This window comes from Corylus avellana, chromosome 6 (genome assembly GCF_965113065.1).
Source record: "Corylus avellana chromosome 6, dhCorAvel1.hap1.2, whole genome shotgun sequence".
Taxonomy (NCBI): domain Eukaryota; kingdom Viridiplantae; phylum Streptophyta; class Magnoliopsida; order Fagales; family Betulaceae; genus Corylus; species Corylus avellana.
In genome coordinates this window covers 28,121,180-28,174,246 of record NC_142495.1, presented here as the reverse complement: position 1 = coordinate 28,174,246, position 53,067 = coordinate 28,121,180, and the positions used below count along the sequence as shown (strand labels likewise).

The window sequence follows — 53,067 nt, the reverse complement described above, 5'->3', positions numbered from 1 at the left end:
CTAAGCCAATGCTACGGCAATGATCATGACAATTCGTTTAATTAGGTGATTGTCATTTCCTGAAGTCATTGGTTTTTCATTCCAAATATTATAATAATTCTATCCCCTAAACAAAAATATTAAAATAAACAAATAATTAAACAACATGCTGCATGATAGGCCTAAAACCTTGATTTGGTCGTTTCAAAACTTCTGGATGTGTCGTGCTCAGAATCTTTGGGAGTTTCCTTCCAAATCACGTCTAGTTAACAAGTCAAATAACGTATTTAAACACATTTTCTCTCTCTCTCTCTCAAGAATTAATTATCTTTATATATTGTTGTTTTATCACGAATATCCTTTCGGGTTTATTTCATTTATTTTATATATATAAGGTTAAAATAGAATAATTTACCATAGGTTTTTTTTTAAAACCAAATATCCTTTCATATATATATATATATAAACAATTCAGTTGATTATAAAATCACTTGGATCATGCAAACTTTCCACCCCAAAACTGATATATACTTAAATATTCTGATCTCCTTCGTAGGAAAAAAGTACAAAATTATATACTCTTTACAATGGATTATGGATCTAATTTCATGTTTGAACAAAATATAATAAGATGCGAGCACGTATTTTGAGACACGTGCCATTGCCAATTAATGTCTGATCGTGTCCAATTTCACATAAATACTGGGCAGAAAAACCTGCAGACCGTATATGTACAACTAGTTCAGGAAATAAAGGTTCCAACATGTTCTAAAATAGAGATAATGGACATATATAATTCGGATCAGATTAATGGTTTATAATTTTTAGGGTATTTTATCGTGTAGAATTATTTAAAATCTTGACTATTACTTTCAAATTAAATAGTACTTTAGATTTCGTCACATTAATATTTATTACTTCTATGATCAATTCAGTGTTTAATTACCACGTTTTACTACATTTTAAGAGTAATAAATTTTGACTTGGCAGAGTTCAAATCAATTAACTTGAAATACATAGTTAGAATTTAAAGAATTATACATGATAATTTTGAATTAACAAAAATATCTTATCATATTCCTAAGTACTATCTATGTGATAACTCTTCACACCTTTAACGCGGATAAGTTATTCATGGGTAGGTAGGAAAGCTAGCGGGGAGGAACCGGATCCGGCCTCTCCGAGAAACTATTGCATGATCCAGATTAAATTTTACAGCGTTGATTTAATGGTATACATGCATGGCACTAGCCTCGAGTCACCAAAATTTTTTGCTTTCATTTTTTTTTTTCACATTGCTTCCAAATAAGAACTTTTCAACCATTCTTTTTTTTTTTTTTTTTGGGGGGGGGGGGGGGGGGTGGGGGGGGGGGTGGGGGGTGGGGGGGAGGTAGAAGCATTTTATTGAATTTTGTTCTGGATAGCACTTAATTTATTGAATTCCATCTCATCGGTGGTCAAAAGCCATTAATTTGAATTGAAGCACATATATATATAAAACTTAATTAGATGGAAAGAATGCTGGGTCTAGGTAGGTTGCATGCATAATTCCAAAAGCTTTAAACAATCAGGCAAGATTTTTATAATATAATTATCAAAATGATTGACTGCTGAAGACTATATAATCCTTACTTCATTAAATACACTTCTAAGATTGTCTTATACAGATAGATTCTATCTACTATGTCTTCTTTCTCAACTTGTGGACGAAGAAAATTTGAAAGAAAACACGACGCCTACTCAATGTTTATGACTTGATCATAAACCAACAAAGAGATGGCTTAAAAAATGGCTTTTTTTTAATTTATTATTTTATTAATTATTAAAATCCATAATGGAGTGTAAGGAACAATTAGGCATTTTTTGCCGACTGACAGATGAGTGGGGTTTGATATTTCGTATGACATGACACTTGGTGACACAAACCGCAAAAATAAGTTTAGTATATATATGCACAAGCATTTATCAAAGATGAAAGAGAATATATATATATATATATATATATATATATATATATATATATATAGTACTAGTTATAAGGTTAATGTATTGAAATTCATACCTATCTAGCCCGATAGCACAACTCCCTAAGATGAGAGCGTAGTAGACGATCATCACTCCTACCCACTTACCCTCGGGGCCGGTAGGGAATAGGGTGATGGTCACGGTGGTGTCAAGGAGTACGTACGTACGTATGTTAACATTTAATAACGAGCGTAGAAGGCAGTGACATGGAGCAATTACATAACCTTGCCACAAACATCTGCCGAGCTAGAGTCACATCGATCAAGATAGGGTTCTGGCCAATAACCGAGAGACTCGTGGCTTGAGCTATACAAAAGAAGAAACCCTTAGGATATGTAAGGCAAGAATACCCATTCTTCAAGTATAACCCATTTCCACCATTCTTTTACACTTTGCTTTAAGATTACTCTCATCGGTACATCCAACAAAACTCTCTCTTCCTTTTCGTCTCTTTAATTTGCAGACCTCTTAACTTGGGCTCGGTCGGTAGTGTGGTTCATTGTATCATCAAAGGTATTCATTAGGTACAACATTTGCAAGAACAATAAATTATGTTTGCTGAGGGTTCTCCTAAGTTGAAAATACTATATATATATATATATATATAGTATTTAAGTTTTCCCTTGAATTTATGCATATGGGATATATATGGAATAAGATTGACTTTCTTACAATCAAATCCCATGATCAAATGTCAATGAGAGTGTACGTCATGCATACGTTGTAACACGCCATTTGTAGTTTGAAACTAGCTACGAAATGTTGCTTATTTTGTCTAATGTGAGCTGTCCTTTACTTACAAAGTCAGTATATAGGAAGAGATACTAATTGTTAATTAGTTTGTTGCTAAGAAAATGTTTAAAGTATTACAATTTTTACTAAAATTTGCTTATAAATTACGTGACAGTTTAAATGATGTTTATTAAAGCCACGTGACAGCCCACATGACGTTTTCAGGGCGGCCGGACCTTCAACGGCGGAAAGGAGTAAATTTTTAAAAAATTAATCTAACCAGTAACATTGACATAAATATCTTAATAAATAATAAGCGATTGAAAAGACTCATAACATTTCTTTATTTTGACTAATTTTCACATGATCAGTGATAAGATTGTTACAATCCCTATTTTGACTAAACCCTACCCTAAAACCTATCCGTTATTATTATTATTAATTATTATTTTGTAGGTATACTATATCAACATCTTGGTGAGATATCTGTCTTCTCGTCATTCTTAAACATTTACTTATTATCTTGTCACACGTCATATTCGAGGTTTTATATAAATTCTATTGTGTGGTCATTTTCGATCAAGAAAGTTGCAATTATATATATATATATATATATATATATATATATATTAAATACTCCATACGCCCTAGGGTTTTTTAACTTTTTTTTTTTTTTTTTTTTTTTCTTGTGGTTTCATTTTTATCACAAGAGGTCCCAGTGATTTTGATAAGTAACCAAATTATTCCATCTGTTAGTTGATCGTTAGGACTGACACGTGGACCAATCAGACGTCGACACGTGACACATATTTAATTTTTTTTTGTTTTTAAATGTTTTTTTAAAAAATTAAAAAAATGTATTATTATTATTATTTAAAAAAAAAAAAAAAAGAAACGAAAAAAATTGGGGGTGACTCTTGGCCATTTGGGGGTGGCCGAAACCACCCCCAGTACCCACTGGGGGTGGCTCGGCCACCCCCATGGAGGCCTAGGGGGTGGCCGAAACCACCCCCAATCACCATTGGGGGTGGTTTCGGCCACCCCCAAGGCTCCATGGGGGTGGTTTCGGCCACCCCCTTGGGCTCCAAAGGGGTGGTCGAGTCACCCCCTGGTGCCCAGGGGGCCAAAGGGTGGCCCCAATTTTTTCCCTTTTTTTTTTTTAAATACATTTAAAAAAAAAATAAAAATAAAAAATAAAAAAATTAAATATGTGCCACGTGTCGACGTCTGATTGGTCCACGTGTCAGTCCTAACGGTCAACTAACGGATTGACTAATTTGGTCACTTATCAAAACCACAGGAAAAAAAAAATAAAGTTGAGAAACCCTAAGGAGTATGGAGTATTTAACCCTATATATATATATATATATATATATATATATATATATATGTGTGAGTAATTTTACATACACTCTTATAATCTTACTTCTCACTCATAAATGATTAATTTTAGAACCGTTAATAAATTTTTACTAGATTTTAATTCAATAATAATTTTAAAAGTAATATATTAAAGTATATTTTCGGACGTGCATGAGTGACATAGCTCTTCTTGCAAACCAAGGGGGAAGCTTTCAGAAAGTTGTCGGTGTCGAGGGATAGAAAGTGCTTTGAAGTCCAATTCGGTGAAGGCATAGTGAAAGGAGAATTAGAAAGGATTTGGCTAAGGCTACTATTCCTGCTCTCTCTCATTTGGGACTTAGGGGCCTCTAATTAGATTTCTTATTCAGGGAAAATAAGGGTGGTTTCTGGTGTGGGAGACCATTACCTAGCCTGATGGGAGAAAAAGGATCGACTATGGTGTGTCTGATAGAGACGCAAGTGTTTCATTTAGTCTCGGACTTCGTGTGGACTTGGCCATCGGGCCCTTCCTTGGTCAATACTGGGGCTTGGGCCTAGGCATAGTTTGGGTGCTAGGCTTGGTCTTAGTTTGGTTTCGGCCTTCCGGCCTCTCTAGTTTTTGCACTTTAAACTTTACTTACGCTTTAAACTACCACACATTTCTCTTTAAAGTTAACAAAATTTGCAGTGTGAGTGTTCGATGTATCAACCCCTTTCAATCATCTCATTCTATTTAACTCAAACTATAACAAGTGAAATATCTTTTATACCATTTAAAAGTTATGAAATATAAATATACCCTTATTAAAAATAAATACAAATAATAATATTTAAAAAAAAAAAAAAAAAAACCCACAATCACGACCACAAGCCGCCCCACAGCAGGTTGTGGGTCATTGACGACCCACGGCGTGGGGTTCATCTTAAGTAATGCTTCCGTAGCAACCACAACAAGTGAAGGCAGGCTGTGTTCTACGATCATATTGTCCTTGGGCTTTGATTTTTTTTTTATGGGCCTTGATTTAAGAAATATGGAGATGGAGTAGGGTCAGGATATATATATATATATCTTCTAATAATGCACAGTCAAAGGAACTTCAATACTTTTCGGGACTTTTTTCCCCCTCAAATTCATTGAATTTGATTATTTATTTATTTTTTTATTTTTTATTTTTACGTAGTACGTATCTATTTGTGCAAATGACCTCTTTCTAGGATCCTAAACTTATTTGAACTACTCTTTGAATCAAATTTTTAGGATAAAGAATTACATGCTTTAAAGACAATATTGATCTAATAACTTGAATTGAAAGAGTTTATTTTAACTTAGTTTGAAAAAAAACTTTATTCTTACTAAAATAACCTTAACAAGATGTTAGGCTTTGTCTAAGTGTTTTCTCAAAGTGGCAAGTAAATCATGTGTATCGTGAGGCGAATAGGGTGGCCCATAAACTAGCAAAACTGGCTCTTAAACATGCCAATAATATTGTATGGTTAGAAGATGGTCCTTCTTGTATCAGAGACATTTGATTGACAGAGCAATTGCTCTGTCAATGATCCATTTATGATATCTACCAATAAAGTTTTTCAAAAAAAAAAAAAAAAAAAAAACATTAACATGTCATTCATATTAACTTACTTGATTCAAAAACTTATACTTATGATTTAAAACTTAATAACATGATGTTAAACATTCATATTTTTGTACCTATTCCAATACTTTTCTCCCTAATCTCAACTAGACCAAAACAAGGGAACATGAATTCCTTTAATTGCTGGCCGGATTATGTTGTCTTCTTGCTAAACTAGAAATATAAATAGATGATTTAACTAATTAGCCTAGGTTCTCTCAACATTTGTGCGACAAGCTTAACTATAGATGGAGCTGTTTAACAATAAAATTATGCAACCCAATGGTACATGGTCCTGCCCTAAGTACTATTGATTTATTGATGCAAGGTGGCATAGTGGCTTCGCAATAGCAAACAACAATATAATCACAACTCTTCTTAAACCAAGATTTTATCAAGAAACCAATGCAAAAGGGATAGAAAATTACTCATAGAGTGTTTCATATTGATAGATTAAAAAAAAAAAAAAAATACATAAACTCTGCCTTTTACATATTAGGTCTGCTGTATTTATAACAATAAGCAAACTTGGAACAAAAGTAAACCCTATTATGAAAATTTATAGAATAATAAAGGAAATTATTACAATTAAATAAAATCATAATTTAAATAACGTAAATAGTAAAATAAAGAGGAATGATAGAGACACAACTTTAGCCCAACTTTTATCTTATGTGGTCATTTAAAAATAAAATAAAATAAAAATTATGAAGTAATAACATCCTATGTGGTCCTTTTTTTTATTTGGTATTTTTTTTTTTTAAATACCAAATAAAAAATGACCACATAGGATGTTATTACTTCAAAAAAAAATTATTATTTTTTTTTGCTTTTTTTTTTTTTGTTAAATAACCATATAAAAGAAAAGTTAGGCCAAAGTTGTGTCTTTTAAGTTGTGTCTCTATCATTTTTCTAGAAGACTAGAATAAAACATATTTGATTGCTAGATTTATTTTATTTGCTGGAATAAAACATTCTCTAAAAGTCTTTTTTTTCTTGAATGCTTGCCTTTATTTTCGTCCAGATTCCAAATATTTCATTTGCAGTCCGTTTTGACCTAGTAAACATCATAATTAGCCAAACCTCCTGAAATATGACTTTGTAGATATTTGAATTAGCTTTTCAACACCATCAAACTTGCTCAAATCCAGCATCCAAAACTGGAGATATAATTTTTTTAGTAAAACTCATCAAATGCGAATTTGTCGTTTTGATAATGATGGATGGATTTTAGGATTCCCTATAATTGGGGATTTTTAGTGAGGGGCTTATATGGTCCCCCGATTCTGATAAGGGCTCCCCTATGGAAGTCCCACAAAAGGTCCTGAAATTTGAAGCCCCCTGGTTTGTGGACAGAAAATTGTAGACAATCTCCATCCATCAACAAAACCCAGAGAATGGCGGACTTTGCCACCGATCTGCATGACCCAACTAAAAGCCGAGACCCACGTACATATATATAAGGAATTGAAAAATGAAGAAAATATTTGGTATTTACGTTCAGTTCTTATTTTACGAAAACCCCCCTCCCCTCGTATCCTTCCGTTCTTGAACCAAAAATGCCGAGGAACTATCATAATGAATTTCCTCAAACCCCAAGAGAACCAAGGGAACCTGTGAGAGAGTCTCCTTTTCCAGCTAGTCAGGGCAGTTTCATCGATCAGAGTTCTTCGGGGATCCGACATTAACTTTCCATCAATAACTGGAAGGCTTAGGGCGTAGATGAAAAAGTTTTCCGGTGACCCAGGGTAGTCTCAACAATTCAGATTCTTTGGGTCCTTGGAAATTACAATTTGGGACGTAAGTACAAAACTTTTTGCTCAGAGGGCAGTTTCATAAATTAAGATTCTTCTGGAGTTCGACGCGTGCTGGGAATAAAACAAAGAGAAGATGAGTCAGACTCGCTCCGAAACGAGTCACGACCCGTTCAAATCCTCCAAATTCTTCGCTTTCCCAGAAAAACTCTCCGAGATCTTCGTGTTCTTCATGCGAGTCGGTCTCCTAGTCTGCCTCGTCGCGTCAGTCTCACTCGCTCTGCACTCGGCGTTCTCGACCCGGAGCCGGTGGCCCTCCTTCCCGGAGCGCTTGTCCCCAAACGTATCGGACCAGAAATCCGGACCCACCAACATCTCCCACCTCCTTTTCGGCCTCGCCGGCACGGTTCACACGTGGCGCGACCGGAGCCGCTACAGCGAGCTCTGGTGGCACCCTAACACCACCCGCGGCTTCGTCTGGCTCGACGAGAAGCCCGATGCAAACGTGTCCCGGCCCGATTTTTCGGTCCCGTACCGGGTCTCGGAGGACTGGACCCGGTTCAAGTACTCGAGCTCTCAATCGGCCGTTCGAATTGCCCGAATTGTTTTGGAAAGTTTCAAGCTTGGGTTACCGAACGTGAGGTGGTTCGTGATGGGGGACGATGATACGGTGTTCTTCACTAAGAATTTGGTTTCGGCGTTAGCGAGTTACGATCACAATCAGATGTACTACATTGGCGGAAACTCCGAGAGTGTCGAGCAAGACGCGCTGCACGCGTACGATATGGCTTTTGGTGGCGGTGGGTTTGCCATCAGTCACCCACTAGCGGCCCAGCTGGTCAAAATATTCGACGGTTGTCTCGATAGGTACTACAAGTTCTACGGCTCTGATCAGAGGGTGTGGGCATGTGTGAGCGAGATCGGTGTGCCTCTCACCAGACTACGTGGGTTCCACCAGGTACGTTCGGTTTGTTTGTTTGCCTGCATTTCCTTTATACGTGGCAGAGCGTATTTGTTGTTGTTAGCTAGGTGTCAAGTCAAAGGTTTTAGCGACTCATCTGAAACATTCGAACAATTAGTTAAGACGTGGCAAAGACCCACAGGGCCTCAAAACACAGACGTGTCGTTATTCGTTAATACGGGAGTTAGTCACACGTGGCAGTAAGCCAATAGTCGGTGAATATCGTGCAGGTGTCCATTGAGAATTTTATCATCTAAAGTTTTAGTTGAACTAAAAAACAGCCTCAGAAGTTCATGAAAGTGTTGAGGAAAATGTCTCATGGTCATCCAACATATTAGCCACAAAGTAAACAACACTGTTTTTCTTTTCCCTGGTTTAACAAACAAGTCTACAACCATTATAAATATTTGTAATCATAGTATGCCATAATCAGGAAAAAGAAAAAGAAAAAGAAAGATAAAATCAAGGGGGATCATTAATGTGAAACTCGGTCGTCAAATGGCATAATATGCAGTAGGATCATTGGATCTCCTCATGTCCAGATTTCGAATTTTTTTTTTGTTCGCTATAATTAATTATAGGAGATGCGAGGGTGGGATGACGTTGTTTGAACAATAAACTTTTTACGAAATCCTGCTCAAGCAGATCGAGATCCTGCTCTTACATAAGACTCAATTTGCATTATAGAATCAAATCTTTGAAAGCTTTAGGTGAAGATGTACGTATTGGTGGGGTTAGGTGTACCACTTTGAAAGTTGAGTCTCCACACTAACTTGTTGATTCTTGGGGTTGGGTGTGCCACTTTGAAAGTTGAATCTCCACACTAATTTGTTGGATGGGCTAGTTGATGATGACCATACACATTTTAAGCACTTTGGCTACGTACGCAATTTGAATTATTCCATCATTTATGGCCTTGTAGGAGGTTTTATAACAAGACCGAACGGTACCGTATAAAATTAAAGTCTCTTTGGTCCGCTTGTACTATCAATTAACTCCACTACTTTCGCAAAAGGTGTCCTGCACTAGACCATACTTTTTTCCAAAGTCTGGTTTATTAATTTCCTTGTCTGACATCTCACATCATAATTTTTACACTTAGTTGTCCTCCTTATAAAGAACTTTAATTAGGTCAACATGAAGCCCAAATCATGACAAATATATAGGAAAAAACAAAAAAACAAAAAAAAAAAAATCAAAAAAAGGAAAAAAGAGTGACCATTAGAAATGACCGAACCATCGGCTATCTTGGGAGTTAGATTTTTAACAAACATAAAAGTTCTTATGAGTTGTACCCAACTGAATAAGGAGGTAAGTTGTCTGAGATAAGAGCATTCTCAAATTTGTTGAAATCTCTATTCCTAGTATAGTCATGTCAATTAGTGGTAAGATATGACTCGCCATTTTGTTGTCATTTAATATTAAGTGATTTTGCTGCTTTAAAATAATATGCTTATGAAAATAATTTTTTTCTTCTCATTCTTTGTCAATATGGTTAAGTTTGTTTAAAAATTATATCGCGGTGATTAATTAGCTTAAGCCCAAATTACGTGGACTTGTTAAGTCTTTGCTACCCTTCTGCGATGAGGTATATGACCCTGCTGATTATTATGAATTTTCAGTTCGACATTAGAGAGGACCCGTATGGCATTCTAGCAGCACACCCACAAGCCCCACTCCTGTCGCTCCACCACCTTGATTACTTGAAGCCTATTTTCCCCAACCAGACCCAAATAGGCTCCGTGAAGTCCCTCATGGATGCATACCGGGCTGACCCAACCCGAATTCTGCAGCAAAGTTTTTGTTACAACCACAGGCGTAAATGGTCGGTATCGATTGCATGGGGATACACCATTCAGATTTACACATCGTTTTTGACGGCTAAGGATTTGCAGACGCCATTGCTGACCTTCAAGACATGGCGGACTTGGAAGGATGGACCTTTTACATTCAATACCCGACCCGTGAGTTCTGACCCGTGTGAACAACCTGTTATTTATTTTTTGGACAAGGTTCAGGAGGTTGGGAAGAGTGGAACTGTGACTACTTATAGGAGGTACGTGGCTAACCAAGGGAAGAATTGTGATACAGCAGATCATGCCCGTGCAATGGCAGTACAGAGCATTAGAGTCTCCTCAATGAAGATGGACCCAGAGCATTGGAAGAAGGTAGACAACCTTAAACTTTTCATATAGGCTAATTAGAACTTTTCTTAAGAAATATAACAGTAGGAAAAAAAAAAAAAAAGAATGTTTTTCTTCCTTGAAAATTTGGACTTAGCTTTTGAGTTGATACACACAAATAACTCTATTAGGAAGAAGAAGAAGAAAAAATAAAAAACTGAAAAGTTGAGGTTATTTTAATATTTTTCATAATTTCTGTTAGGATTTAATGATAAATCCTAACGGAATAGGTAAATTACAACAAATTAGAAGTTCGATGAGTGAAATAAAGAGTTTTTGAACTTTAGATAATCATATCAAAACGTGTGGAACTTCATAGAACTCTGTTTTTTAATTGAAAAATCATGCATTCAACGGAGTTTGAATCCACAACCCTACTCTTAACGGATTGAAATCCTATGTTATTAGGCTACCCGATACAGGTAGGCTTCGTATGGCCTCTCTTAAGTTGGCTGAATTTGTCAGTTACTCAGACAACCTAATAACAAGAATTTACGATCTACTTTTCACACTATTCTTATAGGAAATAATGGTAATTTGTTTGGATAATGGATCAGTGGTATAGAGGATAAATAAGAATTGAGGCTTTTAGCTTTGAAAATATATTTACATAATTTGAGTTTGATTCAGTCCATTCGAACTTCTTCCCATCAATAGACTTATTATAATATTTCATATTTATTTCTTTTCTAGAGTTATATATGCAAGGAATGGTGGACTGACCGTTTGTTATTTTACTGCAAAAACAGGCACCACGTAGACAATGTTGTGAGATTATGGATCGTGGAACCTTAGAGAGCAGCGGCATGCGAATTAGGCTTAGAAAGTGCAGACCATGGGAAACTATTACCATTTAGATGTAGGAATTTTATATGTGCTTATAAAGAGGGTTTTCACTTGTGTAAATATATATATATGCAGTTAATTTAATAAGTGAGTTAATGCAGAGAAAATAATGAAGTAGAGCGGTAATTTTCTTTCGTTTTCTTTTCTTCTGCAATCCATTTAAAGTAAGTGTGTACAGAATTTGTTTAAACGGACCACATAGTATGGTTATGGCCCTATAGCTTCGTGCGCTAACTGAGAAAAGTATGTACAAATTTACAATGAACAAAGCTCTCTTTTAAATTCGATATTTGTTGGCTTATTCAAAATGTAGGAAGGCTTAGTGGGTCCAGCTGAAGGCCCGCTGGTACATGCCCCGAGCGCACCAAGCGGCGCACATACTAAAACCACTCTCCTTGTACATGTCTCCAAACAATAATAAATCTTATAAATAATAGAATTCGCCTAATTATTAACTTACCAACCAAAAATCATAGAGCTATTGACAATCTTGCGCAAGAGAAAGCAAGTTACAACTTACAAGCCTTAAATGACCTACCATTTGTAAATGATCTACCATTCAAAACCCATTTGATAAGGAAGGAAGGCAGACGAATTCAAGACCCATAAGAAGAAATTAAATTATGAAGATACATCACATTCAATGTGAATCCTCTTACCAGGCCCACTTAATAACTAAGGACAAACAATTTCTACAAAAAGTAAAACAAACCGTGAATAAAATATACACAATTCTAACAAATCTATTTATTTACATTCTAATTTTACACCTTATGAAATCTACTTTTACTAACTTAAGCATTAGAAGTGATTTTGTCATCACCATCGACATGTCACTTTAACCTTTGACCTTTATGCAGGTACCTCACATCCGACGTTAGACATGCAACATCATTGTATAAACATTTGTCCTTAGACTTAGTGCATGTAATTCACATTTTTAATTTGATTAATTTCTTATGAAGATATGCAGAACCACCCAAGACAGAGAAATGGAAAGCGATATCATCATATATGAGAGAAGCGAAAAGATAAAGAGAAAATAATATAAAAAGGTCTGTCTAGATAAAGAAGTACATGAGTATGTCAGGTTTGAGTCGTGTTGAGACATGGACATAAAATTATAAATCAATCATAACCCAATGGTTTTACATTAAGTTTGTGTCGAGTTTGCAAGTTATGTAAAAAATTATTAACTCTAAATGCCGTTTTTTGGTTTAGGTCGTGTCGATATACAAGAATAAGACTATGTAGATTAATTATAATCCAAATTATTTAATTAAATGGGTCAAACCTTTCAATCATAACCTGCTAATTTCGTGTTGCATTCATGTTGAATTCGTGGCTTGTATCGAAAATTATTAACCCTACTTTAATAATTTATTCCATGTCCCAATAACTTTATGCATTTGAAATTGCCATCTTACAACATCACCTCATAGGACTGATACAAATAGCACATGATAAACACGAAATTAAAAAGATATAACTACAATATATTTGTTAGCCAAAATCTACTAAGGATCTGTTTGGGATTGCTGTTTTAATAAGTGCGATTTTAAAAATTGTGTTTTTAAAATCGCTACTTTTTAAAATTGCAAAGGCGTTTGGTAAAACATGTTAAAAAATATTTTTTTATCGAATATTTGTTATGCAAAATCATGATTTTGGTTTAAATTCGCATTTTTTTCTTCAAATAAGCACTATCTAACCTACTTATAGAAATCGCATATATATATATATTAGATTAAGTGCTTTTTAAATCGCAATACAAATACTTTATGTTTTGCGATATTTTTTGAAAACGCAGATTATTCTTGCGAAATCGCAATTCCAAGCACACCCTAAATCACGTCATGCATCTTGAGATCTTGCTTGATCAAAATTTACATTGCAAATTACTAAATGAACTACTTGAATTTCAGAGATTTTATAAAATAAAAAATAAAATATAAAATATAAAAACTGAAAGGAAAAGAAACACATGTTATGACCCGCCAACTGTAGGATAGGTTATTCCTTGATCTATCTTAATCACAATGGAGGAGAAAGAGCATGACACACATGCCTCATTAAGAGTTATTGTTAGGGTGGAATGAAGGAGTCATACCATTTTTTATCATGTTGTTAAGAGTGATTATCCATTTCCTTGGAAACCTTAATTTATTTTGCGTTTTCAAAAAAACAACACTTTATGTGCGATAAAGTCTATGTTTTCAAGCAGGCCCGGCTCAATGGCTAGGCCACTGAAGCGGTCGCCTAGGGCCCCCAGTTAGTAAGGCCCAATTTTTTTTTTTAATAAGGCCCAATTTTTTTTTTAAAATTTTTTTTTTTAAATTAGGGCCTTTTTTTTTTTTTTTTTAAAAAAAAATAAGGCCCAAAAATTTCTCCCATAAAAATTTAAGACCTCTAAAATAAGGCCATAATATAATAAGCCCATTGTAAAATAAGACCAATTAACCCAAAAAAACAAATATGCCACATCAATTTTTTTGGGCAACTAGTTAAAAGTTAAACTTAAAAGTCATGAAACAACAATGAGAATGAAAATAATAATAATATTATCAAAATAAATATTATTTAATTAATATTTAAATATTAAAAAAAAAAGGTCAAACTTCAAAATTTCACCTAAGGCCCTCAAATACATTGAGTTGGCCCTATTTTCAAGTTGCAAGTTTTTAAAAACAGAATTCCAAACAATCAATTTTTATGCAATTTGGTTTAAAATCGTACTTTTTATTTTTGAAATCGTAATGCCAAACGTACCCTTAATAGATTATAACGGTCTTAAGCATGGAGGGAATTGAATTTCAAACTTACGCCGGAGGGAAACCTAGATTATCTCTAAAAATCCACTGTTTATTTTATTTTTAATCAAAATAAGTAACCTATATCCGGTTAATGGAATTTGGGTAGGCAAAACAGAAAAATACAATCACATTTTCACATTCAATAATGATTACCAAGTGAACTAGGATTTTTTTTTTTTTCATTTTAAATAAAATTGATAATATTTATTTAGTTGTCAAGATTTAAGTTTGAGAAATGCTACACAATCTCACTCACACGCTCCCGTCACTAAAAATCACATTTGAATTCAAAATTTAATAGTAATTTTTAGTGCCACATTAAGAAATGTAAACTTAAAAATGTGTGTAGATAATGCCACAGACGCGCTAATATTAACTTCACATATACCTTTAGATGCACTAACTTCAAATTTTAATTAATCCATTTCATTTGAATTTTTGAAAATTATATTACTTATCACACTAATGTTGTTATAAAGGCTTAGATGACATGCTTGAGATTGCGTTTGAATGGCCTAAAAGTACTTTTAATATTAAAAAAACTCGTTTAAAGAAAAACGTACTTGTTTGGTAAAAAAATTAAAAGCGTTTTTAAGGGTTCAAAAAGCCTAATAATTGCCAAAAAAACACTTTTAGCAAAAGTTTAAAAATGAAGATTTTGCCTCAAAACTCTTTTTGGCTTAAAAACTCTATTTCTCAAACACAATCTCAAACAGACTCTAAGATACTTGCATTTTTATTTTTTAAAATAATTAACATTGTAAACTCCTTCACATTTCACTTTCCCCCATACCTTTTTAGATATAAAACCATTTATCTGGGGCTTTTCGAAATAACAACTATTTTCAGGGATTTTTCCACAAAATTTCCCTCGTAATTTCCTTCTTTCGCTCTGTCTCAGAGTCGTCGTCGCTTTTCCACGCTCGGAACCCCAAAGTTCCCGGATAAATCTCAGTCTTTGGATCTACAAAGGTACGCCATTTTTCCCGATCATCTCTACAGTTATCGCGTAGTTCCATTCTCAACTGTTCTCACTTTGTGTTTTCTCTTCTAGTCCTTTTTTGTTGTTGATAATTTCACATGCCTCCCTATTAACCTCCAAAAGAAAATGCAATTTCGAATCTTAATTTTACTTGATTTTGTATTATTTTCAGCAATGAGAAATTTTGCCCTTTTGAACTAAGCTAAACGCTAGTATATAGTTCAATTTCTTTTCCTGCATTTTCCAGGCCACTTAACGACGGAGGATCTGTCGTTTACTTTACTTTTTCTTAGTTCATTGACTATGATCTGGTTGAAATAACAACTCGCCTGGCGTTCAGTTGGATCTCAACTTTGTGTGTTGTATTTTTTTTTTCTTTGTGATTTCTCGTTTTAAGTAGGAGGATTTGACTTTTATAATTAAACTAGGGTTCCTTTTTGAGATCACTAGGAATTTAGGTAAAATTTTGCGGATATGACTGAAATCTTTTAGTTTTGGGTGCTTCAGATGACAATGTGTAAGTAACTAAGACAAACATTAGGCTTGAGAAATACCTGATGAGTGCTCTGCGATTGTGTGGCACTTTGAGAATGTTATTTGTTGGTTCAATGAAATGGAAGTTCGTCCTTAGCTGTTATTGCACAGCTTAACCGTACAAAATTAACCGTTTTGCTTTATCCTTGACATTGGAGTGTCTAGAAGTGCAATCACGTAATGAAAATGCAGTGTGGGCATTCGAACAGGTATCTGCTAGTGGAGATTATGTGTGTAGTGCAAAGCCTTAATGCTTATCTGCACTGATTTGGCAGAAATAACATTAGGCAGCTAGATTTGAAATTTTGAGCTAGCAGGACACAGCTTTTGTTTTACATCTTTATGTATAAAGGAGCTACTAGTTGGGTACACTTTTTCCTCGGAACAATATTGATAGATTCTCAATAATTTTGGTATGTTCAGTACATTATTGTAGTTTGCTTTTTCTTTGGTACTTGTTTCACTTCATTCAACTTGCTTGGCATGTGAAAATTTCTAATAACTATATCTTGGTTTTCTCTATGTAGGTTTGCTTTGGCTAGGTTCCTCTACCTTCTTTGTATAGGAGTTGGTATACAGGAAGACCGTAGGTTTTATACAACAAATATTGTTCAAAGATGGGGCGTCTAAAGCTGCAAGCTGGAATCAATGCAATTGAGGAGGAACCTGAGGACTGTGAGGCCACCTATTCTAATAAAGCTACTGTAGCATGCATGATTAATTCGGAGATAGGTGCTGTATTGGCAGTCATGAGGAGAAATGTAAGATGGGGGGGTCGTTATATGTCAGGTGATGATCAGTTGGAGCACTCTCTAATTCAGTCTTTGAAGGCATTACGGAAGCAAATCTTTTTGTGGCAGCATCAGTGGCATTCTATCAAACCTGCCATGTACCTACAGCCATTTCTGGATGTGATTCGGTCTGATGAAACTGGTGCACCAATCACTGGTGTTGCTCTGTCGGCTGTCCACAAGATTTTAACCCTTGATGTGATTGACCAAAATACTGTAAATGTTGAAGATGCTATGCACTTGGTAGTTGATGCTGTCACTAGCTGTCGATTCGAGGTGACTGATCCTGCATCAGAAGAAGTGGTACTAATGAAGATACTACAGGTTCTTCTGGCTTGTATGAAAAGTAAAGCATCTGTTATGTTGAGTAATCAGCATGTTTGCACCATAGTGAATACTTGTTTCCGAATAGTTCACCAAGCAGGATCAAAAGGTGAGTTGTTGCAGCGCATAGCTCGCCACACAATGCATGAACTTGTTAGGTGTATATTCTCACACCTTCCAGATGTTGACAACATGGAATGTGCGTTGGTAAATGGCACCAATACCATTAAACAGGAGGTATTAGAGTATTTGCATTCCTATTTTCTTGTTGCGATATCTCCTTTTTTCTGTGAAACATATAGTACTTTCTGAATATAAATGCATTGTTCTTTGTGCAGATTGGTGGGCTCAATAATGAGTACACTTTGGGAAGTCGACAAGTGGAGAATGGCAACATGGGTTCTGATTATGATGGTCAACCATTATCCACAAATTTTGCTTCCAATGCTTCCACGGTTTCAGTAGCAACTGGGATCAATGAAAATACAATTGGGCCTGGCAACGGAAAGGAGGCTGTTTCATATGACTCGCATCTGATGACTGAACCATATGGGGTCCCCTGCATGGTGGAAATATTTCACTTCCTATGCTCTTTGTTAAATGTTGTTGAGCACATGGGAATGGGAACCAAATCAAATACTATAGCATTTGATGAAGATGTGCCTCTTTTTGCTTTGGGTTTGATCAATTCAGCTATAGAATTGGGTGGGCCTTCCATTTGCCAACACCCCAGGCTATTGAGTTTGATTCAGGATGAATTATTCCGTAATCTAATGCAGTTTGGCTTGTCAATGAGTCCACTTATTCTTTCAATGGTGTGCAGCATCGTTCTCAATCTGTATCATCATCTGCGGACAGAACTCAAATTACAGCTTGAGGCTTTCTTTTCTTGTGTGATTTTGAGGCTTGCGCAAAGCAGATATGGGGCTTCATACCAGCAGCAGGAGGTTGCCATGGAGGCTCTTGTTGACTTCTGCAGGCAGAAAACATTTATGGTGGAGATGTATGCTAACTTAGATTGTGACATAACTTGCAGTAATATCTTTGAAGACCTTGCTAATCTGTTGTCAAAGAGTGCATTTCCTGTGAATTGCCCTTTGTCGTCAATGCACATCCTTGCTTTGGATGGTCTCATTGCTGTTATTCAGGGAATGGCTGAGAGGATAAGCAACGCATCAGTTGGTTCAGAACATGCTCCTGTGAATCTTGAAGAGTATACTCCATTTTGGATGGTGAAGTGTGACAACTACAGTGATCCTAGTCATTGGGTTCCATTTGTCCGCCGAAGGAAGTACATCAAGAGAAGGTTGATGATTGGAGCCGATCACTTTAATCGTGACCCCAAGAAAGGGCTGGAATTCCTCCAAGGAACACACCTCCTGCCTGACAAACTTGACCCCCAAAGTGTGGCCTGCTTTTTCAGGTACACTGCTGGGTTGGATAAGAATCTTGTTGGTGATTTCCTGGGAAACCATGATGAGTTTTGTGTTCAGGTTCTTCATGAATTTGCTGGGACTTTTGATTTCCAAGAAATGAATTTGGATACTGCACTGCGGCTGTTTTTGGAAACTTTCCGACTACCTGGAGAATCACAAAAGATACAAAGAGTGCTTGAGGCATTCTCGGAGAGATACTATGAACAGTCACCACAGATTCTAGCTAACAAGGATGCTGCTTTGCTATTATCGTATTCGCTCATAATGCTTAATACAGATCAGCACAATGTACAGGTCAAGAAAAAGATGACAGAAGAGGATTTCATCCGGAATAATAGGCACATAAACGGAGGCAGTGATCTACCTCGAGAATTCCTGATAGAGTTGTACCACTCAATTTGCAAGAATGAGATCCGCACAACCCCAGAGCAAGGTTCTGGTTTTCCGGAGATGACCCCAAGCCGGTGGATTGATCTAATGCACAAATCCAAAAAGACGGCTCCATTCATTGTATCTGATTCCAGAGCCTACCTTGACCACGATATGTTTGCTATAATGTCAGGCCCAACAATTGCTGCAATCTCTGTGGTATTTGATCATGCAGAGCATGAAGAGGTTTACCAAACTTGTATTGATGGATTCTTAGCAGTTGCAAAGATTTCAGCATGTCATCATCTTGAAGATGTACTGGATGATCTAGTTGTGTCTCTCTGTAAGTTCACAACCCTCTTGAATCCATCATCTGTCGAAGAACCTGTGCTAGCCTTTGGCGATGACACGAAAGCAAGAATGGCAACTGTGACAGTTTTCACTATTGCCAATCGGTATGGTGATTACATCCGCACAGGTTGGAGAAATATTTTGGATTGCATCTTAAGATTGCACAAGCTTGGTCTTCTTCCAGCTCGTGTGGCCAGTGATGCAGCTGATGAATCAGAGCTTTCTGGTGACTCTGGACACGGGAAGCCTCTCCCAAATTCTTTATCTTCAGCTCACATGCCATCCATGGGTACTCCTAGGAGATCCTCTGGATTGATGGGCAGGTTTAGTCAGCTCTTATCTCTTGACACGGAGGAGCCAAGATCCCAACCTACTGAACAACAACTGGCAGCTCATCAACGCACCCTTCAGACAATTCAAAAGTGCCACATTGACAGCATATTTACTGAGAGCAAGTTTCTGCATGCTGAATCTCTATTGCAGCTTGCACGAGCACTTATCTGGGCTGCCGGGCGACCTCAGAAAGGGAACAGCTCTCCTGAGGACGAAGATACAGCTGTTTTCTGCTTGGAGTTGCTGATTGCTATCACCCTGAATAACAGGGATAGGATTGTGCTTCTTTGGCAGGGTGTTTATGAGCACATATCCAATATTGTCCAGTCTACTGTTATGCCTTGTGCCCTGGTAGAGAAGGCTGTTTTTGGACTCCTCCGGATTTGCCAAAGGCTGCTTCCCTATAAAGAGAACCTTGCTGATGAGCTTTTAAGGTCACTACAACTTGTTTCAAAGCTTGATGCCCGGGTTGCTGACGCATATTGTGAGCAAATTACTCAGGAAGTCAGTCGTCTTGTGAAAGCTAATGCCTCTCACATCAGATCCCAATTGGGGTGGCGCACAATTACATCCCTACTTTCCTTCACGGCTCGGCACCCTGAAGCTTCTGAAGCAGGATTTGATGCACTAGTGTTTATAATGTCTGATGGAGCTCACTTGTTGCTAGCCAATTATTTGCTTTGTGTCGATGCTTCAAGGCAGTTTGCTGAGTCTCGCGTCGGGCAGGCAGAAAGGTCTGTGCGTGCACTGGATCTTATGGCGGGTTCTGTTAATTGTTTAGCAAGGTGGGCAAGTGAGGCCAAGGAAGCAATGGGGGTGGAGGAAACTGTGAAAATGTCTCAGGATATTGGGGAGATGTGGTTGAGGCTTGTGCAGGGATTGAGAAAAGTTTGTCTGGACCAGAGAGAGGAGGTTAGAAATCATGCTCTATTGTCGTTGCAAAAGTGCTTGACTGGAGTGGATGAGATCCACCTTCCACATGGTTTGTGGTCGCAGTGTTTTGATGGGGTGATCTTCACGATGCTTGATGACTTGCACGATATCGCACTGGGACACTCCCAAAAGGACTTCAGAAACATGGAAGGCACGCTCATCCTTGCCATGAAACTCTTGTCAGAAGTGTTTTTACAGTTACTCAATGACCTCTCACAGTTAGCTACATTCTGCAAACTATGGTTGGGTGTTCTCAGCCGAATGGAAAAATATATGAAGGTGAAAGTTAGGGCAAAGAAAAGCGACAAGCTTCAGCAGCTTGTGCCCGAGCTTCTACAGAAAACTTTGCTTGATATGAAGACAAGAGGCGTGCTTGTGCAGAGGAGTGCATTAGGTGGAGATAGCTTGTGGGAACTGACGTGGCTACATGTTAATAACATTTCTTTGTCATTGCAATCTGAAGTGTTCCCTGATCAAGATTCGGAGCCATTACACCATAAGCAAGGTCAAACAGGGGGAGGTCCTGTATCTGATGAAACAGGTTCTGTTCCATTAAAGGAAACCGTGACCTCTGAAGGTGCTGTGACTGGAGGTTAGTTATTGTACAGTGTTTTGGCTGCCGGGACACATGATCTTGACCGCTGAGAAGCTACTATAGTAGATAATCTCTATTAAGTAATTGGAATTTACAGAAATTGGTAGACCATATCTTCATTTGGTTGGAGCTGCTTAAGTGAGCCCTTGTTCGAATCCCCAGGCAGGTTGGTCAGTTTGTTGATACTCATCTTCATTTCTTTCCAGCTCCTGTTCCTTCCTTCTCATTTTTTGCCTCCAGGAAACCTTCTTGTTGTGCATTTCCGGCATAGAAATCTGGGTTTCTCCAAGTGTGGTATTATAGTTTTCTAGACTTCTAGTAGGATGCTAATTAAGCCGAGAATTTACCCGTTTTCTTTCCCCCTTTCTTTGGTTATTTGAAAATCTGGAGGGGAAGGAAGTAAGGAACGGATTCGTCCGAGAAATGTAGTCAAATCCTCCGTGTAATTTTTGTATCGGCTTGCTCATTGATGTACATAACTTAAAAATTGCTACTTTTCACTTCTAAGCAGTATATTTACCCAGCATGGCAATGAAGCGTTCTTCGGCTTGATACTTCGTGAACTGCTTTGGGGTAAACAGATCTTCAGCATCCCAAAACTTGCAAGCTGTCAGTGAATTAAGCTTTGGACGTTTTTTCTCTTGTAGAGTGGTCGTTTTGTGATTATTAGGTGGGCAGCGAGCACTACACAGTTATACATGTGAAATATTCGGATTGAAATTTTCAACAATTTGCAAATATTTGGTTAGAGATCTTCATCAAGCACATTATGAGAGAGAGCTTATATAGGACTTACATACCCAAATATACTTTGGGCTGGCCGGCTACCTACTTAGGCAAGTAGAGTTTTTTTTTCTCACGTGTTGCCCCAATTGTTAAATTGCTAAAAATCCTTCCCTGAAATATTCATTGTTTACCGACGGCCAAAAAGGGCAGTCATAACCAAGCGGAGCCCTAAGAATCATATTCCGTTATACTGCAAATAATATCCTATCATGTGTGTTATCTAATCATTAGATGGTACATAATAAAGAGGACCAAAGAAAAGAAAGAAATTTTTTTCTGATTTATAGTAGATATTCATTTTATAATGTATATTATACAGTTGCCTTATAAATAAATGGAGGGACTAGATAATGCTCTATTATTGCCAACATATTACAATAGTCGCAGCAAATCAAGTGTCAAACTCAACTCCAATGAAAGCCGCATCTCTTCCAGACACAGCAAAGCCGCTCCCCTCTGATAAACTATACACTGTGATACTGCAGCAATGAAAGACTAGCTGCAAAGCAGTGTCTCGCGTGTTGCATTTCCAGTTTTTGGATTCACCCTGATAACGAAATTGTGGTTAATTGTGAATAACGCATATTTTAGAAGGCAAATGTAGAAAAAAGTCTTAACTTTTTACCCATCTGCTACTTTGCAAAGGTATTCACGTTGATCATCTCTTAAGGGCACATCCGTGAAGTCTGAGCACATTCAAGGCAAATCAGCAACAACAAACAATGATTAATTACCAAATCTCCATTTAAGGCAAGAAGCATGTAAACCATGCTTGGTTGTCCCAGGAAAATGAAAATATGACAATGGTTCATTTCATTAGCCTACACCCCCACTTCAAAACCAAAAGAATAGTTGGTTTCCTAGGGTTGATTACCCGCACAAACTGATTTTGTAAAAGACTAAAGAGCATACACTTCTGACATCAACTCCCTTAAAAACATCAATTCCCAGAAAACTTTGTTAAAGCACTGTTTCAACGTACCAGCCCCAGTAATGTTGGATCCCCTGAAAGATGTGTTGCCCGTAGCAAGTGCACCTTCCAAGTTAGCATTGCTCAAGTTCACCTGCAGAAAGTGTTACTTGGTTGAATAAGAGAACATCGGGTGAATCTATATGTCTATAAGAGGTAGGAATCATGGAAACTTATCAGATTTTACAAAACATTCGAAGGAACTTCATAGGTTTCAAATAAATATGTATTAGAAGGGCATAATCCACTATATAATTGGCAGCTAACCCCATTTCATAAACCGTACATAATACATTACAGGAGTTGAAGAAGTATTTCCTTTGAATAGAACCAGGCATCACAATATAGAGTAAAAATTACCTTTGTCACATTTGCCAAGGAAAAGTCTGCCCCTCTGAGATCAGCTTCTGAAAGATCAGCACCTTGGGAGAGAAAGAAGAAGAGAGGAGACTAGATAATTATTATAAATTTAGTAAAAGGCTAATTTGTTTGTCACTATATAACACATAGACCATCAATGTAATTTCAACTTCCTAACACATAAGAATAATTAGCCATAAAGCGAGTAGATTATAAAGGAATTTAAGTGCAAAGTCTCATATCAGTTTCTTATTAGGTGAAATTGGACTTTATAAGCAATTCTAGAGAGGTCCAATTACAACTTGACTATTCATTTTGGGGTGATAATGTAGATATGATTAATACGTCGTATCCCTAATGAAGACGTCAGGAATTTAAGCGAGAAGATTGAAACACCCTAGTCCCACATTGGGAAGATGATTAGCCCATTTAGAGTGGATATATGATATATCATTAAAAAAACAAAAAAAAAAACACCCCCCATGGGTGCTAAATTCCACATACTTCCTTACTAAGTGAGACGTGACTTTATAAGCACGAGTATAAAGAGCTCAATTAACAATGTTCTTAGTCATTTTAAAATAATAGCGATATGGGTATAGCTTTGCTTTTAGGTCGCTACAATTACAGTGACATGCCCTTATAATACATGCAAAAATGTAGGCGAGAATCACAAGTAATCTATTAAAAATGCATGATTTCAAAGTTCAGATATCAATTTAACAACACTCATTTGGATGCGTATCCAAACTGTCACCCTGCTTATATCATCATATATATTCATATGTTACTAAAGTTGTATGCACCATGCAACATTTTCCAAAGGAAAACCCACAATAAGCACAAGAAAACAATAAGAAAAAAAATATACCTGTCAAATCGGCATCGAAGAAGCTTGCACCAAGTAAATTTGCGCCTTTAAAATTTGTTTGCCTCAATATAGACTGAACAAACAAATAAATAAAACCAATTTAAATACATTGCACATAAATTAAACCAAAAAAACAAAAGAAAGAAAAAGAAAACATATATAAATAATTGAAAAGTAGACCGTCTTGAAGTCTTGCTTGATCAATGTCTTGCCGCTAAAATCCTTCCCAGTGAGATCCTGTCCTCTTGTCACCTCTTGACCGTACGGACCTCCACCCTTCCAAAATTACCATACTTTCACGTAAGAAATAAAAGTGACACAAGGGAATTACCGTCGGGTAATAACTGTGGGGGTAGTTAAATTTCGTTAATTTACCTTGAATGCGAGTGCTGGGTCGGCTAAGAACAGAGACGCGGAGAGGACAGCCAGCAGGCTTGCCTTGGAGACCCATTCGCCCAAACACACGACAATCGGACTTGGAGAAGCTAACGTGCGCTTTGGGTGAGAATGAATAGGGATGCGCAGTGTGCCTATCTGGGGCGTAGGATAGCGGGAGAGGGAGAAAGAAGAGCGAGGCTTTGGTGGGAATTTGAAGGCAAAGGAGACGTTGAGGAGAAGAGCCATTGGGGACGACCAAAAGTACTTCGTGATTGTGCCGTTTTATCGGAGATTTATGGATAAAGCTTAAATTTGCGACACGTGGTGGTGTTTCATGCTGCTCTGGGCCTTCATGGTTGGGCTGGTAAAAGTATGGGCCTGGTGGGTCAAGTTGGCCCACTCTTCGATGGGTTTCGTTGGAAAGAGACTTGTTAGCTGTCAACGGATTTGGTAATGGTTGGTGATATTCTGATCGCCGGTTTAGTGGAATATACGAAATCTTGAATTTCAAGCCTTGACAAAATCAACCACCAAAATGGGATTGGTGAAATGACAACAATGAGAATTGATGGATGCTCATCCCTGTCTTGAAATTTGAATGTTATAGATAGGAGTAGCCAATAAAAGAAAATGATGGGTGTGGATATTATTGTTAAAAATCATGGGGAAATGTGGCATCCATGTGTTCCTTGAGATTTTTTTTGGTTGACCCAAGTGTTGTGGAAGCATATGAAGCTTGAAAGGTGGTGTACTTTAGAAAAGATTTGGGCTGATGAGTATGCATTTGAGAATATGAGTAAAATAAAATAAAGAAGAAATCTAAATTGCGTAACAAGGTGAAACTGTTTTTTGGTTCGTTTTCTATGTCGTGCAATCTTCAGAAAGGGAGGGTGTTGAATTTACCTAACCGTGTACATAATATCAATATTAATAATAATATATTATATATACACCGTTACATATAACCAACTTTTTAAAATGATTCTATCGCTTTCAAAATAAAATGAAAAGGGTAGGAAAGGATTCACCAATTATGTGGAGATACATATTAATAATTGAAAAAACAAATATTTTAATAAGTTGAACGCCAATTGAGTAAAGAGGGCATGAAAGCAACATATTGAGGATGTTGATGACATGGGTCAATTCTTGTGTACAATCATCTCATTTTCATTGATTAGGTGTCTTCTAATTGCAGACCTGAAACTGATGTGTAGCAGCAAGCAGCGGTAGTGAGAGCTTTGAAACCCAACCATGGTTTTTTCGTTTTTTTCTCGAGCTGAACCGAACTGAAACCCTGCCAAGCTGTTGGTGATATATATCTTTGCAGGCGGAAAAGAGAGAAAAAAAACAAGTAACTTCTCAGGTGCAGGGCTTTTACCCCAGTGGGCAGTGGCATTGGTAATAGCAAAATTTCATAAAAGGTTGAGATAGAGAGAAGACTGAGTCATAGTGTGGGAGGGCTAGGCTGGCGGGTGGCTCGTTTTTTGGCGGTGATGTTTCAGAGGTAGGCAATAGATATCTTGTCGGGACTCGCGGACAGTGACGTGTTCCCACTCCTCATGCGCACGTTACCCCACGCCCGCCCAAACCACCGCACCATTCCCTCCTTTCTCTCTCTCTCTCTCTCTTAGACAGCCAGAGAAACTCCACCTCTTAAGAAACCCTCGGAGCTGCTTTTTATTTCTCTACACCCTTTCCCATTAGATCTACCCAATTCTAAACCCTCTGGGCTCTACTACTAATGGCACATGACAAATGTTATAATTTCTAATTTTTTTTTAAACAATTAATTTCAAATGATATGTCATTATCTATGATATATTATTTGATAATTAACTTAAAAAAAAATTAATTAAAGTGAAAATATAGATTGATCCGAAAATTTTGATTCAAATCTAGTATAATAGTGAGTATTCCTTATGCACTAGGATCATTTGAACATTTTCATGTAAAAGATTTTTTTATCCTGAGTAATTCTATAAGAAAAAATGATGTGACTATTAAAATTACTATTTGATCAAAATCTAATAATGATGAATCATAAGTTCAATGGTAATTTTAAAAGCCACATCATTCTTAGAGGAACACAAAAAAGAACTTGTAGTATTACTCCACTTGTTTATATATATGGTCAAAAAGTTTGACTTAAACCCAATGAAAATAACAAGGACTCAACTCACTCAACGGATTTCTTATTTATTTACCATCTTGTTTTTGAAGTGATTGTAATTGTTATTACTCTTTTTGTTTTTACCATAATTATAAAATGAACATTTTCACCCGTGAATATTATCAAACTTAAAGCTTCTCAACAAAATTGAAAATGCAATTTTTTTTATTTATTGAAAGGATGTACATCAAAAATTAAATTGGCCCGAAATTTAAATCAGATTCCAATAATATGTGTTTTATAAAGGACATTAATTTCATCTAAACCGGTATAGAAAAAATATTCTTCAATCCATGTAAAATAGTGTAAAGTGTCTATAAACATTTACAAGCCACATTAAATTCATAACCTCGTTAATAGCAGTTTACTAATTTAGACTAAATTTAATGTGCCTTTTAAATGTTTATAGACACTTGATACTATTTTACATAGGTTTGAGGATATTTTCTCCATACCGGTTTAGAGAAAATTTCTGTCATTATTTAAATAAGTGATTGAGTTAAAAATTAAAAAATAATTATTTTGTGTCTTCTATTTTGTTTATATTTTATGAACGCTAAATATATATTAGTTTTATTTTTGTATATATTAATTAAATCTTAAATTTGAACATATTTTTCATTGATGTTTTGACTCCTTCGGTAAGAATTTCTGTTTTTGTTCCTGGTCCAAACTGTCCGAATGCATACTCGCATATTTTACATCCACACAAGGGCATGCCGGTATTTTTGACAGCGACTAGATTGAATTTCTTATAAAAGCTGTTTTCGTTGCTGATTTGGGCATTTTAATGGGTTTTCGTAAGGGAGGGTGTAGAATATAAAAGCTCACCCAACTTGCAGCTCGAAACTTTGAACAACACAATACCGTTTACCAGGGAGACAAGAAAACTTTAGCCCTGCAAAACCGCTACAAGTAGACACAGTGATACACAAATCCTTATCGTACGCCAGGGAGAGTGCTAAGGGTCTTTAACGTACACCCACTGCTGCAGCGAAACATATTTTTGCTAAAGATGCTCCTTCAGAATACTTGAGGACCCCTACCAGAAGAGACCAGAAACCCTTGCTGCCCCGTACAAATCTGCTCTGTAGCATACAGGTAGGACAACCAAAGCTTACGCTATGCATTGGCTACTCACGTAGCTTCGGTTTCACGAAAATGGAATGCAAGAAAAGGTTTTTTTTTTCTGATTATATGGAGTGCAAGAAAAGTTTTGTTTTTTTTCTTCTTCTTTCTTTCTATTTGGTTTGAATTATTGGTTCTAGATCTTTGGTGTTCCTGGGTTTTGGCGAAGTGGGTTTTCTGTGGATTAGTTTTAGTGTTTTTTGCTGGATCTGATTTTTGCAATTTGTAGTGGGTACTGGTTAGGGTTTTCATGCAAAACAAGGGAAGCCCATGTGTGTAGTGTCTGATTCATGCAAGGCGGCTAGCTAGTTGGGTTTGGGTGAGGAAAAGGGGATAAGGTTTTGGATTGTATCTGCTGAATTTGGTGCTTTTTGTTGAGATTTAAATCTACAAAAACAGCAAACAAACAAAGAACGAGGAGAGGAAGAAGCTAGCATCTTTATCCATAAGTCTCTCTGTTTGGTGGATATACACATCCAAGCCACCTTTCTTTGTTGGGTGTTTGTCATTATTCGATTCAACAAGGCAAATAGAGAAAAAAGTGACAGAGACAGAGTCAGAGGGATACAAAACAAGTGAGGGTAACAAAGAGAATTTATTTCCCTTCTTGCTTTGATTTTCTGAATTTCCAAGAGTTGAACAAACAAATGGCGAATCGATGGTGGGCTGGGAATGTGGCGATGAGAGGGGTGGACCCCATGTCCTCGGCCCTATCGCTTGACCTGAGAAACCCAGACGACGACAATGGCGGACTAAACCGACTCGGACCAAGAAGAGAGCAAGAGTTCTTGGACAACAACAATAACACTACTCCCACCAATAGCAGCACCAGCAACACCACCCCACAGAAGCAAAACCCTGAAGACGAAGATGGCCGAGACAATGATCTGGAATCGGAGGACCCCAACACCGGAGGCCAAGAAGCCGGCGAGCCTGGTAGTAGCGGCCGCAGGCCTCGAGGCCGGCCGCCGGGATCTAAGAACAGGCCAAAGCCTCCAATAGTGATCACGAAAGAAAGTCCCAATGCTCTCCGAAGCCATGTATTGGAAATCAGCAGCGGCAGCGATATTGTCGAGTGTATTGCCACGTTCGCCAACAGGCGGCATAGGGGGGTTTCGGTTCTCAGCGGCAGTGGCATTGTAACCAATGTTACCCTTCGACAACCTGCGGCCCCGGGCGGAGTCATCACGCTTCAAGGAAGATTTGAGCTTTTGTCTCTATCGGGTGCCTTCTTGCCTGCCCCATCGCCGCCAGGGACAACGGGGCTAACTGTTTATCTAGCTGGCGGCCAGGGTCAGGTTGTTGGTGGGACTGTCGCCGGTGCGCTCGTGGCGTCGGGGCCGGTTATGGTTATTGCAGCCACGTTTACTAATGCCACGTATGAGAGGTTGCCGCTTGAGGATGAGCCGGCTGGGGAGGGGATGCAAGTGCAGCAACAATCGGGGACCAGTGTAAATTCAGCCGGCCAGAGTTTGGGTGAACAAGCGGCAGCTTCAATGCCTCTCTACAATTTACCTCCAAATTTGCTTCCAAATGGTCAGATGCCCCCCGATGTTTTTTGGGCTCCTCCTCCTCGCCCTCCTCCTTACTGAGAGAAAGAGAGAGAGAGAGAGGGGGGGGGGGGAGAGAGAGGGGGGGGGGGGAGAGAGAGGGGGGTTCATGTTAGCTTTGTTTTGCTGACTTGTTTTTGTGCAAAACGTTTTGACATATTCTTGTAAGCATAGCAAGGAAGGTAGGACTTTTTATTTTTATTTTTGTTTTTTGTTTATATCTTTTGCTTGTGAATCTGTCTCCTGAGTCCCGGGCGAAAATGAATCTGATCAGTTTCTCGGTGGTTTTTGCTATGTGTTAGTTCTCTCTCTAATCAAGTTGCTTTGGAAGAAATCGTTTTTTATTGTGTAGGTGAAGGAGACGTAGTTAAGAAATGAAGTTTTGGAGTTGCAAATTACGAAAGCAATTTTCTTCTGGTAAGCACTTCAATAAATGAAATTTTATGTTTTTTATTTTTAAATTTTAGATGGAACCCAGATTGTGCTCTTGCATTTACTTGATTATGTTTTGTTTTTCACGGAGAAATGATGCTGCTGAAAGCCTCTTATCACTTTGGGCTGTAGTACAATGACTGAACACTTTCTAGAGCTATCACACAGAGAGAGAGAGAGAGAGAGAGAGAGAGAGGTCATTTATAATTCCCAGAAGGGTTTGGCTGAGTACAAGTTCTTTTGAGTACTTTACACTTGTTATACTTGTTCCTTTTGGGGATGCTAGGGGCCATGTCTGACAACACAAAGCAACTTGACTATTCGGTGACGGTTTACGAGTGGTAGTTGTACGGAGTTATTTTATGAAGTATATAAAAGCACAGGGTGGATAACCAAATTTTATACAGTTTGCAATAAGGGCTACTATAGGTTAGGTTTCTTTTTCTGTTTAACTTCTTGTAGTTGGGGGGTATTGGGTCATGGATGCCGTACAACAATCCTTGACGACGGTATTCCATGTGTATTATATAGATTATGAGTTATTTTAAAAGTTTAAACCGATTAAAAATGATAAGTTTAATTAATATTTTAACACTCTTTCATGTGTGGGTTTAAATTTTTTTTTACTTACTAAGGCCTAACACATAAAATATTAGATTGAAATGAGAGGTAAATGACAAAAACAAGGTTTTAACTCGACACTTTTGTTCTGATATCAGGCTAAATCTCCATTTATTTCAAAAACTTTTGGGAGAAGTGGATGTTTAACCGTCTATCCTTCTACGTGTGGGAGTGGTTTCTTTTGAATGAAAAAATATTGGGCAACTTTTGCAAATGCATATGGCATTTTAGTTTATTTTGTTGAAGCAAAATTGACCTAATGGGGATAGGCGGATAGCCAAGTTCATTTCCCTGGTATCTTTACTTATCACTTGATTGTTAGTTCACTTGTTAAACAAATTCCGAATGGTAAAGGGAATTTGACCATATTACAATATATTTTTAAGCTTCAATGGAGTTCTTTCACTTCAAGTAGTTTTTGATGCAGTCTGAGGACTTTCTTCCAAGTTTCCTGTTTCACAAACTCTGAAAACCACTATTGCTATTTTTCAGTAGAAGATTTCTACAAATTTATAATGATAGTTAAATTTGAAGGGGAATATAAAAAATGAATACCTCTTCTGCCGTATCATAATGAATATTATATAGTGTGCTAACTGGCATGGTAATGTTTTATAGCCATTGTCATATATGATGGTTACTTATAGGTAAAGAGCTTAAGATTGCTAGTTTATATAGCCCCATGAGCCATTAATACAAGAATTTTATACGTCTATTAGCTATTAATATTAATGTTCCTTTAATTTTAGTAAAGTTATGATAATTCATGAAGAATGGTATTCATTTCTTATCTAATCGAATATTAAAGTTAAATAGTCAAAGAAAGTGCGAGGCATAAAAGAACATCATATGAAATTTAAAACCATTTTATTGCAAACATGATTATTGTTATGCTTAAGAATAGTATGTCATTATATTATCCATTACCCAATGTACATATATTGCTTACTATTGGGATATATACAACTTTTAACCCCCCTATCTCCACCTACATTGGGTTGAACTTATCCACCTCTCTTTGGAAAGAGAAGTAAGTGCAACTTGCCCACAAAGACAGGTCATCATTGTAGGTTTTGTATATGTTTGACAAGTCACATGTGATGTTTTGTTTGTATCTTTTCGCCTTCCCTTCTCTTCTTTTGGTCTAAGGTGGTTGAAGCTGGTATATGACAAGTTGCCAAGGTATTGGTAGTGATTGAAAAAATGCATGCAGGTGTCAAAACGTAGTGATTATCTTTAGTTCTAGATAGCTCCTTGTGTGGCACATAGTATTGTATGGATGAAAATTCCCATATCTAATAAATCAACTTGCATGCACCACACACATACCTTTCTGCTTTAACACATTATAGAAAATTTCCTGTAATTGATCTAGAGGAAATTTGGTTTGTGTTACTGAAGAATATATATTGATGTTTAGAATAAGTAGTGATTTAACATGTTATTCAAGCCGAGATCATGAGTTCGAATCTTGACTTTACAATTTGTCCTTTGTTTTAATTAAAATAGTCCAGACATGCTTCAATCTTGATTTTGGTGTACATTTGAAAGTAAAAAAATATAAGATTGTAACTTGTGGTAGAGTATAGCTTGGATTATTGAATTATTAGCTTAAATTTTTATGATAAGTGGTAATTCAACACGTGGACTGTGCTTCTTGAGCAATAAGTATATTGGAGTTGTTAAAATGTATGTTGTTTATGACATTGCCTATGAAGGTCTCTTCTTCTTGACCTAAAATGATTTATTCTGTCTCTTCGGGCCAATTGGGAAAATATATATATATCCCTTCTTGAAATTTTCTGACATTATATAGTCCTCAGAGATGAAGTCTCAGATGTTGGTAACAGTTCAAACTTGTTGGAATTATGACGGGAGAGGAAGAATGTGATTCCACTTAGATTTTGGAGTCATCTCTTTTGAGTTGTGAAGAGTTTCCAGGTGTTCAACAGCTATGGCATAAAGCTGTTGATTGTGCTTTTGCTTTAGTTTTTGCTGTAGCTCTGAGAAAAATGATTCGGCCGTGCTCTCCAAGGTGTGCTGCTCTCTTCCCCAACTTTGGTTTGGTTTTTGGGGTCAAAAGAAAATGTCAGGGTCATGATTTCTTGGGTTTTGGAAAGACTGCGACTCTGCATGTGTTAGAAGTCGGAACATCCCCCCTAGCTACAATGTAGTACGTGCTCATCCAAAAAAACAAAACAAAAGGTATCCTTCGGCTTTCTTGACTTGGACATCACTATAATAACTTGAAAGTGAATTCTCGACATAATTGACTCAACCTGTCATATAACTTTAGAGGCCATGCCAAGTGGATTGGGAGAGAGAGGGTAGAATAGTTATAAAAATTAAAATTACAATTTTACCCTTATGAAAATAAGGGATCGGCTCCTCTTCAGCCACACATTTGCGCATAAGCTTGTTTTTATTTGTATAACCATAACAATATTCAATTAAAAAAAAAAAAAAGGAGCATAAAATAATGGCACTAAAAAGTATAAAAATTCAAGCAGAAGACCATTGTCAACCATTACATACATAATAGTCACCCCTGCATATGAAAAAAAAAAAAAAAAAAAAAATCCAACTTACGTGTATCAGCACCTTTACCAAAGCTACTCTAGAGAGAAAATTATGGGGAGAAAATAAAAAAATAAAGCGCTTATAGGGAAAGGACCTAGTCCCCACTAAAAGAACCAGGCTATGATTGGCATTGGACACATCGGAGTGAAAATGCGGGCTGATAATAATCGTCAGTATATGCATAGTATATGCGGATGGCAAAAATTAATATTTGCAAATGCGAGAATTGATTGATATGAAAAAAAAATTGTTTTGCATTGATTTTTTTACTTAAATAATAATAAAAAATTATTGATGCGATATAAAAAAGTGAAAGTGTTGGAAGTAAAATTTGTTAGTTGAATAATAGGGGGCTCTTGTGTCCAAATAGACACTAAAATTAACCCTTCATATTTAAGGGAGTTTTTTTTAAAAAAATTTTGTCAGCCTAGGTAGAAATAATTTTTTTTTAAAAAAAAAATGTTGGGGGATTGAGAAAGCCCAAGGAGCAATGATGATGTGTAGTGTACTTTATTAAAAAAAAAAAGTAGAAAAATAGACAGTTGGGGACTGAGAAAACCCAATGAGCATGATGATGTGTAGTGTACTTTATTAAAAAAAAAGTAGAAAAATAGACTGACTTTTCGCTCATTTAAAGGGTGGGAAAAAAACTTTACCAGGGTGAAGGGAATATGGATTCCACAAGGAAGGAGGCTGGGGAAAATTCAAATACCCATACACGTACATCTGGATTTCCTTTTGTGTAAATGCAACCAAATGATAATATTTTTAAAATTAATAGAAATCCTAAAAGAGTTATTCCGATCCAAACAGCACTTTGGGAATGAATGAAGGAAGAAAACATGTTTTGGTTACTCTAGTTTTTGGAGCTTTATTTGTATTACGGGTGGGAAAACAAAACAAAAAATGATGAAGTAACATGTCTGTCGTGTGCATTTGTGAGATCTCATAACATGATTTTTTTTTTTTTTTTTTTTTTCAATTTTGGAAATTATAAATATAATATATACACTCTATTAGTAGACCCTTCATATAGAATTTTTTTTTTTCACAATTCATCAATTTTTTTTTTTTAATTTATTTAATAGTTAGTTGGATGTGGATGATTTTTCACTCAATTTTTCATTCCGGCTGGATTTGAATACCCTTAAAATCATAATTCAACAGTATGTAACTCTTCTAATCTATACCCCCATATATATATATATATATATATATATATATAAATGTTCTTTTTACATTTTTTATTTATCTACTGGCCATTTCCTTACAATTTTTTTTTTTTTTCAAATAAACCATTAAATTTGTCCCACAAATCTAATAATTGATTTTTTTTTTAAATTTTTTTGTAAAAAGACAGCATATAGACCAAAATGGGGACTTGGATCCTCTCCATTTCAATGAAATGGAGATGAACAAGTTAGTTGTTTTTAGAGAGTAATTTTGTCGTTTTTGGGCTCCATGTTTCTCATTTGGACAAAAATGCCCTCTTTTCAACTAAATAAATCTCCTCCATTTCAAATGAGGATCCGGCTTACATGCCGTTAGTATGCTGTAATTTAAGCAACAGTCAAGATTGAATATCTTAAAATCTTTATTCATTTTATCTCTCTTATTAAAAGTTTTTAAAAATAAGTCAACTTTAAAATTTAATCTTAACAGTTGCTTACACTACAATATACATACTGTTATTAAAATAATAACATGTAAACCAAATCTTAAAATAAAATGAAAAGAATCCTTCTCCCCCAAAATGGAAGGTAGCATATTTGTTCAACATACATATGTGATATATAGTACTAGTGCAGTCTAGTTCGTGTTAGAGTACACGTGCGCCTAAAAACATTAAAAAAAGCAAAAAGAAAATCCCAGTTCGAGTCATCCGGGAGAAAAAATAAAAATAAAAAGAAAAGCGGAGCAGACACACTCGGCCTCTCGCTCTCAACCGGGGACGAAGTGTAGGGTTTATTTCAGACTAAAACCCTAGCTCGACACCGTCTCTCGTTGCCGGCGATTCGCTCAAAAGGTAGTCTCTTTCTCTCGTATTCTTGTTGTTACCTCGTATCTGATCAGTGAAGGAATGGGACTTATTCTAGTTGAATTGATAATCATATGCTGGTATGATTGAGTTATAGCGTCGTTTTTTCTTTAAGCGGGAGGATTTATGGGATTTTTGTTTTCGGTGGAAGTTTTTCTTGGGGAAGTGTTGAATTATTGATCTGTGCAAAGAGTAACTTTTTCTTATTATTCCCTATGTGTTATTAGTTCAGGCCTGACTGTCTGAGGGAATGGCTGGTGTTCGGGAAATCACAGCGGTCGAATTCTTGCAGGTATGTTTTCATTACCACTCTGTAAATTTTGTGGGAAAAAATACCAAAGAATTGAGAATTTCTTGATGGGATGGGTACCAAAAATGTGAATTTTGTCCTATTCTATGTTCGCTACACATTTTCTTTGGTGTCTAATCAAGCAAGTGAAGTTGTAACGTTTCTTTCTTTTTGGTGCATATTGGTTCTCTTTCTGGGCTGTGGCCTAAGCTGGCAAATCTGATACAGATGTGTTTTTGGCTTGATTTATATTACAGGGTACAAGTAGGCAAAATTTGTTTTTGCGTAGAAATTTTCACAGTCAGAGAAGTCGTTTATTATGGGGTACACTGCGTCGACAAGTTTCAAGGCTGGGTATGTCCAATAGAGAAAGTGTCTCATTGAGATGTCATGTTCAAGCAAAGCCCAGGGCTATTGTTTCTGGTGTTGTGAGCAGTACAGTAGATGAGCAATCAAACTTGCTTGACAAGCCTGCTGAGGAAGTTATCCATTTTTACCGGCTGCCGCTGCTCCAGGAAGGTGCAACCGCTGAACTTTTGAAGTCTGTTCAAAGCAAAGTCTCGAATCAGATTGTCAGTTTGAGAACCGAACAGTGCTTCAATATTGGGCTTGATTCAGGGCTTTCGAGTGAAAAGATTCCTGTCCTTAAGTGGCTCCTTCAGGAGACTTATGAGCCCGAGCATTTGGGTACGGAGAGCTTTCTTGAGAAGAAGAAGCAGCAGGGGTTGAATTCGGTTATAGTTGAGGTCGGGCCTCGGCTATCTTTTACAACAGCTTGGTCTTCTAATGCTGTATCAATTTGCCGAGCATGTGGGTTGACAGAGGTGACCCGTATGGAACGGTCAAGGAGGTACTTGTTGTATAGTCAGGGTGCGTTGCAAGAGAATCAGATTAACGAGTTTGCTGCAATGGTTCATGATCGGATGACTGAGTGTGTTTATACTCAGAAGCTCGTGTCATTTGAGACCAATATGGTTCCTGAAGAAGTTCGTTATATACCTGTCATGGAGAAGGGCCGAAAAGCATTGGAGGAAATTAATCAGGAAATGGGCCTGGCATTTGATGAACAAGATCTACAGTATTACACCCGTCTCTTTCGGGAGGAAATCAAGCGGAATCCAACAAATGTGGAATTGTTTGACATGGCACAATCCAATAGTGAGCACAGCAGGCACTGGTTTTTTACTGCAAAGATGATTATTGATGGACAATCAATGAATAGGACTCTCATGCAGATTGTGAAGAGCACTTTGCAGGCAAACCCAAATAATTCTGTTATTGGATTCAAGGACAACTCCAGTGCTATAAAGGGCTTCCCTGTGAAGCAATTGCGACCTGTTAAGCCTGGTTCAACTTGTCCGTTAGAGACAGCTGCTCGTGACCTTGATATTCTGTTTACAGCTGAGACACATAATTTTCCATGTGCAGTGGCACCTTACCCTGGTGCAGAGACAGGTGCAGGAGGTCGCATAAGGGATACCCATGCGACTGGAAAGGGGTCTTTTGTGGTTGCTGCCACAGCTGGTTATTGTGTCGGGAATCTCAATATAGAGGGTTCTTATGCTCCATGGGAAGATCCCTCGTTCACATACCCGTCAAACTTGGCATCACCTTTGCAGATCCTGATAGATGCTAGTAATGGTGCATCTGACTATGGGAACAAATTTGGAGAACCCTTGATTCAGGGCTACACTAGAACTTTTGGAATGAGACTTCCAAGTGGGGAGAGGCGGGAATGGTTGAAGCCAATAATGTTTAGTGGAGGTATTGGGCAGATTGATCATACCCATATAGTTAAAGGAGAGCCTGACATTGGAATGTTGGTTGTAAAGATTGGTGGACCTGCATATCGTATTGGAATGGGAGGAGGGGCAGCATCGAGCATGGTTAGTGGCCAGAATGATGCAGAGCTTGATTTCAATGCTGTGCAGCGTGGAGATGCTGAGATGGCGCAAAAATTGTACCGCGTGGTTCGTTCCTGCATTGAAATGGGGGAGAATAACCCGATTATCAGCATTCATGACCAGGGGGCTGGTGGGAACTGTAATGTAGTTAAGGAAATTATATACCCGAAGGGTGCTGAGATTGATATCAGGGCAATTGTAGTTGGTGACCACACGATGTCTGTTTTAGAGATTTGGGGTGCAGAATATCAGGAGCAAGATGCAATCTTGGTGAAACCCGAAAGCCACAACCTGTTAAAATCAATCTGTGATAGAGAAAGGGTTTCAATGGCTGTTATTGGAACAATAAACGGTGAGGGACGTATTGTTTTAGTTGATAGCTTAGCTATTGAAAAATGCAGTTCAAGCGGAGCCCTTCCTCCTCCTGCTGTGGATCTTGAGCTCGAGAAAGTACTCGGTGACATGCCTCAGAAATCCTTTGAGTTCCGCCGTGTGGTTCATGCACGAGAGCCCCTTGATATTGCTCCTGGGATCACAGTGATGGATTCTTTGAAGAGGGTACTGAGACTACCATCTGTCTGTTCAAAACGTTTCTTGACAACTAAAGTGGATAGATGTGTAACTGGTCTTGTGGCACAGCAGCAAACTGTTGGTCCCTTGCAAATTACTCTTTCTGATGTTGCAGTCATTGCTCAGACTTATACTGATTTGACTGGAGGTGCATGTGCCATTGGGGAGCAACCAGTTAAAGGTCTGCTGGATCCAAAAGCAATGGCAAGGTTGGCTGTTGGAGAAGCACTAACAAATCTTGTTTGGGCGAAGGTCACTTCTCTTTCTGATGTTAAAGCAAGTGGAAATTGGATGTATGCTGCCAAGCTTGACGGGGAAGGAGCAGCCATGTATGATGCCGCTACGGCCCTTTCGGAAGCTATGATTGAACTTGGTATTGCTATTGATGGGGGTAAGGACAGTCTTTCCATGGCAGCACATGCTGCAGGTGAGGTGGTAAAAGCTCCCGGGAATCTTGTGATCAGTGTCTATGTCACTTGTCCTGACATAACTAAAACTGTAACCCCGGATTTGAAGCTAGGAGATGATGGTGTTCTGTTACACATTGATTTGGCAAAGGGAAAGCGGCGGCTAGGTGGATCTGCTCTTGCTCAGGTTTTTGACCAAGTTGGGGATGAATGTCCTGATCTCGAGGATGTTCCTTACCTTAAAAGAGCTTTTGAGGGCATTCAGGACCTTATTGCAGATGAATTGATCTCTGCCGGTCATGACATCAGTGATGGGGGTATATTGGTTTGTGCCTCGGAGATGGCATTTGCTGGAAATTATGGTATCATTTTGGACTTGACTTCGAATGGGAAGAGCCTCTTACAAACACTTTTTGCAGAAGAACTTGGTCTGATTCTTGAGGTAAGCAAGAAGAACTTGGACTCTGTAATAGGAAAGCTTAGCAGTTTTGGTGTTTCTTCTGAGATCATTGGAAAAGTAACTACCACTTCCTCAATAGAGCTAAAGATTGATGGTGTAACTCATTTGAATGAGAAAACTTCTCTGCTTAGGGACATGTGGGAGGATACCAGTTTTCAGCTGGAAAAGTTCCAAAGATTGCCCTCTTGTGTAGAATTAGAGAAAGAAGGAATGAAATTTAGGCATGAACCTTCATGGGAATTGTCCTTCTCTCCTAGCTTCACAGACACGAAATATATGAATGCAACTTCAAAACCAAGAGTAGCTGTGATCCGAGAAGAAGGCAGCAATGGAGACAGAGAAATGTCTGCAGCGTTTTATGCTGCTGGTTTTGAACCATGGGATGTTACAATGTCTGACCTGCTTAAAGGAACCATTTCGCTGCAGGAGTTCCGTGGAATTGTGTTTGTTGGAGGTTTTAGCTATGCTGATGTGCTTGATTCTGCAAAAGGTTGGTCTGCTTCAATACGATTCAATCAGCCCCTCCTAAATCAATTTCAGGAGTTTTACAAGCGGCTAGATACCTTCAGTCTTGGCATTTGCAATGGGTGTCAACTCATGGCTTTGTTGGGGTGGGTCCCAGGTCCTCAGGTTGGTGGTGTGCTTGGTGCTGGTGGGGATTCATCACAGCCAAGGTTCATTCACAATGAATCAGGACGTTTTGAATGTCGCTTCACAAGTGTGTCAATAAAGGACTCACCTGCTATAATGTTCAAAGGAATGGAGGGTAGTACATTGGGTGTTTGGGCTGCTCATGGTGAGGGAAGAGCATTCTTCCCTGATGATGGCGTTTTGGATCATGTGCTTCACAAAGACTTGGCCCCACTAAGATATTGTGATGATGATGGGAGTGTGACGGAAACTTACCCTTTCAATTTGAATGGCTCTCCTTTTGGGGTTGCAGCGATTTGTTCTCCAGATGGGAGGCATCTTGCCATGATGCCTCATCCGGAGCGTTGCTTCTTGATGTGGCAGTTTCCCTGGTACCCGAAGCAATGGAATGTGGACAAAAAAGGTCCTAGTCCATGGTTGAGAATGTTCCAGAATGCTAGAGAGTGGTGCTCTTGAGATGGTTAGTTTCCTACTGTTGTTTTTAATGATTGTTTTCTGCTTTAAATGCTTACTAATACTGTGCTTCTATGTTGTTGATCTACAACAGTGTGTTCAATAGCAGGAGGCATGGCTTTTTGAAGGTCCCAGGATGCTTCAAATCTTTTTGTCTTATGAAAGTTTTAGAGATGACCAAGGTGTTAAATTTCTTCTTTTAGTTTTGTTTGTCGACTACATAAGGTCAATCGGATGGTCATTGAGGTTTTCATGATTGCAATGTTACTTAAAGTACATTTTGATCTCTCTTTCTATTTGTATGGTAACACAGTATGCATGACTTGTGGAGAATTCCAAAACCATGCCTTTCGATTTTCATTACTATGTTAATTACAGTGGATAACTATGATTAGCCGGGTAAAGTGATAATGGGCTTTCATCTGACCTCCTATGGACGCACAATTTTGTTAAGTGAAGTAATTAGTGAGACTGATCTCGCAAATTTAATGCTTCTAGGGATAATATATGGTTGTTTTTTCTTTTTATTACCTGCATTGTTCTGATCCAGCTAGCAAAAAATGCTTTCTTTGTAAAGGAATAGGTACACAAATAGGCCAATAAAGTATAGTTTTCAAGTGACCTTTTCAGGACTGACACATTTAGGAAACTAATGTCCGTATAGTTGGCAATCTCATGTTTTTTCTAGGTCTGTTTACCTCTAAGCAAATCAATTTAGTGTTCTTTCAAGGTGTAACTCATGTATGCACTCATTTTATGTATACTGTCTATTTGACATGTTTTGGTTTACCTTAATATTTTTCTGAGTACTCGTGTGGGACGCTGATGCAAGCATTGATCCAAAATCATTATACCTGTACATCTGCAATCAAAATGCCTCTGACATGACACTGTATGAGATATGGTACAAAAATAGAGTAAAAGTTTCTAGACGACTCTGATGTGAAGGCATGAGGTCAAATATATAGAAGGATGTTTATTAAGGGTATAAACTAGAATACTCTATGCCTACACCTCAAAAACCGGCTTAAATTTCAAAATCAGGCCTAGTACAAAACTTGTTACCATACGAAGCTGAAAGGAGTCAAACACAAGCTTTCTGTTCTTTTGAAAGCAATTAGTAAAATTTACAGCTTGGACTCCCCCAGTTTTAAGCATTGGTACTGTTGTAGTGTGAAGTTCTATTCTTCTATTTCCTCAAGGAGGCTCTATTCCCTCAAGGAGGCTCTCTTAGAGATTTTGGCGGTAGACATCCAATAAGTCTTGGTTTTCCCATCCGTATAAAGGATGGAGTGGTATATCCATCTGGCTATCATAGGCCTGTTTGGGAGTTATACTTTCTGCGTGGAAAAGTAGTGCAGCTTGTTGTTTCGATACTACATACACTCCCAAGTATACACTTCCTGATGTGGCAGTGAAAATTACCATTGAATTTTGAATGGATCACCTCTAGATCTTGATTTTCACTGCTATGTCAAGGAATGTGAGTGCATGTAGCATTTCTTTTTTGATAAAATTATGTATATCACATCATGTTGCTATGAGAATTGTAATCCATTGCATGGGTTGGTAGATGCTTGAGAAATTCCGCCACTAGCAACACCAACTACGAAATTAGCCATTTGGCTCCCAAGGATTTCTATCTCCTCTTGTAAATGCGCAATCTGCGAGGCCAGGCAAACAGTGTATCGCTTTGGTTAACTAATTATTCAAGCTTTAGTGTGATTTTACAGGCTTTGGAGAAAACTCGAAGTAACAGCATGGCAACCTTTTGGAGTGCAAAGATATCAGCAACACAACCGTATATAGGGTCCCGCACCTGAGTCAGTTCTTTGTAAGAATGGTGGTCGCAGCGTCACTTCAGTTGTGTACTGGTAAGTGTAATTGTAACTTGGAAACGTTACTTGCACTGAACGCCTTGTGCACTGCTGCAAAGTGAGTTGCAGCTTGGTCATAACAGAAGTATGGAGCAAATATGCATTCACTGGTGCACTTTCTCAGGAATTTGCACGTTCCACATGAAGAGCCAGTACCAGTCAGTCCTAAGCTTCTTTTTTTCTTTTTTATTTTTTATTTTTATTTTTATTGAAATACAAAACTCTCCATGAACGTTTTAATTATTCTGTTCAATATCTAATAAGTGGCAATGTCTCTAGCCTTTCTGCCCATGTACTCTCTGTTTTTATTTAAGTTTTATCCTTGCTCATAGAAAGGAGAAAAAACCTGGTGGTATTTCCCGATGCCACAGCCTTAACATGGCTGTAGAAGAAATTATCTAACAATGGTTTTGGGGAGGAGAAATTATTCTCTGGTTGCTGAATGTTTTGTTGAAAATTAGTGCAGCAGCACAGTTTTTTGCTTTTCTTGTGATAAGTTGTGTCATTGTCCTTCTACACTTGGTTGATTCAAATTGTTTATCTGATATGATACAAGTGCTTATGGAACTTCAGAAGAGTCTATCAGCCATCTCATAGCACACTTTCAGTAGGTTCTTTTCGTTCATATATTATGGTACACTACTGGTGGTGTTGGTGCAAATGCACAGGCCACGTGTGTTGCTTATGAGACCAAAATGTGCGCATTAAGATTATTAAGTTATTTTACTATTTTTAACATATTTTGTTGGGCATTGTAATATTCGTAGTGTAAAATTGTAAATATTCCATTTCGTATGAAAACTTTTGTATTCTTTTTTACAATTTGTAGTATGAATGTTTAGATTACTAATAATTGAATAATATACTTATGAATGTTTTGATTACAGATTTTATATATTTAAAAATTTAATTTAGGTATTATATTAAATTTAAAAAATTAAATAAGAATTTATATGTATCTGCAACGACAACGAAGTCGATGTCGTCGCTAATGTTGTTAAAATATTCGCGATGATGACATATTAGCAACCACTTGATGTGTATTAGTGATCAACTTTGTTGTCAATAATAGGAGAGCATTAATGACGATCATCCGTGATGACTAAAGTCGTTTATGCTCGCTAGCGACAACTTTTTGAGCTGCTGTTGTTAAAGTTTGAATTATGATTTGTTGTTAAGTGAAGGAATGAGGTCAAATGTATACAAGAGAAGGATATTTATTAAGGGTTTAAACTAGAATAAGCTATGCCTACACCTCAAAAACCAGCTTAAATTGCAAAATCAAGCCTAGTACAAAACTTGTTACCATCTGAAGGAAGCCGAAAGGAGTCATAACACAAGCTTTCTGTTCTTTCGAAACCATTCAGTACTTTCTCATGCAGAGACTGCAACTCCCTCAAGTTTTGGCATCGGTACTGTTGTACAACCATGGGTAACGTGTGAAGTTCTCTTCTTCTATTCCCTCAAGGATGCTCTCTAAGAGATTTTGGCCAGAGTCATCAAATAAGTTTTGGTTTTCCCATCCATACAGAGGATGGAGCGGTATATCCATCTGGGTATCAAAGGCTTGGTTGGGAGTTGCACTTTCTGTATGGGAAAGTAGTGCAGCTTGTTGATTTTGATAGTATTGTGTGTGTATCACATCATGTTGCGATGAGAATTGTAATCCATTAGATGGGTTGGTAGTTGCTTGAGAACTTCCACAACTAGCAACACCAACTGCGAAATTAGCCATTTGGCTCCCAAGGATTTCAATCTCCTCTTGTAAGTGGGCAACCTGCAAGGCCAGGTAAACAGTGTATCGCTTTGGTTAACTAATTTATTCAAACTTCAGTGTGATTTTACAGGTTTTTGGAGAAAAGTTGAAGTAACAGCATGGAAACCTGTTGTTGGAGTGCAAAGATATCAGCAAAACAACCATACACAGGGTCCCGCACCCGAGCTAGAGCTTCATAAGAAATGGTGGCTGCAGCATCACTTCGGTTGTGTACTGGTAAGTGAAACAATAACTTGGAAACATTACTTGCACCGAACACCTTGTGCACTGCTGCAAAGTGGGTTGCAGCTTGTTCATAGCAGAAGTAAGGAGCAAACACGCATTCACTGGTGCACTTTCTCCTCAGGAACTTGCACGCTCCACATGAAGAGCCAATCCCAGTCATTGTCCTGAGCTTTCTTATCTGTGATAATTGGGTTTTCAGTAGTACAAACACTTGGACTGATTTGTTTAAGAAGTAGTTGAGATTTATTCTTTATAGCCGTGACTTACATGGGTTAGAAGTTTGTTTTGTTGTCCCCAAAGGACATTCTTACTTTTGGTTAAAAGTATATGTTCCTCTCAGGTCTCCTTTGTGGCCTACATGGTCATTCTTAAATTGGGTAACCTTTACTATTCTGGCCTTTAAGGGCTTTATTCAACTAAAAAAAAATTATGTGATGGCTGAATACCTAATCATTACTGTCATAAGTTGGGCCATGAAAGAGCAATAATTTTTTAAAAGTATGTTAACATAATACAGTCTCAAGCAAGTACAAATGCTGCCTCTCCCTTTTGGCAATTATTATGAATTAAAGTTCCTCACTCTTGAGTGAAAGGATGATGAGAAAACGATAAAGGGGATTTCACTTTAAAAAACTTATAAAATCGACAGCAACTAAGAAGCTTTTAGTTGTTAATAGCCTTGTTAAGTATGGCACACCAGATGATTCCTTGCATTTTCAGTAGTGTTTGTTCTTTGTGGTAGGAAAGTCTAAATAAGCTCAAAACAAAGAAACTTTTAAGGCAGTTTAGATCTATTCCCACTCATACTGCAGAAGAGGTTAATTAGGTAACCGCATCTTAGGCCTCTCTCTCTGTGGCTCCAGCAATGGTTGCAGCTTAACAAGTCCAGAAATTACATTAAAAAAATATGTTGTAGCATAGAATTTTTACTTTCAGTCAAAATCAGGATAGGGTTGGACAATTATGCTCAAAACATGGTCACTACGGATGGCGGCTATTTGTCTGGATGTTACTAATTCTCCATAAATATGCATATTTAAATCCTACACTAGTGTGTTCATTCTTCATTATTGGCATATTTTAATGGCATATTAGATCAGGTTTGGCTGTTGGCCACTTAATTTATGCATGGGTGGGTGGTGATTGACCCCCCCTTCCCCCCCTTTTGTCTTCCCAATAGAACAAAAGGCCTCAATCAGCATGCTTCCAATTCTATCAAGTCCAAGACAGAGGCTCCCGCACCGCACCTCTCATGCAACACATTTTTTTAAGTGCATAAACTTTTATGTATCTGTATGCTTCATGGCTCTAGAAGTAAAGCAAACTTCATGCATGGCTCTAGGAGTAAAGCGGAATTGGGCTAATGTGTGTGTGTGTGTGTATGTGAGAGAGAGAGAGAGAGAGAGAGAGAGTTGGGAGACAGCATGCCATTTCCAGTAATATGAGCTTAGCTTTCTGTCATTTCAGATGTACAAATATTTGTTTTTAGCCGAAATTATATGCATGAGAAAGGGAATTTCGAGGGATGGTGGGAAGGTAGCTTTTGGGCTTTTGAGTTTAACGATGAAAGTGCCTTTCTTTATCATGAATCAATTATCACTTTGTTCCATCTGCAATTCTAGGCTTTGCCGACTCTAACAACGTTTTTCGTTTTGTTCAGTCCCGTGAACCTAAATACCGTAGTTAATTTTAGACACACAAAATTCTACGGCCTAAACTTCATGGGTGTGAGCCCGTTCCCCCCCCCCCCCCCCCCCCCCTCAAATCATGATGTTCTTGCATAATTTGCAGAGGATTTGAACTGCTAAGAATGTGCTTTCAGTAGTTGTCTTGCCCTGTCATATATGTCTGTTTCGCTCTTCTTTGTCCAATTTGTATGGCATCTTAACGAGGCTTGTTTCTAGCCGAAAGAAAAGTATACTACTCGATCGTTTTCCGTAGGCTCACAGATGGGTGAAGATATTGTTTGGTTTGTGAGTAAAATCTCAAGTGTAATATGGGAGGCCTAATCAATGGAGTTAAGAGGACCCGTGGGCAGGAAAGGCCTACTTTGTAGAGCGCAACCTTTGGATCAATGAAGGAGTGGCACAGAAGGCATAGCGTGGGGACCCATGGGCAGGAAAGGCCTACTTTGTAGAGTGCAACCTTTGGATCAATGAAGGAGTGGCACAGAAGGCATAGCGTGGGGACCCATGGGCAGGAAAGGCCTACTTTGTAGAGCGCAACCTTTGGATCAATGAAGGAGTGGGCACAGAAGGCCTAGCGTGGGCTTGCACGATTGGAGACTCTGTGCCCAGTTTAGACAAATATGTGAGCCAATTGTGAGGGATTCAGATTCCTAGCAATTAACTGTCTGAATTGTCTGCATTGATGATAATTTGGGCAGTTAATTGTGAGAGGAGTCAAGTGAATCGAATCTTAATCTGATTGTAAGTTATGGGTTTCGAGCTGTACTTAGGGCTTGTTTGGGATTGTGTTTGAGAGACTTAAAAGTGCTTTTAACACTCAAAAAGTTTGTTTGAAAAAAAAAATACTTGTTTGGTAAAAAAAATTAAAAGTGCTTTTAAAGGTGTAAAAAGCCTAAAAATAGCAAAAACGCATTTTTAGCAAAAGCTTAAAAATGAAGCTTTTGTCAAAAAGCTCTTAATAGATAGGAATATCCTAGAATTCATTAAATTTACTATATATATATAAACAATCACATTTCTCTATTTTAGTCACCTACTTTTTCAAATATATACATCAAGATTAGCATTTTAGCTTATCTACCTTCATTATTCCATTTAAATATTTATTTTTAAAGATTTCTTTATTCTTTTTTCTAACAATCATATCACACTTCTGACTTCCCCATATAGTTTAATGTTTTGTTTTCTTGATTTGATAAGAGAACAATGCTCACTGAATTCGGTGAGCACTGCTCACGCTCACAAAATATTCACCACTTTGGTGAGCCTAATGGAGTGCCTTTTCTCTCCATTTTAGGGTTTTAGCTATTTTGGCTAGCCTACTATCAACTATGAATGCTCTTAAAGAAAGCCGCGAGGTATACCAACCTTGAGTAGCCTATGGTGTCGAGCCTGCTTGCTCAAAATAAGTGAGTCCTACGGCTTGCTTATCTTAAACTACTTGAATTTTTGTGAAATTCGGTCTGTTTAGTTTTTAAGAATCATAATCCATTATAATTGTATATAGTCTAAAAGAAATTGGGGATAAATATTTTAAGATTGTATATCAAATGTTTAATTGAATGTATAAAAGAGATTTTTTTAACAATAATATAAGTAACCTATTATTTCGTAATACTATGTGACCCCCATGCTTTTTAAATTTGTGGACCCGAACTTTTAACTTCATAGCTGAATTTCATTAGCAATTGAATATTCCTAGATTAATTTCATATTCGGCAAGTTCTACATTAAGTTTTATGTGTACTAATTTTTTTTTTTTTTTTTTTTTTTTTTTCACTTATGCATTTATTTTCTTCTCAAAGGCCCAAATACTCATCTTTAATTAATGGATTACGCATTCACTTTGATTTATTTATTTATTTATTTATTTTTATATATATACATCATTCTAACCAGAAGTTATTGGTGGAATTGCTTTTAGTAAATCATCTCAAAAATATATTTCAAAACAAAATAGTAACATGAATACTAGTGATGAGAACTGAAGGGTAGTTTTTTTTTAAAAAAATGAATGAGGAAAGGGCTACGAGGAGGAAACTGAAGGGTAGTTGGTTGGCAAATAGCCTCACTATTTTCTGCAAAAACCATCCAACATTAATCCAACCAAAGTTTTTTGAATTTCTTAAGCATAATATGCTAGAGTAATTCTTTCCGGTTGGGTCGGTGAAAGACTCTTTTAATTCAGCCTATTAAACTAATATTTGTCCTAAAAACATTTAATTCTCACATTTATTTTTAATAAAAATAATAGAACATGAAATTCTCAAATACATTTTTTAAAAAAATGCATGTGAGAATTACGTGCTTTAAGAACAGATGTCAACATGGACAAAATATGACCCCTCCCCCCCTCTTCGGTTATAAATATTTTTAGTTAAAAATTTTCCTTATATATAAATTTCGACTTAAAAATTAGGACCGACCATTATTCAAGCTTTTTTAGCTCCTCTTGATAATCTTTTTTTTTTTTTTTTTTCAAGGAAAAAAGGAAGAAGACATTTTTATATTTTAGGAATTATATTATAAACCTTCCAAATCCGGGCATCCATTATGGGACCCATAGCAGCCCATTTCAAAACAAAATGCACCTCAAATAATTGAAAGCAGAGTCATGAAAATCACAAACATATTATTCACCTCATCTATATTTCTCTTTTTCTTTTTAAAAAATACAACATTGAGAATAATGCCTTTTGTTTTTTTATGCGTGTGGTAATAAATTGGCCCAAATTTAAGTGGAGAAGAGAAAAGCGTAAATGCTAGCCTCAGGGTCCAATGAGGACTCAACGTCTAAGCACCCTCTGCTTGCCACGTGTAAGTCATCCAATCTTGATTGTGTGGCCGTTAAGAATTCAAAAACCAATCCTCTGGATATCAATTTCTGTACACTCAACAGAACTACTATAAGTCCTCACCAGTTCCCTCAATTCCTCTCCTCAGAAATCTCTCTCTCTCTCTCTCTCTCTCTCTCTCTCCATTGGCTGCCTGAGCACTGCACTCTGCAACTCCCCCACCAGCTCTCACTGCCGTAGGGTACCGGATTTCGATGGCTGCAGCCGTCCCCACCATTGGAGCCGTCAACCGAGCACCGGTTTGTGTCTTTCCCGCCATTTCAAGTCTTCACTCATTGCATATGATCTATTTCATCAAAAATTTCTCCTCCCTCATGATATATATATATATATATATATATAGAAGAAAAAGAAGGGTGTTTTTTTCTTTCTTTGTTTCTTTTTTTTTTTCCTTCCTTTTTTGATAAAGATTGAGACACATTAAATTGTGTTGGTGCAGCTGAGCTTGAATAGCTCTGGCGGTGGAGCTTCAGTTCCAAGCTCAGCCTTCTTGGGAAGCAGCTTGAAGAAGGTGAGCTCAAGATTTAGCAACTCAAAGGCTTCCAATGGGAGCTTCAAGGTTGTTGCAGTGGTTGAAGAAGAAGGGAAGCATCAGACAGAGAAGGACAAATGGAAAGGCCTTGCTTTCGACGAATCCGATGACCAGCAAGACATCACCCGAGGAAAGGGTATGGTTGACTCACTCTTCCAGGCTCCCTCCGGAACTGGAACTCACTATGCTGTCATGAGTTCTTACGACTACATCAGCACTGGACTTCGCCAGTAAGAGTTTAAATCACCTCTTATTCCAAAACCTTAAACTAGTAAGAAGGGATCAATTTAATTTATATTCTAATACTATATACTATATATACATATACATATACATATTTATACATGTATGCGAGTTCTTTCTTGATTCAGATAATGGTTGCATATATATAAAATTCTATTTGATCATGCTTTAGGTACAACTTGGACAACAACATGGATGGATTTTACATTGCACCTGCCTTCATGGACAAGCTTGTTGTTCACATCACCAAGAACTTCATGACCCTGCCTAACATCAAGGTACATGAAAATGGTTTTGACTTTGACCTTTAAGTTAAGTTAAATTACCAGAAAAGTGAACAATTTTTTAAAAAACTTTATTAATTACAGGTTCCTCTCATCCTTGGTATTTGGGGAGGTAAAGGACAGGGAAAATCTTTCCAGTGTGAGCTTGTGTTTGCCAAGATGGGAATCAAGTTAGTTATTTCATATTTCTTTTAACTTCTTTTAAGATATGATTTAGTTTCTTGCACTTTGATCTAATTAATTTGCAAATTAATGAAATTTCAGCCCCATCATGATGAGTGCTGGAGAATTGGAAAGTGGGAACGCAGGGGAGCCAGCGAAATTGATCAGGCAAAGGTACAGAGAGGCAGCTGATATAATCAGGAAGGGAAAAATGTGTGCCCTCTTCATAAACGATCTGGACGCAGGAGCTGGTAGGCTTGGTGGAACCACACAATACACAGTGAACAACCAGATGGTTAATGCCACTCTGATGAACATAGCTGATAACCCGACAAATGTCCAGCTCCCTGGCATGTACAACAAGGAAGACAACCCCCGTGTTCCCATCATAGTCACCGGTAACGACTTCTCAACATTGTATGCCCCTCTCATCCGTGATGGTCGTATGGAGAAGTTTTACTGGGCACCTACAAGGGACGACCGCGTTGGTGTCTGCAAAGGGATCTTCCGGAATGACAACGTTTCTCCTGATGACATTGTCAAACTTGTTGACACCTTCCCTGGCCAATCAATCGGTAACCTTCTTCCCACTACCAACAAACTTTTCTTATCATATATATATATATATAAAACCGGTTTTTAAAAAAATTAAAAAATGGGTCATTAATTAGCATCATTAATTGCATTAATTATATTTCAATATAATCCACATGTCATTAATTGCGTTAACTACGTTATAATCCATGTATTCTTCTTGCTAAATTTTTTTTCTCTATATTATTCATTTTAAATCAGATATACTTATAGGAATAAAGATGTAATTTTTTATTTATTTAAAGAGGTGAGATATATTTTTATATGTCTTATAATGAAAAATAATGTGTTTAAATTTTAAAATTAAAGGTTATAAGCTAGTAATTCTTAATACTTTTAACAGTCGATCTGTCTGTCACCAAAATGGTCATTTTGTTTGCTATGATTTTGCAGATTTCTTCGGTGCCCTGAGGGCCAGAGTTTATGATGATGAAGTGAGAAAGTGGATTTCTGGTGTTGGGGTAGATGGAATTGGGAAGAAACTTGTGAACTCAAAAGAAGGACCCCCAACATTCGAGCAGCCAACGATGACCCTGGAGAAGCTCCTGGAGTACGGAAACATGCTTGTCCAAGAGCAAGAGAATGTGAAGAGAGTCCAACTTGCTGACAAGTACTTGAGTGAGGCTGCTCTTGGAGATGCTAACCAGGATGCTATTAAGAGTGGAAGTTTCTACGGTTAGCTCCTTGATCCTAGAGGCCCTGATGGGAGGTTTGGATTCTTCTTTTCGCAAACTTATGGTATATCTACCCATGAGATAGCGTATTTAGCTGAAAACCACGTCTTATGAAGCGGATGTTACTCAGCTTAAAATAAGAATCCCTCATGAAATAAGAATGTACATAATTAAGAGCAAAAAGGAATTCTGCTAAGCTTTTGTCATCTTTTGGTGCAGGCCAAGCAGCCCAGCAAGTGAATTTTCCTGTTCCTGAAGGTTGTACTGATCGAAATGCAGCAAACTTTGATCCAACTGCTAGGAGTGATGATGGGAGCTGCCTTTATTCATTCTAGGTCTTTTTCTAGGTATTGGGTGAAATTTTCAAAGGATGTTAGATAAACATTAATTATGATGTTACTCTGTTTCAAATGGCTTCTTAGCCTCTAGTTTTGTGTTATAATGAATACGCTTTCAAAGGTGTATGCTTTCTTTCTTACCACCAGCTTTTTAGTGGCAAATGGCCAGCACAGTACACTTATACTAACAACAATAATTATAAATCCAACTGCGATTCATAAAAACTAAGATAATTCAAAATTTTAAATCACTACTTATCACAAAAGAATTATTTAATTAATATTTTCAAATTCCCAGCATAAGTATAAACTCTTTTCAATAAGTGAAGCCTAATATATAAAATATTTAACCGAAATTGAGAGTAAACTATATGGAATGTGATCTTCATAAAAATCATTTCAAATAAAATGAATAAATATTTAAACAATATAAAGTCATATACACTACTAGATACACCAACTTTAAATAATAGAGATGATCATTGTCTCTTCATAACAAGTATAACTCTTACACGAGTTACATTTGTTTAAAAGATACAACCCTTGAAAGGGTCGTGCTTGTGTTTGTTCATGGTGAATAAACATCTCCCATGAGAAACCTATCACCATGAGAATTTATGGTATGTGAGGATGCAAACTATTATGATGTGATCATCCATCACATTCCTTCATCGCTCACTTGAGCACACTATAATAGTAGTCGATAGGATTTCTAGTTAGACATGATTTACCTTGGTACTAAATTTTTTTCTCCAAATTAACCTTTCATTTGTAAAACCTATAGATCGGTGCAAATTGTGACATAGCCCCACGTGTGCACACGCTTGTCACTTTATGTGACCACACCCTTTTTACCATAGGATCTCCCAATGATAGCATATTAGGGGTGGCTTCGTATCACAATATTTCAAATGAATGGAATCAATTCACTATGATTGGGAATTTAGTCAACACCCATACCACCATAGCGACTTTAAGCGAACACATAATCCATGTGTCAATGTACGTTAATTTTTTTTTATCAAGTACTTGTAAGGCTCAATTCATGGGTTTTCTTCAATATACCTTATTAGTGATTTTACAGTATACAATAATAGATACTATAGAGTATCATCATGGTGCATACCCGTGGACCAATTATGTCCTCTAGGTACTTCCTATAATATTACATACCATATTTGTATTTTATAACTATTTCACAATATTGATATGACAGTATTAATAAAATATTAAATTTTATTATTATTATTTTAGCAATGACTAATCTAATAGTGAGTTGAGACTGCTACATCAATATTGTAATATTGTGAGATAATTGTAAAATAAAAATATAATATGTATGACTCATTAAATTAGGCAAGAGCCTATGATTCTACCAAACTTAGGCTAATCAGGCCAGGCACCACATAAGCTTTTTGGGCCGGATCCAAGTACTTATATAAGTGACAATTCCAATTGATGATGGAACGGGCTGAGGCTAGTTTTAGAAAATTTGTGTTGCCCCACAAAAGCCTTCGTTAGCATCATGAATTGGTCAAGCTCAATGTGCATTTGTTTTTTGTTTTCTTTTTCTTTTTCAATAAACTTAACAACTTTGAATAAGTATTCCATGCAATTGGCGGTTAGAATTACACATATTTGCAGTAACTCTTGCAAAGAAATGGGCCACAACATAGACAGTTTAAGGTATAGGGCCCTCCTACCTCGAGTAGGTAAGCCCGCAACCCACCTCTCTAGAATAAGTTGGCCCCACAACTCATCTTTCCTTAAGACTAACCGAAAGCATCCAAGGAATTTGGATTCTAATAACTTCATGTAATGACAGAAAACATACTGACGGAGTGGAACTAAAATTTTAGGTGGGAAACAGAACGAAGTTCCTGCCTTGCATGCCGAAAGCTATGCATTGACAAACCTACGGCCATCGTAAAAGCCAAATCTATGAACAAATTATTGTGTTCATACGGAACCATAACCTTAAGAAGGTATTCTTTTAGGGACAACTTTATTCTAAGGGTTAATAACTTTTTTGGTATCTCAAAAATTTTTTTTTTCCTAAGTTTTAAAATATGACAAATCTAGTACCAAACCTATGGAAAAAGACGGAATCATTACCTTCGTTAGCTTCCGCCAGTCCCAACTAACGGACGTCCACATTATCGCCAGTTATATCGCGACATGTGTCCACCATTAAAAAAAAAAAAAAAAAAGTAAATCCGCTTCGTTTAGATAATTAAACAAAAAAGTAAAAAAAAAAAAAAAATCGACGTTTCCCCCCTTTTTC

The 53,067-nt window shown here is 37.3% G+C and overlaps 7 protein-coding genes across 9 annotated transcripts; 5 read left to right on the top strand and 2 right to left on the bottom strand.

Annotated features, from left to right (window-relative positions):
• Positions 1-7,219: 7,219 nt before the first annotated feature.
• On the top strand, positions 7,220-11,588 carry LOC132187649 (beta-1,3-N-acetylglucosaminyltransferase lunatic protein, putative (DUF604)). Its single transcript, XM_059602036.2, has 3 exons — positions 7,220-8,420; positions 10,046-10,591; positions 11,356-11,588. The coding sequence occupies exons 1-3, from the start codon at positions 7,599-7,601 to the stop codon at positions 11,461-11,463; spliced, it is 1,476 nt and encodes a 491-aa protein (XP_059458019.2). The 5' UTR covers positions 7,220-7,598; the 3' UTR covers positions 11,464-11,588.
• A 3,542-nt stretch (positions 11,589-15,130) lies between these two features.
• GN (sec7 domain-containing protein) lies at positions 15,131-21,470 on the top strand. Its single transcript, XM_059600445.2, has 3 exons — positions 15,131-15,237; positions 16,309-17,133; positions 17,235-21,470. Exons 2-3 carry the CDS (start codon positions 16,399-16,401, stop codon positions 20,913-20,915), a joined length of 4,416 nt encoding a protein of 1,471 aa, XP_059456428.2. The 5' UTR covers positions 15,131-15,237; positions 16,309-16,398; the 3' UTR covers positions 20,916-21,470.
• A 488-nt stretch (positions 21,471-21,958) lies between these two features.
• LOC132187467 (Tetratricopeptide repeat (TPR)-like superfamily protein) lies at positions 21,959-24,535 on the bottom strand. Its single transcript, XM_059601786.2, has 7 exons — positions 24,276-24,535; positions 24,081-24,176; positions 23,901-23,973; positions 23,030-23,091; positions 22,682-22,763; positions 22,325-22,385; positions 21,959-22,246 (listed from the first exon to the last, which is right to left on the bottom strand). The coding sequence occupies exons 1-7, from the start codon at positions 24,522-24,524 to the stop codon at positions 22,195-22,197; spliced, it is 675 nt and encodes a 224-aa protein (XP_059457769.2). The 5' UTR covers positions 24,525-24,535; the 3' UTR covers positions 21,959-22,194.
• A 2,702-nt stretch (positions 24,536-27,237) lies between these two features.
• Positions 27,238-29,210, top strand: AGF2 (AT-hook protein of GA feedback 2). Its single transcript, XM_059603006.2, has 2 exons — positions 27,238-27,552; positions 27,809-29,210. Exon 2 carries the CDS (start codon positions 28,227-28,229, stop codon positions 29,169-29,171), a length of 945 nt encoding a protein of 314 aa, XP_059458989.1. The 5' UTR covers positions 27,238-27,552; positions 27,809-28,226; the 3' UTR covers positions 29,172-29,210.
• Positions 29,211-34,651: 5,441 nt separating this feature from the next.
• Positions 34,652-39,894, top strand: PUR4 (purine biosynthesis 4). 2 transcript variants are annotated; one of them, XM_088517171.1, is made up of 4 exons: positions 34,652-34,788; positions 35,033-35,092; positions 35,347-39,541; positions 39,629-39,894. In XM_088517171.1, exons 2-3 carry the CDS (start codon positions 35,051-35,053, stop codon positions 39,535-39,537), a joined length of 4,233 nt encoding a protein of 1,410 aa, XP_088373297.1. In that variant the 5' UTR covers positions 34,652-34,788; positions 35,033-35,050; the 3' UTR covers positions 39,538-39,541; positions 39,629-39,894. The 2 variants fall into 2 exon arrangements, with proteins under 2 accessions (XP_088373297.1, XP_059459038.2); XM_059603055.2 differs by having other exon boundaries at positions 35,028-35,092.
• Positions 39,895-42,316: 2,422 nt separating this feature from the next.
• Positions 42,317-43,573, bottom strand: LOC132188563 (LOB domain-containing protein 33). The gene is made up of 2 exons (XM_059603056.2): positions 43,295-43,573; positions 42,317-43,188 (listed from the first exon to the last, which is right to left on the bottom strand). Exons 1-2 carry the CDS (start codon positions 43,571-43,573, stop codon positions 42,808-42,810), a joined length of 660 nt encoding a protein of 219 aa, XP_059459039.1. The 3' UTR covers positions 42,317-42,807.
• A 4,457-nt stretch (positions 43,574-48,030) lies between these two features.
• On the top strand, positions 48,031-50,923 carry LOC132187759 (ribulose bisphosphate carboxylase/oxygenase activase, chloroplastic). Of its 2 annotated transcripts, none has more exons than XM_059602180.2 (7): positions 48,031-48,195; positions 48,396-48,718; positions 48,904-49,009; positions 49,100-49,185; positions 49,280-49,752; positions 50,165-50,446; positions 50,665-50,923. In XM_059602180.2, the coding sequence occupies exons 1-7, from the start codon at positions 48,151-48,153 to the stop codon at positions 50,778-50,780; spliced, it is 1,431 nt and encodes a 476-aa protein (XP_059458163.1). In that variant the 5' UTR covers positions 48,031-48,150; the 3' UTR covers positions 50,781-50,923. The 2 variants fall into 2 exon arrangements, with proteins under 2 accessions (XP_059458163.1, XP_059458164.1); XM_059602181.2 differs by having other exon boundaries at positions 48,032-48,195; positions 50,165-50,480; positions 50,665-50,755.
• Positions 50,924-53,067: the final 2,144 nt, after the last annotated feature.

Excerpts from the sequence above, each read along its gene's own strand:
- LOC132187759 (XM_059602180.2), top strand. The coding sequence starts at position 48,151 with ATGGCTGCAGCCGTCCCCACCATTGGAGCCGTCAACCGAGCACCG. Across the intron at positions 49,753-50,164 it reads CTTCCCTGGCCAATCAATCG|ATTTCTTCGGTGCCCTGAGG; the intron begins GTAACCTTCTTC and ends ATGATTTTGCAG. Across the intron at positions 50,447-50,664 it reads TAAGAGTGGAAGTTTCTACG|GCCAAGCAGCCCAGCAAGTG; the intron begins GTTAGCTCCTTG and ends CTTTTGGTGCAG.
- PUR4 (XM_088517171.1), top strand. The coding sequence starts at position 35,051 with ATGGCTGGTGTTCGGGAAATCACAGCGGTCGAATTCTTGCAG. Across the intron at positions 35,093-35,346 it reads CAGCGGTCGAATTCTTGCAG|GGTACAAGTAGGCAAAATTT; the intron begins GTATGTTTTCAT and ends TTTATATTACAG.
- LOC132187649 (XM_059602036.2), top strand. The coding sequence starts at position 7,599 with ATGAGTCAGACTCGCTCCGAAACGAGTCACGACCCGTTCAAATCCTCC. Across the intron at positions 8,421-10,045 it reads GACTACGTGGGTTCCACCAG|TTCGACATTAGAGAGGACCC; the intron begins GTACGTTCGGTT and ends ATGAATTTTCAG. Across the intron at positions 10,592-11,355 it reads ACCCAGAGCATTGGAAGAAG|GCACCACGTAGACAATGTTG; the intron begins GTAGACAACCTT and ends CTGCAAAAACAG.
- LOC132187467 (XM_059601786.2), bottom strand. The coding sequence starts at position 24,524 with ATGGCTCTTCTCCTCAACGTCTCCTTTGCCTTCAAATTCCCACCAAAG. Across the intron at positions 24,177-24,275 it reads ACCCAGCACTCGCATTCAAG|GGTGGAGGTCCGTACGGTCA; the intron begins GTAAATTAACGA and ends TAATTTTGGAAG. Across the intron at positions 22,247-22,324 it reads CTTTGCAAAGTAGCAGATGG|GGTGAATCCAAAAACTGGAA; the intron begins GTAAAAAGTTAA and ends TTTCGTTATCAG.
- GN (XM_059600445.2), top strand. The coding sequence starts at position 16,399 with ATGGGGCGTCTAAAGCTGCAAGCTGGAATCAATGCAATTGAGGAGGAA. Across the intron at positions 17,134-17,234 it reads CCAATACCATTAAACAGGAG|ATTGGTGGGCTCAATAATGA; the intron begins GTATTAGAGTAT and ends TTCTTTGTGCAG.
- LOC132188563 (XM_059603056.2), bottom strand. The coding sequence starts at position 43,573 with ATGACTGGGATTGGCTCTTCATGTGGAGCGTGCAAGTTCCTGAGGAGA. Across the intron at positions 43,189-43,294 it reads TCTTTGCACTCCAACAACAG|GTTGCCCACTTACAAGAGGA; the intron begins GTTTCCATGCTG and ends CTGGCCTTGCAG.
- AGF2 (XM_059603006.2), top strand. The coding sequence starts at position 28,227 with ATGGCGAATCGATGGTGGGCTGGGAATGTGGCGATGAGAGGGGTGGAC.